General features: G+C 38.7%; 2 protein-coding genes and 1 long non-coding RNA gene across 3 annotated transcripts; all 3 read right to left on the bottom strand.

Annotated features, from left to right (window-relative positions):
- Positions 1-7,975: 7,975 nt before the first annotated feature.
- On the bottom strand, positions 7,976-18,569 carry LOC121727226 (zinc finger protein 74-like). The gene is made up of 3 exons (XM_042114932.1): positions 18,308-18,569; positions 15,813-16,380; positions 7,976-9,723 (listed from the first exon to the last, which is right to left on the bottom strand). The coding sequence occupies exons 1-3, from the start codon at positions 18,371-18,373 to the stop codon at positions 8,528-8,530; spliced, it is 1,830 nt and encodes a 609-aa protein (XP_041970866.1). The 5' UTR covers positions 18,374-18,569; the 3' UTR covers positions 7,976-8,527.
- Positions 18,570-23,187: 4,618 nt separating this feature from the next.
- Positions 23,188-23,714, bottom strand: LOC121727326. The gene is made up of 2 exons (XR_006035650.1): positions 23,535-23,714; positions 23,188-23,328 (listed from the first exon to the last, which is right to left on the bottom strand). It is a non-coding gene; the product is annotated as an uncharacterized LOC121727326 (long non-coding RNA).
- Positions 23,715-37,140: 13,426 nt separating this feature from the next.
- LOC121726941 (glutamate receptor ionotropic, kainate 2-like) lies at positions 37,141-61,934 on the bottom strand. Its single transcript, XM_042114592.1, has 13 exons — positions 61,818-61,934; positions 61,578-61,720; positions 61,336-61,491; positions 53,624-53,778; positions 53,348-53,544; positions 43,082-43,200; positions 42,504-42,884; positions 40,754-40,817; positions 39,852-40,561; positions 39,682-39,767; positions 39,480-39,610; positions 38,048-38,163; positions 37,141-37,952 (listed from the first exon to the last, which is right to left on the bottom strand). Exons 1-13 carry the CDS (start codon positions 61,882-61,884, stop codon positions 37,503-37,505), a joined length of 2,775 nt encoding a protein of 924 aa, XP_041970526.1. The 5' UTR covers positions 61,885-61,934; the 3' UTR covers positions 37,141-37,502.
- Positions 61,935-72,089: the final 10,155 nt, after the last annotated feature.

Below are 72,089 nucleotides of genomic sequence, written 5' to 3'. Positions count from 1 at the left end.
AAATGCCTACGGAACACACTTTGTGTATATTTTTTCAATAAGGGGTAAGAAATAACATTATTGTAATAGTTTCACGTTTCAAGATGAAAGCACGAATTTATACCAATTACTGAATTCTGTAAGGGCGGAAGTCGGGGGTGGAAAGGGTAAGGAGGCAGGAGCTTTTTAAGACATAATATCCTTAGATTTGCGGGGATACTGGCATGTGGGGTGTGGATACCGGACCGGCCGACACCTCGGCCGCGGTCACCGGGTGGTGAGTAGTAGTACCGTGTTCCCGGTCTATCCACCGCGCGCTGCGACACCTCGTCCGACAACTCGTCCGACGGCCGCTCTGCTGATATCACAATTTTATTCACATGTCGCAACTAACAATATTGTGTACGTAACGTGGAGGTATATCGGACACGTATCGGCGGTATCGGGGAAGAGCCGGGCCGGGGAAGTAATTACGTCTACCGGGCGTGGGCGCAGCGCCGGACGCCCCGCCCGGCGCCGGCCGTCCGCCCCGTGCTGCGAGCGTTTAAATTAAGGAAGCGTGTTCCTGACCGCGCCTCGGGCGACGTCAATCACGTCGGGTTCCGCCGTCCGCCCGCCCCGCGCCCCACCCGCCCCGCGCACGTCACTCGCTAATTGTTTCTGTTGCGGATCGCCGACGTTCTACAGTTTGCCGCTGGAAAAACTGCTCATCGATTGGATTCCTAATGTTTTTAACAGAAAATGGAAAATTTTGTACAAAAATGACGTTAAAATTTTAGTTTTCGGTAGGTAGTTGCGATTTCTCGTCGCGCTCTCGATCGGACGATTGGACCTTCCCCGGTTTTAAAATAACGGGACTCTACATAAGGAAACCTTTAGCTCGTCCCGAAAGCGTAGCATGCCTTAGCGGGGCCTTATATAAATTCAGTTGGGAAAGTTAAAATTTCTCACAAAAAAAACGCATGGCGTGACTGAATTGCTATTTTTAACTTTGTCATTTGTGAATTTAGAAAAATAATATTAGGAAAGTTGCCCCTGGCTTGTCCATTACTAAATACTAAACCATGAACACTGAGAAATCCGACTATCACGTTTTGTTAACTAATATCAGTCTAAAGTCTAAACAAAACTTAAAAGTGCGGGATCTCCTGCTTACGAGTAGGTACCTACTTGGGTGATTGGGCCCAAGGTTTTTGGGCCCAGTGGACCTAATGACCATAATATTATGAATTTTTAACACTTTTTCATCTAGCGAACTTACTTTAATTATAACTGTAACTCTAACCTTAACTACAATGTAAAATGTCAAATCTTTGGTTAAAGTCAATAATGGACGCCATATTCAACGATAACCTTGAGCTCAACAAGGCTTTAAATGAACGTGGCGAAAAAAGGAACTAACGCGTAACGCTGTCATCATACAAAAACGCAATTTTTGACAGTTCTCCTTTACCAGCAGCGCCCCCGCCCACATTCATTTAAAGCCTTGTCGGACCAGCTGTCATCTGTCAAAGTTAAGATTAAAGTTAAAGTTAGCCTTAACTATAACCATAACTTTGACCATAACTGTAACTATAGCCACGCCTCGGTGCAACCCACCCTAATGGCTTTGTCCACACTGTGCCTTTTTCTGTTCGTCAAGGGTATGAGTTATAGCGCAGTCAACAGCGAAGGTGAGGCATGCCCGCGACGCATGCCCTCTGACCGTATCCAAAAGACAAAATTGACAATGTTGGCGTTGCGTTTGTTGACGCATTCAATTATTGAATGCGCCAAAACGAAAGTTGAATGACGAAAATTGAAGACTAAAGCGCATAGTGTGGACATAGCTAATGGACACCATATTTAACGATAGCCTTGAGCTCGACAAGGCTTTAAATGACCTTTAACTTTAACCACGCCTCTGGTGCAACCCACCAGTCCAACCAGCCAAGTCACAAGTGCCCTCGAAACCTGACCTCCACCACCGAAAATTATGATTTTGGGCTCATAACTTTATAAGTAAAATATATGATGTTCTTTTAGAACGTTGTTTTATTTTAAATTACGGATTACACATGTAAAAAAAATGTTTGATAGCCCTGAATCCAAACACATGCCGGATTTGCCCCAATTATTTTTTTTACTCAATAAAAACTAAATGAGGCTTTAAGATTATAACAGCATAGTTTCTTCTTCAATACCTCCTACTTACAGATGTCATTATCTGGTTTTTAGTCAGTTTAGTGTACATATGAAATCGCCTTAAGACGGAATTTCCCTAAAGACTGGGAAAGTCCGTCTACAAGATGTTTCTTTGAAATATCAACTATATATTTGTTTTATTTTTTATTTATTAATTCTTCAAGCCCCATAAGAGCACCGGTGATCGCGACAACAATAGAATACAATAGCATTTCCTGGAATCTGCGATCGAAGTACATAATATTAATATTTGCCACACAAGAGCGTCCGCGGCCTAATGGGTATACCTACCTTTGGTTCGCACTCTTAGGGAGTGCAGGTTCGAACCCGGGTGGAGGCGTGTGCCTATGAGACATTTTCTAATCTCAAGTACATAATACGCACGCTCGTACGGTGAAGGAAAACATCGTGAGGAAACCCGCACATTGTTGGTCCCAGACGTATTGACTAGTTCTTTCCTCTGGACTAGGCCGACTATGTTGCGAGATAATGCCGTAGGTATGCGCTGGGGCAACCATACGGACATTTAAAAATCTTCTCCCAGGACCTACAATATTTGAGGAGTGGTTACTTCGCTCTGAAAAATACTGTATAAATCATCCATAACGGATGTAAAGGCACAGAATATATATTAGTAGGTAAAGGCCTAGTTTTTTTATTTGCCACACAATTAATGCGTGGGGACATCTAGCGTCTGTATTAGGCTTATAAAAGATTACTAATTTGTCATCTACTGTGAACACCGTCTTTCTAGACTCTAGAGTCATTACTCATTACAAAAGAAGGGGGCAGCTCAAAGCCAACTTCAAATAACGTATGCCGGTCTTCCCCAAGTTAACCTTAATTACGTATTTGACGTGGGAGAGCCAGGCTTCGGCACGAATGGGCCGGCTCGACCGGAGAGATACCACGTCCTCACAGAAAACCGGCGTGAAACAGCGCTTCCGCTGTGTTTCGCCGAGTAAGTGAGTTTACCGGAGGCCCAATCCCCTACCCTATTCCCTTCCCTACCCTCCCCTATTACCCTCTTAAAAGGCCGGCAACGCACATGCAGCTCTTCTGATGCTGCGAGTGTCCATGGGCGACGGAAGTTGCTTTCCATCAGGTGACCCGTTTGCTCGTTTGCCCCCTTATTTCATAAAAAAAAATTACATTAGAGACATCTAGCGGTGAGTGGAGCGCCGACCGCGACTATTATTAAATTCTGAGCTCGATGAAAATTGAAAGAAATCGGTCAAAAATGTAATTCCTTGTTTAATGTATACAAGGAAGCCGCCAGTGACATCTCGCGACAGATAGATCAGTCCCAGCCAACTTATTTTGCATACTGTATTTAAATAGATGTCTCTGTACTTAAAAGCACGCGTCTGTCAAGAGTTAATTATAATTTATTATTTATAATACCAGCCAAGTGCGAGTTGGACTCGCCCATGAAGGGTTCCGCAGCAGCAATAAGGTTTATTTTTATGAAATTAAAAGGTTTTTGATTTATTTTATACATATTTCAGTTGATTTAATGAAAGTTAAATTAAGGTTTACCATTTATGACACTTCTCGCTAGATCTCGTCCAAACCAATTTTGTTTAGACTTATCATGCTCCTACTTTAGAAGTTAGAGGGGGGGGGGGGGGGGGGCACACATTTTACCACTTTGGAAGAGTCTCTCTCGCAAACTAAGGTTAAAAAAAAAACTACTAGAAACCTCAATATGAAGTGAGAGAAAGTGGCTGTGACTTACGGACGGACGGACGGACGGACGGACAGACGGACGGACGGACGGACGGACGGACGGACGGACGGACGGACGGACAGACGGACAGACGGACAGACGGACGGACGGACGGACTGACGGACAGACGGACGGACGGACAGACGGACAGACGGACAGACATCCCAGGTAACTGCACAATGATAATAATATTATAACGTCGTGTTCTTCATTAACTTCTTATAATGGTATTGGTAGACGTTTTATCTACGCCGATTTTCTGTAAGGTGAGCGGTGACAGGTTTAAATACAGCTAATTAAGCCGGCCCGTTCGTGCTGAATTTTCACAAACAAGAAAATATCGTCGGACGTCGACACTATATATAGCACGAGGGTAAAGAACTGCAAAATAGACAAACAAGCTTGGTTTGAGGCATTTAATAATAAAAAAAACATACAAAAAATAGTAGGTAAGTACATTACAATATTAAATGCGCCGTTCGGCCGGCTAAAGCAAGCTTTGTGTATTTTCTCATATAGTTCTGCGATGGTAATACTAGTATATTTGAACTGGAAATATCACTTAACCCATCAAGCCCCATAACCTCACCGGTGAGCGAGACAATTGTGTCTTCTATAATCTATTGAGAATTGAGAATTGTAATTCTATTGAGAATAACAATATATTCCCAAGAATCCACGATCGCTCGAGGCCGCCGCGCCGTGTCATTCACTATAATAGTCACCATTCACGTTATTATATTATGCTTCCACCGTAATCTTTGGTCATCCATAATAATATATTATATATCATTGATCGATTAAGTACTCGGAGCGTTGCGGGGATAACATTAATTTGTAATTTTGCTAACTTTAGCCTGGACGCATACTTCCTAAAACGTGATAGGGGAATTGTGCTTAAGATAACAGTACCTGGATGAACGAGCTTTGCTCGGTATAGCAAATACTCATTGACTTCGTGTTACTTAATAACGTCATCTGCTGGTCGTTAAAACAATTAGTTGCTAACAAAATAGTATTATTATTCGCCAATAGATGTCAGGAAGTCATATTTTTCAGTTTATCGATTATCGATAAAACACCAATAAAAAGACATTTTCTAAAAATGATTCATAGCTAGCCATTTAACAACGCCATTCAATCACACGTCTAGCTTTTATATTGAATATTTTTGTCGCTCAAAATCTACAGCTGATTCAAAAGCCGCCGTCTAATTGAAGTAGTTCAGCGCGCCCGCTGCGGCGCTAGGTGCGTTTTATTTACAATATGGCGTCAACTAGCAGGTGTTTGTGGTTGTTTTTCGGAAAGAAAGTAGTTAATAAAAGTTACAAGTGTTATTAAAGAGACAAAAATTGTGGAGGCACCAAATATTCGAGGAGAAATTACGGGATTATGAAATGGATGGACGCAGCCTCCCCCGAAAGGGGGGTTCGGGGGGCACAGCCCCCCGTCAAAACAAAAACAACGACAATCCAGAAATTCCAAAAGTTGGTTAGGTTAGGTTAGAACTTAGACCACAAATACAGAGGGAGCCGAGCGAGCGCAGCAAGCGTGCTGCGGCAGCAGCCGGCGACCGCCGTCAAATAAAAGGGGGGCTCGGGGGGCGCAGCCCCCCGCCAAAACAAAAAAAAAACCAGTTGGCTAAGCGTCGTCTAGATGTAGTGTTGAACACAAACTCCAAGAAACACCTGCTAGTTGACGCCATATTGTAAATAAAACGCACCTAGCGCCGCAGCGGTGCGCGCTGAACTACTTCAATTAGACGGCGGCTTTTGAATCAGCTGTAGTGTTGAACGTTTTGAGCGACTAAAATATTCAATATGAAAGCTAGACGTGTGATTGAATGGCGTTGTTCAGTCAAAGGGCTAGCTGTTTGATTGAACGGCTATTTAAACCAGTCGGCTGCGACATCTATATGGTAAGACGACATACTATCGATGGCAATTTTTGACAGCAGATTTTCAAAAAATATTCTTGATCATTGGATAAATTTTGATATTTGCATGTTTAACACACAGAATCAGCCGCTATAAGAAAAAAAAGGATCAAAATGTTTTATTTCAATAGGCTACTTGACCTATTTTTTTTCTTCATGCTAATCGCTTCTTCATTCATTTTCACAAAAAAAACTAATATTTTAATACTTTACACAGTAGAAACCCATAAAAATGTTGATTGAAAAATATGCCTTATAAATGGCGCCGAAAACACTGTTCGCCATTTCATTTCCCGTCTACAATAAATGGAGATAATATATAAAACTGATGATTTATTTGAATTATTCAAGAAAATATATTTTACAAATCTTTCTAGGCTTATTCTTATTATTTATGTACAAATAAACTTACATAATATAACGAGCGCTATAAATAAAAGATATTAAATTACGAGTCTGATGACGTCACATCCAAATCAGAAGTACCGCAAAAGCGTTTTCGTCAGTATAAATACTATTTTCATAAAATCATATTTTCAAATCAAAGTCGATTTATCAATCATAAGCTTTTATTTCACGATAAGGGTGAAATACGGTTTCCTAGGCCAAGTTCTACTTCTGCATAATTCTACTAGAAATATGCATTTGTTCAATGAAATTGAATATAGGTCAAGTAGCCTATTTTACCCCGGTATTGCTAGAGTCAATTTATTTTCTCATCTTTTGCCATCAGATTCTGGTAGACCTATATAGTACATAAGTCATTACTCATTAGTATTATGTCATCAGGGGGTACATTTTGTAAAAAAATACTTTACGATAGAACACGCTTCAATTATTAATATTTGTGGCCTATAAGAATCCATGTCCATGATAACAATTTGTGATAAGAAAAAATTCTGATATAAGGTCAGAAAATACGTTTTTTTTCACCACAAAATAAGTTTAAGAAAATTTTTCTCATCAAAATTATGAAAACCTTTATAATTTCTTACTTACGGTAAAGTACGGTCCCTATCCGGCATACTAAGTTGGGCTACTAAGGACACACTGAGGTGCTCCATAAAACGTCATAGGTTCACAGAAAGCACAATAATTATTTCAACGAACTTTGCCAATGTGTCATCAATCATCATACCTGACTATGTCATCTTAAGCACAATTCCCCTACAGTAATCTCTCGGTAACCTACAAAACATACATCACAGCCTTGTGGCACTTACACGATACAATATCTGGAACATCTAACCTCGACCATACTCGTAATATTACACACCACAACTAGATAACACAGTGTTTGCTCTTCCGTTCGAGTTAGCCGCGGGCTCCACTCTTGCGCCTTTTACTTGATCTTTTGCAATCTTTTTATAGCATAAAAGAGAATTCACGAATGAAAAAATAAACTTATAAATTAGAGCTATTATATGGCTAAATTAACAATTTCACAAAATATTTCAGTCTTAGTACAGGGAACTCGTATCTGGTGATTTATAAAATCGTAGTACAAAAAAAATTCACGATCCTGCACGAAAACTGTTAAACCGCCTAGCTTACCCATGGAGTTCCGCGGAGGCTTTAGCGCTATCCATCACATTTATGGTCACAACACAATATGTATCAGCTCGGAAAGGGTTCGTATCGTACCCGTATCGCCTCGAGCCGTTCTTCCGATAAGTGTGCTTCCCAGAGGGAAGTCATGATAATATATTGTGTGCTGTGACCTTCACACTGCCAATCTAGCCGTCAGCTATCTGTCAGCTGGCACAACCGTACAATTAATTTAACAAAGTTATTTACATCTAAAACACTACAAAATTTGGCGAATTCTTAAGCAGCAAGGAGTGTATTCAATAATATAAAGAGTAACAAAACAGAGTGATAATACTTTAGGGTGTGTATCTGTGCCTCATACAGAGTTCACCTTAAAAGTTAAATGTAGCAGTACTGAAACAGTTTTTTATTAATAGCGCTGGGACCATAAAATATAATATGGGTCATTACATTGCCCATACAAAATAAATAAAAAAAAGAGCATTTTTGGCAGAGAATGCCCATGATTCCATCTTCTGGTAATGTTGTCTACATTATTACACACAGAAGTGACAACACACATACAAGTGAAGCAAATAGATTACCCTCCGGTGTCATTATTATATTATCTGAGGAATGGTCGCACTTTGAGGGTGGACGACTTTATGAAATTTTGAGGTTTGTCAAAATGCATACCATACTCTAGAGTCTAGAAGCTAGAATATTACAGAAAGAAAGTAGAAGACACAGACAAGACGGGTTACAATGATAAATAATAATAACAGGACCAGAATAACATTGTACAAAATCATAAGCACTTTCCTTTTTGTAGATTTCTATTATAAATAAAATTGATTATCATCTGCAAAACTACAATCATAATAACGAGGCACATATTTTCATACAAATTTTGATATTTTATATGAACTTTTATTCCCCTATTCGCCATTCAAACTTTAGCTGTAGCTGTGGCAGATTGTATACACACACAAACTGTGAATACTCGGAGTTCAGGTACAGGAAATGTAATGTTAAATGTAGTGCTACAATGACATAACATAATATGCGGAACCAACTACTCCTTTTGTGATACAAGTCGACATAATATTGTGATGACCGATGAGAGCGAGGAACACATCCGACTATGAACTATTAACAGACGCTCACTACTACGACTGTATTTCAGATCGTTCTAAAGTTTTTTCGTGGAACTCTATAATATTATTATCCTTCTTAACACTGAGATTGTGCACGGTTTCACTGACGTCACCGTTCAATAAAATCAAGTCTCGCTCCAAGTCGGAGCAACCCCCCAGCGCCTCTAGATGCTCGAACTGCAAGTGCTTCGCCAGACTGGCTTTCTGGAAGCACCGGTAGGGGCAGTGCGGACACTTGACGGTCTTCTGCCTCGGCTTGTACGGTCTGGCTTCGCCGTCGGCGGGGTGGGGGTCGTCGCGCTCGCCGGGCCTGTCGAACGCGTGGCGCTGCTTGTGCTTGGTGAGGTTGGTCTTCTGCACGCAGCGGTAGCTGCACACGTCGCACGCGAACGGCTTCTGGTCAGTGTGCAGGTACATGTGCTTGACCAAGTTGGGCTTCTGCACGGTGCGGTAGTCGCAGGAGGGGCAGGCGAAGGGCTTGTAGCCGGTGTGCGTGCGCTCGTGCACCACGAGATTGTTTTTCTGCGCGCAGCGGTAGTCGCAGTACTGGCAGCGGAACGGCTTCTGCTTCATGTGCACGAGGATGTGCTTGGCCACGTTGTTCTTCTGCCCCGACTTGTAGTCGCAGAAGGTGCAGGCGTAGGGCTTCTCCCCCGTGTGCGTGCGCTCGTGAATCCTGAGTATGGCGGGCGACTGGCAGCGGTACGAGCACTGCGCGCACGAGAACCGGCCTGGGCGGTCGGCGTCGCCACCGCCGCCGTCGCACGACTTGGCGTGCTGCCTGAGCGCACGCTTCGACGGGAAGGTCGAGGTGCACCTGAAGCACGCGTACTCGCCCCTGATGGCCACGACCGGACCCGCCCCCGGCGTGTTGGCCGAGCTCGAGTCGTTCTTCTCAGCAGGGCCGTAGGCGCCGGGGTAGCCGTACACGTTGTCGACGGGTCTCAAATTTTCCTTCGGCTCGGCCCTCGAGTATCGCCTGGGGCCGCCGTCGTCTTTTTTCAGCTCCCCGACGAGAGGGCTAGAGTGCTCGAACTGCTCGTGAATGACTAGATTTTGCGGGTCGTCCCGGGGCGGGGCGGGGTAGGGGGGCAGGTATGGGCGTGCGTACAGGTCGAGGGGGCCGAGCGCGCCGCCGCCCCACGCGCCGGCGCCGCCCGCCGCGTCCGCCACGGTCGCTCCCTGCTCCGCCGGCAACGATATGTCACCTGGAAATATTATTTTGCGCTGTTTTAATACCAAGTATCAACACAATGAGTTATTTTTACTAGTAGTTTTTTTAACATAGGAAATTATATTATTATGTACTGTCCGATTTGGGCTGGAAAAGAATCATAATCGGCTCGTTAGTGATAGTGGCACCTCGCAGCCGTCAGTGATAGTGGCACCTCACAGCCGTTAGTGATAGTGGCACCTCGCAGCCGTTAGTGATAGTGGCACCTCACAGCCGTTAGTGATAGTGGCACCTCGCAGCCGTTAGTGATAGTGGCACCTCACAGCCGTTAGTGATAGTGGCACCTCACAGCCGTTAGTGATAGTGGCACCTCACAGCCGTTAGTGATAGTGGCACCTCGCAGCCGTTAGTGATAGTGGCACCTCGCAGCCGGTTTTATCTAACAATTTTAACATTTTCGTTGTTTTGCATAATATTATATGGAGGATTTTATAGGACCTGGAAAATGATTTGAAATCAAAAATATGTAGATTTTATGTATTTGAAGTAATGGAACAGGATATTATTACGACCAAATAATATGCATCCACTACTCGGTTGTGACTCGAGAATCAGAAGTTTCATAAGTAGGTATATAAAAAATAACATAATAATATATTATAATATACATATACGGTCGAATTGAGAAACCTCCTCCTTTTTGGGAATTGATTAAAAAGTTCCACAACCATCTATATTCTATACAATGTGTCTCAACACCAGTGTCCGATCCTTTAATGTCATGATGTATGGCATATTAATTTATCGCCAAACTAGCTGTTGCCCGCGACTTCGTCCGCGTGGACTTTAGTTTATAGCGCGCGGTGTCAACAAAATTTTGTCAAATTTAAAAACTTTTTAAAACCCTGGTAAGTGGTACCCCTCTTAGGGCCGCGCTACACCGGATTGGCAGCGCTGAAAGTGCTCGCCTCGCCGCTGCCATTCCGGTGTAGCGCGGCCCTTAATTAATCAAAATACCCAAAATAAGCTGTGCAGTGTGCACATAATCTATACTAATATTATAAATACGAAAGTATCTCTGTCTGTCTGTCAGTCTCGCTTTCACGCCAAACGCCAAAACTACCGAACCGATTGTAATGAAATTTTGTATACAGATAGTCTAAAGCCTGAGAAAGGACATAGGCTACTTTTTACTGGAAAAAAGGGTTGTCAGGGGGTGAAAATGCGTAAATTTGTTCAAATTAAGTTAGTTCCAAAAATTCATTATAGATGGCGCCGTGCGTCTTCTACATCGCGCTGACGCTTGCTCAAAAGTCTTTCTATAAGAGGTGGTATCATCTTACATTTAAGTTTCGATTTTTTTCGATTGTTATATCTATTCTACGGTATTAAATAACTGTACTTTATCTGTGCAGTGACGTAACCTTAAACCTATCAATGATAAATAGTTTATAGGTAAAGTTGTGTAATTGGAGGGCTAAATAAGCTTTAAAATTTGGCATAAAATATAAAGTTTAATATAAAAAAATGAAATACTTATTGTGTGCACACTGCACAGCTGTATTGATTTAAGGGGTACCAGGGTTTTTTATAAAAGCTTTTGACACCAATTTTGTTGACATCGCGCTTAATAACTGAAGTCCACGCGGACGAAGTCGCGGGCAACAGCTAGTAACTAATAAGTATGATTAGTTCTATGTAACAATGAAGTAAAAAATAAAACGCCATCTGTTGAATCGTATTAGAACTAAAATGTTCATTGTATCGATATCTTTCTGGATTTTTTATAATATTATACATAAAATATATTTAAGTAAAAAATAAAACACCATCTGTTTTCATATATTAGAATTGAAATGTTGATTGCATTGATATATTTTCTGGATGGAATATAGACCAACACGCCGGTGCACTTGAACTCCTTTATTTTAGAACGCCTTCTGTTGTCAACTTGTCACATATATTAGAAATGCAGAAGGAGTTCTATAAGATAAGATAGATTGATTATTATTATACCAAGTGATTATATTATTAAACATAATATTCTAACGTATTACAAACTATAAACAAAAACTATAAATAATAAGTATGATTAGTTCTATGTTACAATGAAGTAAAAAATAAAACGCCATCTGTTGAATCGTATTAGAACTAAAATGTTCATTGCATCGATATATTTCTGGATTTTTTATAATATTATACATAAAATATGTTTAAGATTTTTGAAATTTTATTTTAATACACATCCAAGACCCAGGAACATTGAAAACTTTTTGTTCCGCCTGCGGGACTCGAACCCAGGACCCCCGGGATGAGCGCTGGCCACGCGCAATGCGAATTAATTTTCATCGATATTTTCATGGAAATAAGATATTTTCCCACATCATAACGTAGCCTATGTCCTTTCTCAGACTCTATAATAACTGTGTACAAAATTTCATTGCAATCGGTTCAGTAGTTTTGGCGTGAAAGCGAGACAGACAGACAGACAGAGATACTTTTACATTTATAATATTAGTATGGAAGTATGGATTGGCTGACAATTTTTTTGTCTAACATTTGTAGATTGAATAAGATGACTGCGACATAAAGGTAAATATATTTTATTATATTTTGTACTTGTTTCGTTATAATTTTCGGTCTGCGTGTACTTCAATATAAAAATTAATACATTCCGTCGCGGCGCGAACGGCCACAAACGGGTGGCAGTGCCCAACACCAAACGAGTTAGTCGATGATTTCAATGTCAAATAAATTATAAACGCAAAGGTCAACATTTGAACTGGTTTAAAATATCACTTGACGGTGGGGGCCGGGACCGGGAGGTTAAATGTCGCGCTCGCGGGGCTGACCCGCGTCGCCGCCGCCGGCCTGGAGCCCTGCGCTACGCCCGCCACGCTACTCGAACGAGTGCAAATATTTAAAAGCATTTTAGTCATACAGTCCTTGCATCCGTTGTGGATGATTTATACAGTATTTAGTATTTACTGAACGATGTGACCGCTTTTCCTAGCCCTGTGTCCCTGTTGAAATTATTTAAAGTCGATTCAAATTAATTATTTTCTAATAAAACCGATAGCTATAACACAGTTAACACAGCAAATTCCGCTTCATACGAAATACGCATACGTTTGTAAATCTATATTCTATACATATTATAAAACAAAGTCTTTTTTTTCATGTCCCTTTGTTCCCTTTAAGTGCGTTAAAACTACGCAACGGATTTTGATGCGGTTGTCTTTAATATATACATAGAGTGATTCAAGAGGAAGGTTATAGGTATAAAAACAATCAATAAATAGTGGAGACATACTGTTATTGTTGGGGTTTCTAATGTGATGTCGTAAATAATTAGGTATTTCGAGATTCGACCTTAGTTTCAATGACATTAGGACTACTTTCTATATTTTGTAAAAAATATTGAATTTATCATTTTTTTTCAACTCTTGTCTCTGGGACTTAGCTGATCTCAGACTGGCCGTGTAAGCATTGTCTAAGGGTCCCCGCAGATATACAATTTCAAGTTGGCCGACTATCGTACACACCACAGAAATAGATCAAGATAGAAGTGGCGCTTGTCGCTCCAATTTGTATGAACACGAGCGTGTCACTTTTTTCATACCTACTGTGACGTGACAGACTTCAACCATAAATAAAAAAGTATAATTCGTATGTACGTAGGCTTGTCACTCAAAAATCTGTCATTTCTCATGTGTGTGTGTGTTATAGTGTGTGTAATTTTTTTTATTTTTTTTTTATGAAATAAAGGGGGCAAACGAGCAAACGGGTCATCTGATGGAAAGCAACTTCCGTCGCCCATGGACACTCGCAGCATCAGAAGAGCTGCAAGTGCGTTGCCGGCCTTTTAAGAGGGAACAGGGTAATAGGGGAGGGTAAGGAAGGAAAGGGAAGGGAATAGGGGAGGGTAGAGAAGGGAATAGGGGAGGGTAGGTCACAGAAAACCGGCGTGAAACAGCGCTTGCGCTGTGTTTCGCCGAGTGAGTGAGTTTATCGGAGGCCCAATCCCCTACCCTATTCCCTTCCCTACCCTCCCCTATTCCCTCTTAAAAGACCGGCAACGCACTTGCAGCTCTTCTGGTGCTGCGAGTGTCCATTGGCGACGGATGTTGCTTTCCATCAGGTGACCCGTTTGCTCGTTTGCCCCCTTATTTCATTAAAAAAAAAAAGTGCGGGAAGTAGCTTTTGCGGCGGTACCGACCAATGTGGGCCACGGGTAGTAATAAATCTACACTACCATTATAAAGAGGAAAGATTTGATTGTTTGTTTGTCTTGAATAGGCTCCGAAACTACTGGACCGATTTGAAAGATTCTTTTACCATTGGAATCCTACATTAATTCTGCTGAACATAGGCTAAATTTTATTTTGGAAAAAAATAGGGTTCCGTAAGATATTTGGGATTTTCGGACGCAAGGTGTAAAAAATCAACCAGAAATGTTACTTTTTTCACGTACGCTGCCTAAACTATAAAAGATAGAACCATAAAATGTTCTAAGTAATTGTAGATCTTTTAAATATCTACAAAAAAGTCCGCGACACACTATACCTATCTATGTTGAGTGAGGCACAATAACCATTTTTTTATTAAAAAATCTTGATATGTTTTTGGACTACATTTAAATGCCTTTATTTTACTCATGGCATTAATTCTTATCAAAATAAATTATTTCATTACTAAGTACAGTTAATGTAGATAATATTTTGTCTTTGAATGATTAAAATTGGACGTTTGGTTTTAATGTTATGGCGAAATTAAAATATTACGATTTCTGCTGCACGTTGCGAATTGGGCGTCGTCAAGGCGCGCCGCGCGGGTATGCTCGCCCGGTGAGTCCACGTAAATATTAATTATTATTTCCTCGATCATGGGAATCGCAGTCACAATAGATTTATAATATAATAGTTTAAATGCGACAGTCGGGTGCCACTTCATTGATGGGATAATATTATAGTGCTTCATTAATTCATTACGTTTTGAATGACTATTATTTTTGAATTAATAATCAAACATAACACTTAAAATATAAAAAAAAAATACAATAAAAATGTGTATAATAATTATAATATAGTAGTTACAGGCTAAATAGTGTAAACCATTTTTATGTTCTGCTTAACATAAAGATTGACTAAGAAATAAAGATTGAAAAGAAAATATTTAAAAATCAATGTCCACCCTTGCGAAGCCGGGGCGGGCCGCTAGTATGAAATATGAATATAAGTCAAAACTGCTGAATCGATTTTAACAATTTTTTCAGTGGAGCTATATTATATTTTATACCCGAATCTCGATGCGAAGCCGGGGCGGGTTGCTAGTTGGTAATAGGAACAAAACTAACAAAAGTTGGTAGCGACATGCGAATCTTACATTCAATAGTAATAATAATAATTAATTATTCCGAATTATACTATTCCAATGAGTATTATGTACTATCAGAGAAGACGATTCCTATGCAAATCGGGGACCTAAGTAGTTTGGTTGCGTTACGTCAAACCCAGCTTACATATTATATCACAATTAAGAGCCCATATGACCCTAACTTGACTACATACTTTAACCTAGATCTCAAAATGTGTAAGGTCTAGAAAACTGATTTTTTGACACAAGTAACTTCAGTTCATAAAGAATAAATGCTCAAGACGAAAACACGATTACTCAAAAAATGCTCGATAGTTTCTTTTTTACAAAAAACCTTGTTTTAGACACATTTTTGCTTGGATCTTCGAAGTTTGCTGTCTTTTCTTTAATATTTTTTAATATCTAAAAAGGTATTGATAAAACCTAAATTTGCTCAAAACACTTTTTTCATAATCATTATAGTTCGTCTTTTATTCAAGTAAAACTAACTCGGCGATGATTCCGCGCCGTCCTTTTGCACCTGGCATAATATGAAAGACGGGCGTGAGTGTGAAGAGAGAAGGACGATGTTTGATTTTTAGAGTCAGGTGAGCTCTTAACATTGAATTGACATATTCGACCAAATAACGTTGGTCTGTCAATTGCATAGGAATCAACTTCCTCGATGGTACTCTTCACTCAAATGGACTAGCACTAGAACAGATTAGCTGCTAAACTCTAAAGATTAAAGACAATATAGTGTCTCACCGTCGAGGGCGGGATGGAGGGCGGGATGGATGCCCGGGGGGAGCCCGTCGTAGAAGTACCCGTCGTCCTTCTGCTCCGACTTGATGTGGAAGGGCAGCGGGAACAGGTCGTGGTCGGCGGCGCGCGGATCCGGCGCCTCCAGCCGCAGCGCCAGCTCCAGAGCGTCGGCGGCGGGTGCTGCACCCAATTCATCGCCCAGCTCGCCGCGCAGCTCGCGCAGGTTCTGCGATAGCTCGCTGATGCGGCTCAGGTCGGCGGTCAGGCTGCGCGCCAGCTCCTGCTCATGCAGCGCCAGGCTCGTCGCGGCGTCCGGCGCGAGCACGCCCCCCCGCTCGCCCCCCGCCCCCGCGCCGCCGACCGGCTCCGTGTCCATCGTCGAATTCTTGTGTAGAAGAGAGGGCGGCTCGTTAAAATTTAAAGTTCTGCTCAGGTGGCAAGTCTTCATCATCAGAGTGGACATCCGCCGCGGGGAGATGGGCAGCTGGAAGTTGTGCACGACGGAGCCGCCGGTGAGGGAGGACTGCACCGCCTGGTGAAGCTGCTCCATGGAGATGGGCGTGTGCTGCAGCTGGAACGAGAACACCACGACTGTGACATTATTTGAACATGTCTAGCAAAACATTACCTAAAATACATCCATGACTGTTGATATTTATAAAGAGGCATATTGATAACTCTACCAAACTTTATATTAAAAATCGAGATAGATATTGTACACCATCACTTCATGATTATAAACACGTCGTTGACGCGTTATGCTTTACAAAGTTGAAGCAGACACAGAAATTAAATAATCTTAGCTTCATGCAAAAACATTAGCTCCAACGAAAAAGGCCGATTACAAATAGCAGTCAAGTGACGTTCAGGGAAGTGCTGCTAATAGAAAAAAAAATTTACTAAAGTTACGGGAAAAACAAAAATGGCCACGTTTGTGACCCACAAAGTCAATCACAAAATTTGCAAGTCCATCATAAAAAAATTATTTGTTTTGAAATTGATATGATACTTTTTTTACACCCAATTCATCGCCCATATATATATATATATATATATATATATATATATATATATATAGGTCATTATGTGACTGAAGATTTAAAAGATGATGTTGACATGGAGAGGGACCGCAGGGCACTTTCGGTAAGAGCGAATATGTTGGCACGCAGGTTTGCTCGATGCTCCATTGCAGTTAAAGTAACGCTTTTTAAAGCATATTGCACATCATTCTACTCAAGCAGTCTGTGGGTCAGGTACACGCAAAAATCGTACAGCGCCTTGCGGGTCCAGTATAATAATTCCTTCAGAGCACTGTTAAAGTTGCCTCGTTTTTGCAGCGCCTCATCTATGTTTGCACACGCGGACGTAGATAGCTTTAGCGCCATCTTACGCAAAAAAGCGGCGTCATTGTTACATCGCATAAGAGGCAGCAGTGACGGTCTTCTGAAGGAGATAGCAGATGGCGGGAGCTGTCCGTTTATTTGCAACTTAATTAATACTACGAAGTCCTTAGTTAAATATGAGTACTAACACAACTAGAATATAAGCCTATACTAACATTTTATTTTTAATATTTAATGGATCTTGTTGTCCGAAAATAAACATTTTTATTTTTATTTTTTTATTTATTTTATTTTAGACAAAATAAGTATCTAAGAAGATGGGAAAAGTAACAAAAGTACCCGTAAACCGTATGTTACAAAGATACAGGGCCGAAAATGCATATATATCTGGGTTTTGCACATGCCACGTTGCTTGACATTCGGTTACATAAACCTTAAAAAAAATTGTGCTGATTAAAATAATAATGTAAAACATGCTTGATAGGGTGAAATTAGTCGAATACCATCGTATAATAATATTTTGACATTTCTGAGTAATTCCGAGGCATTACTAGACTGTTGTGAGTGTAGGACTAAAATTGCAATTTTGTTTAACAATGTGAACCAAGGTTTGATCATTTTTCTTAATTTTTATTAAGAAACCTTGTATTATATAGTTTTGGAATGATAAAATAATCGTCCCCCACTAACCAAAGCCTTACGATACCTTGAACATACTAAGTTAGTTAGTAAATAACATAAACACCAGAAAACAGATGACCTTATCTCAAGATTACGAAAATTTCAAATGTAAATTTCTCCTAAATCCTATTTAGGAGAAAACATTTGAAATTTGGGGGGGGGGGGGGGGGGGTGAGTGGCATGAGGAGGTTTTTCTCACCCAAAACATCCCTCTTCAACCCATGTAACCACCAAAAAATTGGGGGGTAGGTTTCTGAACCTTAGCCCATGCAACTACAAATAAATGTTGTCACATCTACGTACAAGCTGCTACATCCAGTCCATGACAAGATTATAGTTGCAGGAAATTGCAACAAATTGACAACACATCCCCCCAATAAAGCAATAATTTGAGTATTTTATAGAATAATTCATACATAATAATTGATAAACCAGTTATTGCCCTTTAGTACAATACAACATTGAAATACTCACACTATCCAGATAAGATTTGTAGCCCTCTGGGTCAATGGCATTATCTTCTCTCTTGACAAAATCCATACTGTATGCTTATTATTTAATGACCTAAAGTGTAATAATATGTACAATAAATATTGAACAGACCTAAGTATTAGGAATTATTGTAATTTTCTCTTTGTAACGTCTAGTTGCAGATTCTAACCTACAGGTCTATTATCACTATCGAGCAATTACATATTATAAAAACTGGTAAAAAAGTAAAAAAATAACATATACGTTCATGTTTATAATATTTTACATGATACTTGATTTTAAAGGTCATTAGAATTTTATTTTATTTTGTAAAAAATAAAGCGAGACCAATCTTTATTCTTTTAGTTTGCTTGACGTTTAGTTTTTTTTATTAGTTTTTGCAGGACGGTCGACGGACACGGAGGACCCCAAAGTCAAATAAGATGGGCCAGCGTGGGGAGGACGTAGTGGCGCAGGATGGCCGATGACGACAGCGCTGGCCGTGGAATGGCGGCGGTGTCGGTTTTTCGGCCGCACATCAAAGGATGATGGCCCAGCGATGGCGGTAGGTACGCCTCTACACGTGGCCGGACTACAGTTGCTGCCCGACCGCGGTCGAGTGAGGACGTCGTATTACAATAAGAATAATTTACGAATTTCATTAAAAATGACGAGTACGTGGTCTCATAATTAATGAATCTATATTAATATTATGACAAAGACGAAAGTTTGTATCCAGGTTGTATGGATGTTTGTTACTCTTTTACTCAAAAACTACAATAATAATAGCTTATAAAATACGTAACTCCTGAGTTTTTAAAGATACAAGTTTGGGAGTTTCGTTTCACACATACATTTACATTCATCATTATCATTATCATTATCATCACTACCATAAAGCATTATTTTAATTTTAGGCTCGAAATAATTATTCGTAGACTTCAAAAGATGGTTCATATTAGGATCATACAAAGTTCACCGGGTCATCTGGTGAAGTCATAAATTATTAAAAATGCACGTTTTGCATTGCCGCACTGGTTAATGCTTACACGTTCATCTTGAACGACGTTTAGATCACAACTGAACACGGCCATCATATTGTAGAGGCGTTGCGACCATAGACTTAATATATACTAGCATTATAGGTTTATGGTTGCGACCATTGCATAGACATCGCATGCGCCTTTCGATCGCCACTCATGTAGAGGAGCAAAAAGAAAATATAATCACCAGGACCAGAATACGAGTAAAAATATGGTAACGTTACTTCTTAACGGTACAGGTAACGTTAAAACGTTAAAAAGTATACAAATACAAATATTTATTGGTCAAAAAATTTTAACATTATTATGTTAAAATTTTTATGCGATAACGGATCCCCACACTAGGCAATAACTTGAGCCTATCGGTAATGACTTGAGGCATTTTCTTATTTTTTTAATTTGATTGTCAAACAGTTTCCATTTTAGTAACAAGATGACGGTAGACAACTATCGGTAATACCAGGGAATACCATCAATAATGAGGGATTTTCATTAATATTTTTTAATTTTATTTTTAACAATCTTAACTAGATGGCGTAAGGATAAACACTTCTAGATTTTCTATTGGTTCCTCACCGATCTGAAATTATCTGCAGGTTGGCATCACTGACTACATATGGGTTGTGTTTCCAAAAAATACTACACTTTGGTTTAAGATATTTTGATTTATGTCAAGTGTGACATAAATCAAAATATCTTAAACCTAATTAGTGATCATTGGCCTAAGCGATTAGGCCAGTATACTGGTAATAGTTTAGGAACACGCTGACATAATAAAAACTTGTCAAACTGAAAACTGACAACTCAACTAAGCCTTGGTTTTCCCGAATTAATCTTTCAAAAAATGTAACAACATCCATTATTCGAATGAGACTGGGTCATTTGTGCATTCCAACGCATCTCATGAGAATTGGCGTACGAAGTGATAATTTATGCGAATGTGGTGAAATTGGTGATTTAAACCATATAATTTTATCCTGTCCCCTCCATGATCATTCTCATTTATATCACAGTTTATCATCTATACCTATCCCATTTCCTACTTCTGTAAATATATTGCTAAGTTATAATAATAAACATGTATATATTTGTTTAAGTAAATACTTATCTTTAAATAATATTAATATTTAATTTTTAAAGTTGTATTATATTATTACTTTTTTGTTTTTTAAATTTATGTTGTATTTTAAAAACTATAATAATTAACTTTTCCAAATTCCGTTCCTATTATTCCTTCCGCTAGTTCCTTACCTTTTAATCGTCTGTGTCAAGTTGCCAAGAAAAAAAAAAAACTGACAACTGAAAGAGTTTTGGCGGCCATGTTACTTTGAATCTTCTTCTACTTTTTTTTTATGGCGACTAGCATAAAACTATTGCCAGTGTCGAGTGTTAAAGGTTGGGAAACTTATGACGCGGTAAAGGTAGGGATAGCAGGGACGGAATTTTGGATAGGATCAGGAAAATTTTGGTATACAAATAAAATATACTTTTAATTATAATAAAATACGAAACATCAGTATTACATATTTTATAAACTTAAATTATTACTTAATATAAATTCAGATAAAATACTTAAATATTTAATAGGGTCACATAATATACAAATCATACTAGTAGGAAGAGGAACATGAAGGGAGTGTAAAGAGGATAAAAACGATGTATGATCAAGCAAAGGATACGAGAAAATATGTGATCTAAAGTTCCCGTGTCCTCCACACAATCACACATATCATTATTAAATTCTTCTACTTTTTATTGTTGGTGTGGTTTTTATTATTTTTTCCCAAATTGTGTTATTTGGGTTTTTGATGTTCATTGTTGGTAAAATATTGGCCATTAAATATCCGTTATCGTGCAAAAGTGCAGGTAAAATGTTGTCAAAACCAAAATTTATAATTCCTGTGACATTTGGTGTGAATATCGGTAAATAGGGCTATTTCTTCCGTGAGTTTTAGCTAAAACATCGTTATAATAACCTTATTATTCTATTTATTGGAATATTATTGCGTCTTTTTCAAATTGAAATGTATCAAGTTTTACATTATTTTGCCCAGTTTTGTAGCAATTATTGATGGTATTCCCTGGTATTACCGATAGTTGTCTACCCATACGCCATCTAGTTACTAAAATAGAAACTGTTGACAATCAAATTAAAAAAATAGGAAAATGCCTCATTGCTACAAAACTGGGCAAAAGAATGTAAAACTTGATACCTACATATTTTCACTTTGAAAAAGATGCTATAATATTCCAATGAATAGGATAATAAAGTTATTATAACGATGTTTTAGTTAAAACTCACGGAACAAATTTACTGATATTCGCACCAAATGTCAAAGGAATTATACATTTTGGTTTTGACAACATCTTACCTGCACTTGTGCAAGATAACGGCTTATATTTAATGGCTAATATTTTACGAATAATGAACATCAAAAACCTAAATAACACAATTTGGGAAAAAATAATAAACCCTTACCAACAATAAAAAGAAGAAGTTGAAAAGCGCGGGAAACTTCGGAGTAGGCGGGAGTGTTTTCTCGGAAAAATTTTTGCAAAATTATTAAAAATAGGATAAGGAGGGTTAAAGTTGTAAATTATTAAGTATTTTTATTATTTATTACTTGTATAAATAAATTTAGTGTAGTTAGCTGTATATAATTGGTAAGTTTTTTTTCTTGTATATATTAGTAGGTCCTGTTGTATAAATTGTAAAAAATAAACTATTTTGGGTGGTTCAATGAATGAGCCGCCCGACCCTACGTCGGGGCCGGGCCCGGGGCCCGGTCCTGATGTAGGCCTGAATGTAACTATTACGACGGATATGGACTATGAACATGATATGAGTGGGAGCCGCAAACGGCCGAAAACAACTTTCAAACAAGACTTTTTAACAGATAATATAGTATCGAATACGCCAACAAAACCATCAGAATCTATTGATTCACAAATTATTAAACCTCGTATGTACACTACTACTGATAGTTACCCATATGTTGTACACGTTCAAAGGATAACATCATCTTTACAGGATGGTACCACTCTGCACCCCCTTATTTTAGGCAAATTTTTTAAAACGAATAATGTAAGTAATATAGTACCAGGTAGTATTAAGAAAATAGGTAGGAACCGATGTACAGTAGCTTTTAAGTCATACATAGATGCCAATAATTTTGTTACTAATAAAAATTTAGAGTCTTTTAAGTTAAAGGCATTTATTCCTAATTTTAATGTAACCAGAATGGGTGTAGTTAAAAATATCCCAATAGAATGGACTGATACTGAAATATTAGAAAATTTAGAAACACCAGTAGGTTTTGGCAAAGTATTAAAAATTAGGAGGATTAATTATAAGGTCAAAGTAGAAAACATTGTCGAATGGAAACCTTCTCGTTCTGTGGTTGTTACTTTTGATGGACAAATCTTGCCTCCTAAAGTTTATATTTGCTACAATTCATTACCTGTAGATTTGTATATATATCCGACTATTCAGTGCTACAATTGTTGTAGATTTGGCCATACAAAGACAATTTGTCGTTCAACGCCACGATGTTTCAAATGTGGTCAAGAGCATTCAGCAGATTCATGCATGAGTGAATCAGAAAATTGTATAAATTGTTTAGGTAATCATTATGCTACGAATAAAAACTGTCCCGAGTTTTCTAGACAGAAAGCAATAAAAACTTGTATGGCTGAAAAAAATATATCTTATGGTGAGGCTAATAAATTGCAGCCTCCTATTCTAACCGGCAGAAGGTCTTATGGTGATGTTTTGACCACGGACTTTGACATCCAATGGACAATTTTCTGATTCTTTTATGACATCTCAGGATAATAATGTTCGATCTTATAAAAAAACTTTTTATTCAAAGCGTACTCCACAAATTCCAACTGGTAAGGGGTATGACAAAAATTTTCATAACAGTATTATCAGAGAATATCAAATTCCATCATCTAAAAACGGCTGTGCATATGTTGACTCTGAAACAAAAAAGGAATTATCAGACAAAAAGATTGACACAAACACAATTTTAAACGTATTATCTGCTCTTGTTAGTGCTTTGCAACAAAATAATACACTTAAACCGTCCAACGTTGCTTCTTTAAACAATTTGATTAACTCTTTTGATAACAACATCAACAATGGATTCCAACATAATGCAATGGAATTGTAGAAGTATACTTACTAAAAAAACTGATTTGATTTACTTAATAAATAAATATAACCCAATAGTTATTGCCCTTTCTGAAACTTGGTTACGACCATATTTTGCGTTTCGTATTCCAGGTTATTATTGTGTACGAGATGACAGACCTGACGGATATGGTGGGGCTGCCATGTTGATAAAAAATACCATACCTTTTAAAGTATTGACATTGCCACATGTAAATAGTACTAATTTCAATAGAGTCGGTGTACAGTTACTAAATCCTAATATGTATATTTTCTCATTGTATATAGCACAAAATTCTTCTTCCACATTTTTAGATGTAAATAATTTGCTTAATTCTTTTTCTGGCCCAAAGTTAGTAATGGGCGACTTTAATGCTCATCATCAGTGTTGGGGAAGCGATGTGTCCAATAGGGATGGTGAGGATTTATTAGATATCATAGATAAATTTAATTTATGTGTACTTAATACGGGGGATCCCACACGGGTCGTGAACATTAATGAAAACAAAAGTGCAGTTGATGTTTCCATATGTTCTCCTTCATTAGCACCGAATATATCTTGGCAAACTTTGTCTTCTTCATATGGTAGTGATCACTACCCTATTTGTTTATCTTTGGCTTATAAAAGTAATAGTATAAATAATAAAAGAATAAGAAATAGATTTAAATTGGATAAGGTTGATTGGAGTAATTTTAAAAATGAAATAGATTGTGAAGTTAAGAATCTTCCTGAAATTCGAGTAGGAAACGAAGTAACTGCTTCTGAATTGCTAGCTAAGACAATTATTGAAGTTGCTGATAAGCATTTCCCTACAAAAAAAGCAATGGGAACCAAAGTTCCATTCCCTCCGTGGTGGGACTCGGAATGTTCGGAAGCAGTTAAAGAAAGAAAAATCATTGAGAAGGAATATGCTAATAATATGTCTAATGAAAATTTTGATAAATTAACACAAATTAATAAAGCCACTCGAATTTTTTTAAAACAAAAGAAGCAACAGGGTTGGAAAAATTTCTGTTCATCTCTATCCCCATCCACATGTCCATCAGAAGTGTGGAAAAGTATAAAACGATTTCGATCTGTATTCAAAGAACAGACCATGGTACTTCCTAAAGACTTTTTAAGTAATTACATTAATCTATTAGCTCCATCTTCAGTAGCAGAATATTTTCCGATCCCTTCTCCATCCTGTTTCATAAGAGAACATTCGTATTCTGCATTAGATTCTCCATTTACAATGGTTGAGCTCAAAGGTGTTTTATCAAGTGTAAATGATTCTACTCCAGGCATGGATGGTATTCCGTATTCTTTTTTGGCTAACTTAGGGGATAAAGCATTAGGGTACTACTTAAATCTTATTAATACGGTCATGATTTCTGGAAACATTCCTGGCTCTTGGAAATCTCAGGAAGTAATTCCAATATTAAAACCTAATAAACCCGCAGACAAAATTACTTCATATAGACCAATAGCACTATCATCAGTTTTAATTAAAGTTGCTGAAAACCTAATTAAAAATAGATTAGAATGGTTCCTTGAGCATCATAAATTATTGTCAAACAGTCAGTTCGGTTTTAGAAAAGGTAAATCCACCATGGACAATTTAAGTATATTTACTACAGATATTCGATTAGCTTTTATAAATAAACAATACGTTGTAGCTGCCTTTTTAGATATTAAGTCTGCCTATGATAATGTCATTATTTCAATTCTAGAGAAAAAAATGTACAAATTAAATATTCCTCCCATCCTTATTACGTTCATAATTAATTTAATTAAAGAAAGATTAATTTCTGTATTTTTTAACGATATTGAATGTCTTATTCGTACCATATTTAAAGGACTGCCACAGGGTTCGGTTTTAAGTCCTGTTCTTTATAATATTTACACGTATGATTTGGCTTCGGTAATTGCGAAATTTGTGAAAAAATTACAATACGCAGATGATTTAACTATTTACGCTATCAGTGCAGACATTCATGCCGCTTGCAATTCATTAAACCAAAGTCTTGTTGCCCTTAAACAGTGGCTTTTTGATAATGGACTAGATTTAACTGTGGAGAAAAGTAGTGTAGTAGTATTTACCAAAAAGCTTTCTATTCCAAAAGTAAACATCTCCTATGATAATAAATCAATTCCGGTTAAAACAAGTGCAAAATTCCTAGGTGTTCATCTTGATAATAAATTAAATGGTAACTCACATATTGATTATGTGATTTCTAAATGTGAACGTAATTTGAATATGTTAAGATGTCTTGCGGGAGTTTGGTGGGGAGCTCATCCGTTCTGTTTAAAACTCATTTATAATGCTGTTATTAGAAGTGTCTTAGACTACGGTATATTTTTATTAGTAGGTGATAATTTGTGTGTAATGAAGAAATTAGATAAAATTCAATCTAAAGCTCTCCGAATAATAGGTGGAGCTATGAAGTCAAGTCCCATTAATGCCTTACAGGTAGAATGCACTGAGCCACCTTTGAGTCTAAGGAGACAATATTTAAGTGACAGATTCGTTTTTCGTTTAAAACAGTACAAATTCCATCCTTTATTAGAAAAACTAGCTCATCTGAATACTGTTTTAGAGTCACATCCCTTTTATAAAAGGTCTCTGCCATGTCTTATTGTAAGTTATCGTAAACTTCTTTCAATATCTGCTCCTATTTATCAATCTGATGTACTACCTTTGTTCTCTAATAATTTTGAAAGTCTGTTGATTGAACCGGATGTAAAATATAATTTAGGTGTAATTAAAGATAATAATAGAGTTAATTTTATAAACACTCAATATAGTAATTGGCATCATATTTATACCGATGCTTCTAAGTTACAAGAAACAGGAAATGTAGGAGTTGGTGTTTATCACAGTCAATATAAAATACATCAAAAAGTTAAAATGCCTGTAGAAAGTTCAGTATATTCCGGGGAATGTTTAGCCATATTCAAAGCTTTAGAATACGTATTAATGTTTAAATTAACACAAACCATTATCTTTTCAGACTCAAAAAGTGCATTACAGGGTATTGAAAAATTTCCATTTCGCAGTAAACCCTATCATCATATTATTTTTGATATCAGATATAAACTTTATAAATGCATTGAGAAAGGATATACAGTGTCATTTTCTTGGGTTCCTAGCCACTCAGGAATTTTAGGCAATGAAAAAGCAGATGAAATAGCTAAGGATGCAGTACAGAGTGGCGACATGTATCCATTTCAAATTTATCCCAGTGACCTTTTGAGTTTACCGGCAATTGATTTATATAGAGAATGGAATAAATATTGGGAATTTACTGGACAACATAAGGGTAACCGGATGTACAATCTGCAGCCTCTAGTACCAAAAAAGTCTTGGTTTAATAGAATCAATAGTTCAAAACGAGTGATTTCATCTATAATCAGAATGCGATTAGGACACGCGTGTATTCCTAGCCATCTAAATAGAATTGGCGTATTCAATAATGATATGTGTGATTGTGGGGAGGACACGGGAACTTTAGATCACATATTTTTCTCGTGTCCTTTGCTTGATCATACATCGTTTTTATCCTCTTTACACTCCCTTCATGTTCCTCTTCCTACTAGTATGATGTGTATATTAAGTGACCCTATTAAATATTTAAGTATTTTATCTGAATTTATATTAAGTAATAATTTAAGTTTATAAAATATGTAATCACTGATGTTTCGTATTTTATTATTTTTATTATAATTAAAAGTATATTTTATTTGTATACCAAAATTTTCCTGATCCTATCCAAAATTTCGTCCCTGCTATCCCTACCTTTACCGCGTCATAAGTTTCCCAACCTTTAACACTCGACACTGGCAATAGTTATATGCTAGTCGCCATATAAAAAAAAAAAAAAAAAAAAAAAAGAAGAAGTTTGAAAGTGACATGCCCGCCAAAACTCTTTCAGTTGTCACTTGTCAGCTTTCAGTTTGACAAGTATTTTAATTATGTTAGCGTGTTCCTAAAGGCTGATTCTCCAAACCGCAAAATTTAGTTTTCCGGACGTCTAAACTACCCGCAGAGTTACATATGTAGATCTTTGTATTTTTTTAATAGTAATATAAGGTGTGCTCTAACTGGGCCACTTAGGTTCTGTAGAAAAACTTAATTGTAAATATAATTAAAATTAATTTAAAGGTCGAAAAATTGATTCCCTGGACGTGTCCTGTCCCCAGAATTCACTATAAATTCCTAAAAAAATCCCACAAATACGATGAAATTCTAATTTCAAAGTAAATAAATCGTAAGAGTATAAACAAAATATTTATAAAACAATTGTATATAAACGTATATACGTTATATAAATAGAAAAAGTAATTTTAAGATTTGTCCTGGCTCACATAGTGATTCCCTATACGATTCACTTGGAGGCTCGTACCTCCCTAGTTATAAGAAGCACGTGGTTGCGGGTGCGCAGGGCGAGAGGTTCGGTAGCCCCCTAAACATTATGGAAGGAGGTCACACAATTCGTTGCTCCGTTTCCGAGTTACAAAGGAAAATATCTGATTCCCTCAACCTTGGTTCCTTACATTCCCTATTCGCTAATTACAATGTCATTTCCAAAGTTAAGTTTGCTTAGACACGATGTAAACGACGATAATGAGTATGGTTTTTAGTAAGACTATTTATTGTTTAACCTAAATGCACAGTTTTTGTACACCTCAGGAAAAACTAACTTTTTATTGATTCCCTCTACATACATTTTGATGATTCCCTGGGTATTTTAAGTAGGTAATCAAAATATTTTACATTTATTTATCTAATTAGTACATATCTGTTTATTTTTATAAAAATAAATTACATTATCTTCATATACAGATACAAATAAATGACACCAATAAGTAAAATATAAAAAAAATATTCTTAAAGTCAAAATATTTCAAAGAAATTCATTTTCCATTCATTGTATTTGGTTTTCACGAACAAGTTTAGTTTGTAGACAATTTTATACATGTTTGTATTTAAATTGAACATGTTTATATAGCTGAAAAAGCTTTTTTTCTATTAGCTTTGTTGATTCCCTAGGTTAGAAAAATTTAAATCAAAATATCTTCTAAAATTGTGAAGTGAAAAAGGGGCCAAACACGAAATAGATAATTATTTTTATAATTCACTTAAGAATAATATGCGATTATTGACTTTAAAAAATATGCAGAAATAAAAATGTACCAGGGAATCAACTAAATAATCCAAATCCGGAGAAATGCCCTAAACTGTTACCAGTATACTGGCCTAAACGTTTAGGCCAATGATTTTTGATACCTTTTTTGAGTATTGTACTATAAATATCTGCTCCCAATAAAAGATTTATTTTATTAGGAACATTGAACTTTGGGTCTGCTAAGGGCAAAGCCTGTAAATCAACCCACTCGATTGACTTTACGTGTCTCTCTGGAAGATAAGACGTAATGTTACTCAAAACATAAGCTTTGAGTTCCACTTTGAACTGAGGATCTACTCTCGATTGAATCGACAGAGAGACCATGGACTTTGTACTCAAAGGTTCCTTTTGACCTAAGCCTGACACTAATCCTTTGATTGGTATCTTTTTCAGCTTCAACAATTGAACTGTAGCTTCAGTAATGAAGCAAGCCTGTGAGCCCTGGTCAAGCAATGCGCGAATTACTTGGGGCTGCCCATTAGGTGATACAGCGTTTATTAGCGCAGTGGCTAATAAAACCTGTCTGGACTTTGTTACCTTGCCAGTAGATAAGCAGGACATTATCTGATTTTCATCAGAAGGTACACTACGGATAGCAGAGGGCTTGTCTTGTGGCTTGTTCTCACGTGCACCAGGTGGGTGCAACAACGAATGATGTCTACGTTTGCAAACTCGACATGAGGTAAGCTTTTTGCAATCCTGCACTATGCGATTGCTACCTAAACAGTTGAAACACATCCTACTATTAATCACAAACTCGCGCCGTTTGTCGTATTGTTGAGCAGAGAACTTTTTACAAAAACAGAGTTTATGTGGTTCAGAGCAATACTCACATTTGACATTAGATGTTGTACCTAATAACGCCTTTGGATTGTGATGATGTCCAGCATTATACCCACTGTTTAGGTGATTTGAGGCCCTTTTCGGTTCCAAGCACTCCAAAGCTCGGAATCGACTTTCAATAAAAGCCTTGAACATAGACAGAGTTGGTAAATCATTACCTTCCGAGTCGGTGACATGTAATTCCCACTGTTTACGAGTTTCGGCGTCAAGTTTGAATGCTATTATATGAATGATAATTACATTCCATGTAGTCACGTTTATCTCCAAGTTAGATAAAGCATTTAAACAGTCCACAGTCGTATCCAACAATTCCTTGAGCCCCGAGGCAGACTCAACATTTAAACGTTTTTGGCCAAATAACCTTTTTAAAATGCAATTAGATAAGTATATCAGCTTATTATCGTAACGATTCTCTAACTGCTTCCAACACGGGAGATAGTTCGCGTTAGTTATTGGTGTCTGTCTGATAAGTTGTTCTGCCTCGCCACTCAAATGACTTTTCAAATAGTGCAACCTTTGTACTCCATCCAAAGAAGTGTTTTTGTGGACGAGAGATAAAAATAAATCGCGAAACGTAGTCCACTCTGAATACTTTCCCGAGAATATGGGGATTGAGATTTTTGGCAATTTAACCATAGATTTATTGGATGCCTCACCGGACGAGTCCGTCGAGACTTTAACTTGCTTATCTGTCATCAACAGTTTATTTAAATATACTTTCATATATGACTTATAATCTATGTAGGCATCTTCACCTTTATCATACAATTCTCCGATTACATATTTCGATTGTGATACTTCGGTTTCATCATAAGTTTTATAAATCTCTGAATTATATTATCTAAAGCTTGACCAATCTTTTTCTAAATTATCTAATCTTGTTTCAATATACTCAACAGTTATTCTTTCCTTAGGGGATTTTTTGAAATTACTTAAACCTTTAATCATAGAACTAAGCAATTTCTCTTGAAGAACAATTAAAGTATCTAATTCCATGTTAGCAATATTCAACAATGTTAAAGACAACAACTGTATAAAGCAAAGTTAGGAAAAAACTAAAGTTAAAATTTATCAATAATAAATCCAACACAAAGATAGTCTATCACAAATTAAAGTTGTTGAAAATTTTAAAAGTGTTTTTATCACTGATTGAACTCTGGGGAAAATCGGGCATAGGTTCCCTCGTTTTTAAGCAAACTATTCTAAGTCCCTAGCTAAAACATGCAAATATTTTCTAAGTCCCTGAGCTAATATGTACATGCAAATTATTCTAAGTATGGATCTAACGAACGAATATGAAAATTTTTACAAGTCTCAAATTAATCTACAATGTTCAAAGTTTTTTTACTAGGTGTTCTTAAAGTTCAAAATTCGATATTACGAATACGACGGAATATTTTAAAATCATCAGCATATGCCAGACATTCACTCATTATCTCCCACAACAAATCATTAATAAACATAAGAAACAGAAGAAGACCCAGATTCGAACCTTGGGGTCCTCCAGATGTAACCACAAAAGGGACCGAGTGATATCCTCTTAATGCAACCAATTGTGTTCGATTTTTAAGGTAAGAGGTCAACCAGCGAAGTAAATTGCCATGTATGCCTAGGTGTTGGGCTTTTGTGAGTAAAATGTCATGGTTTACGCGGTCGAATGCCTTTGAAAAATCTGTGTAAACTGCGTCTATCTGCACTCTGTCATTAAATGCATTGCAAATGTATGTAGTGTAGGTCAATAAATTAGTCTTGGTAGACCTATTGGACACAAATCCATGTTGTTTCGGGCTTAAAATGTGTTTGAAATGGTTGTAAATTTCAGTGTGAACAAAACTTTCTAAAATTCTTGCAAACCAGTTAAGTATGCTTATAGGACGATAATTAGAAACTGACTCTCTGCTACCATCCTTGTAAATAGGCGTGATTCTAGCTATTTTCCATAGAGATGGAAAACAACTTTCATTTAATGATTTATTGAAGATCAAAGTCAAAGGCAATGCTAACGTTGAAGCACAGAAACGTATAAATATAGGCGGTATTCCATCAGGACCAGCACCCTTTGATAAATCAATAGCTTTCAATTTCTGCAAAACGTCATCTAGTTTTATACTAAAATTAGATATTGTTAAATGGGAAGAGTCAAATTTTGGTATATAGTTTGCTACTGTAGTATTTTCATATACCGACGAGAAATAGTCAGCGAATAAATTAGCAATGTCTTCACCGTTGTTGGCTGTTCTATCTTGATAGTGCATTCTATTAGGAATATCCTGAGTTTTATTTTTGTTTTAGTATAACGCCAAAACGATTTAATATTTATTGATAAATCACATTCAACTCGTTCAATGTATGATTTAAAACAATCATATATCACATCTTTAACTCTAGACCTTAACATTGAATATGTATCATAGTCTCGGGGATTTCCAAATTGTTTAAATCTGCGATGATACTTATCCTTAGTTTTAATGAGTTTTTTAAGACCTTGTGTAAACCAAATCGGGTATTTATTACTTCGTGCCTTAGTTTTTGGGGTATGTTTTTCTATTAGTGAATAGAGAGTATCATAAAAAAGATGTACAAATTCATCACAACCAAGAGATAATGCTTGACTCTTCCAATCAATTTTACGAAGGTCATCATTACATTGACTGAAGTCCGTTCTGTGGAAACAATATTTTTCAAATGGAGAATTAAATGTCAGGGGTTTGAATGAAGCTAAATTTAAAGTAAGTTCAAAGGGAGGGTGATGTGAATCTGGCCAACTAATCGGTGTAGCAGATATAATTTTAAATGAGTCACTGTCTGTGATGACCAAATCTAAAAGCCGATTATTAGAGTTAAGTATCGAATTGATTTGACGTGTCGCCGTACTTTGTATTAGATCATAAATGACTTTGGACTTGTCAGTAGTACAATTCAAGGGACACCCAGTATCCCAACACCAAGTAATATCAGGCAAATTAAAATCACCTAAAATACATGTCACACTGTTTGTTTTCGATGAGTTCAAAACCTCACTACAAATATCTACAAATTGTGTTAATACGCTACATGGAATATAGTCGGGTACATAGACAAGGTGTCACCTGGCCCAGAGCAGGGACAGTAAAAAGAGGAAAGAGAAGAGAGAAATAAAAAAGAGGATTAAACAATTTGACAAATTTATTTGAAGGAAAAAGAGAAGAGAAACCTAGTCAGTCGGAGAGCGGGTAATGTGGGTACGAAGCCTAGCCTCAGTCTATTTCGGGGTTATGTAATGAGCAGCACGTGGTCGGCTCCAGGCGACCAAACTCTGCTGCAAGATAGTAGTGGTCCGTTGTCCGGGACAGAGCAGGGCAAAGTTGTCCGGGAAGGAGCAGGGCAGAGTAGAGTTGTAAAGGACCGAGCAGGGCAGAGTTGAGTTGTCCGGGACCGAGCAGGGCAAAGTTGAGTTGTCCGGGACCGAGCACCCCTGGAATATTCCGAGCAAGAGGCTTAGGACAGGTGTTCACGCTGTTGATGACCCCCCGCAAGCACGTGTTCTCCACCCGAAGACTTCGAGCACGTGGTTGCGGAGTCCATCACAAACATTAATTTCACAAAAAAAAACTATCAAAAGAAACAGTAAAATTTAGAAAAAGCTACAACAACAAAAGGTTATGGAACTTTTGACAACGACAGCCATAACTAGGTCATGGCCAATTTTGTTATGACAATTAAAACATAAAATAGTATGACCACGGTAAAGAGCTTAATACAGTTAACATTTCAAATAAAATCTACTTTTACAAGGTTTAAGAATTGAACTGATTACAAAAAAGTTGAAACAAAGAAAGTTGACGAACACGTGGTCGGTCACAAGAAAAGATTTTACAATTTAGACAAAATACAATATGCTTTTCGCCAACAATTAAAACGAAATACAGAATAAAGCTGGATTACAAGAATAAAGGAATTAAAAGACAAATACCTTGGAAAATTCCACGGACACACACAAAACACTCACTCACCTATAACGGGGACCGTTTAAAAACAGGAATAAAAAGGATTATGTAGCGAGCCGGAGGGTTTTTATACCCCCGAGCTGGTATATTTTTTTAAAGTTGACAGAGTAACTGTCAAGGAACAAAGGTGGAAGGTCATTATTTTATTTAGGATATGAAAAATATATCTTAAGATAATGAAAAAAAAAACAATACCCTTTATTTACTTTATAAACAGTCTAATAAAAAGGAAAAATATCTGATAAAAATAACAGATATCTCAGCAGAGAATTAATCAGTCTACAACATTTGCTAAGAGATGGCGCTGCCAACCTCATTTTTAGGGTTCCGTACCTCAAAAGGAAAAAACGGAACCCTTATAGGATCACTTTGTTGTCCGTCTGTCCGTCCGTCCGTCTGTCAAGACCCTTTTTCTCAGGAACGCGTGGAGGTATGAAGCTGAAATTTATATCAATTACTCAGGTCTACTGTCCCTTGAAGCTGTGAAAAAATCAAACTTCTAAGCCAACGCAATCAAAAGATACAACCGTTTATGCCGCAAATTTTCGACACTTGCAAGGGAATCAAAACCTACAGGGTGCTTCCCGTGAACTCAGAATCTTGAAATTTGGTACGAAGCAACGTCTTATAGCATAGATAAAGGAAAAATTACGAAAACCATAAATTTTTAGTTACATCACATAATATATTTTTTTTTAATAATTTTAAACTTACTACCCATTTCCTCATAAACGCGTAGAGGTATTAAATTGAAATTCATACCAAATACTCAGGTCTATAATACCTTTAAGCTGTCGGAACCCTCGGTGCGCGAGTCCGACTCGCACTTGGCCGGTTTTTTAATCAAACGATCGCAATCGATTAGACGTAAAGGTAACAAAGACGCCTAATAGATGTCGCTATGTGACATATCCATGTCGCTATGCGACAAAGGCATAAGTTAAGTATTGTAGATCTGTTGATTTTAATCTGTAACCATAGATCCTCCATCAGACTACACTGCCAATCATCTCGAACAACATAATTAAGATCCTTAGACACAGCAATCAGCACACTACCACCATGGTGTTTATTATAGTGATTAAGAAAAAATTTACTCCAATCCCTTCGTATCACATTGTACCTATCATCAAACAGTTCTGAGGAATAGACAAAATCATCTAACCATGTTTCACTAAGACATATAATAACATAGTTGTTAATTAGAACTTCATTATAAACTTTATCCACTTTTGTCTGTAAGCCTCTCACATTCTGATAATAAATCGTTAATGCCATAATAATTAAATAAAACTAAAATCTAATTACAAATTAAAATATGATAATACGGAATAAATTAGTGTATGAGTTGAAGGCTGTCCAAGTTTTTGATTAATATCATCGGCGAGTCATGGGTCTTTCTCACATAAATTCTTCCATTTCGAACCCATATAAATTGGTAGGCACACTCTTTGACCTTGCGACGCGCCATTGCATGTAACGATTTATTAGCGGGGGAAAGATGTTCCGATATGTAAACAGGTTTTTGGTCACCGGCAAGTCCTAGCAGAGCAGTATTAAGTTTATTCTTTGAGTTTGCTTTGTTATATCTGTGAACTGCTGAATAGAAATCATCACGACATCTAACATTTCTGAATTTAACAACTATACTCCTAGGCTGCTTGCTCTCTTTATTTTGTTTGGCAACTCTAGTGCAATAGACCAAATCACCCTCATTCATTTTGTGACCAATAACATTAGAGCATTGCTGAACCAAATTAGATAAGATTTCATTGCGGTGTTCTGGTACGCCATGTATTTCCAAATCGCGTAGATGTTGCTCAATATTATTAACACGGTTCGAAAGTTCATTAACCGAATTCTTAACTGTAATATTTTTATTCTTAAGGGCTTTGTTTTCATCCAATAACTTTTCGGTATTCTTCTTTAAATCGTCATGCATAGAACTTAGAAAGTCTACGGAACTGCGCCGCTCTTGTAGCTCTTGTTTAAAAGCAGTTATTTCCGTTTTAATTATCTGTTTTAACATCGCTGGTAATTCAAGTTTTAACGCTTTGAGCACTTCATCTCGGATAGTTTTAGCAAGGTTATCATAGGAAGGTGATGTTTCAATAGTTTCAATACTATCAATTTTAGTGAGTTTGCTATCCTTAGTACGAAGAGTAACGTTGCTATCATCAGACACCTGAGCAACGTTTCCTTCGGGTTTAGATGGCGATGAATCCTTAATATTCCGTACAGGTGTATTTGTATTCCCAGCTTTAGGTTGCTTACTCACACATTCATAACACATCCAGTTAATGTAATCTTTAGACTTTGCACGAAAATTCTTCAATGATATATTGGCACATTCCAAATCATACATTTTATTACATTTCCGGCATTGCATAAAATCTGGCTGCGTTATTTTAGTTTTAAACCCAGCGCACATCTTAGATTTATTATCCATATTTATGAGTTGAATATTATCGTGTACTTTTTGCCTTAATAATTTTTCATAAAAAAGTAAAATGGTAGTCTATGCCCTCACTCAATGACAGCTGTCACAATCAATGTCACAATTCAATGTCAATTGTCAGAATGAGCTGTTCAGCCAATGGCTTGCAGGTTAAAGTTTAAACAATTAAACAAACCGTTGTTGTAATTTTATTTTTATTGGTTTGTTTTCATGGTTTAAATGTAGTTACATATATTTATAACTATATTGTTCGTACCTTAATGTGGAAACAAATTTAGTGAATGTGTAACTGTGCAGCAAAACTTCTCCACTCAAAATGCAGCTTTAGGTTATAAGTATCCACAATTTAACACCATGTAAGATAGCAATTTATCACTCGTAATCACTTATTTTTATATTTTAGATAGGAGCTCTTTTCAAACAATGTTTACGTTTAGATGACAGATGACGTCATCTCGTATGTTAAGAATATGGAGAAAACCAACTAACTCAGCCCTAATTTCAACCCTACTCCTCACACAGCCGAAAGATCTGATCATGGAGATATCACAGTTAGAAACGATGAGACCGAAAAGGTATTGAGAAGGAACGTGGTACACTTGAAAAAGATACATGGCGAGTGGACAGCAGTAGAACCAGGAACTGGAGAAACTTCTAATGAAGCCTAATTTAAGTATTCACCTGTTTGTTTAATTATATGTATCTATTTAATGATGTTAAGAAGCTTAAATAATATATTCATCTTTAGTTTGAAACCTGTTGTTTAATTTATAAACAAGGGATGGATGTAGTGTATGTCCATTAAAGACATACATGCATTGTCTCGTGTGTATGTATACAATGGTACAGACGTCAGAATCACGAGAGCCGCAGGTGAGCGTGGACGTTGTGTATGTTGTGTGCGTGCATTGCCGAGCCAGTGTCAAACGTGGAAATAGCAGTTCCTACAGTCGGCCATATTGGATTTAGAGTGATGTCACATATTGTGCATGGTCATCCAAACTAAACGCGTATGCAAAATTTCAGCTCAATCGGTTAAATATATCTGCTTCAAAATTGAGTTCCAAGATTCCTTCGTAACATACATACTTACATACATACAGAGCAAGTTAAATAAAAGCTTTTAATAACATATTATGTCACATTAATAATAAAACATGCGCTTATTGCAGATAATTTGGTTATTTGAGTTCACCAGAATAAACATTATATTATCGAGCTGCAAAAATGAAAGTTGTTGTATGAATCTCTGGTCAAAAATTATTCGCGCGCTGACACAAGAATTGTCTCACCATTTTCCCCATTTCACCATTTTCCGGCCGGTGAAGGCAAGCCGGAGATGAAGAACAGGGGCTTCCCTGGGAGCACTCGGGTACGTGGGGTCGCTACTCCCCAACAGCTCGCCACAAGCTGCCCTGCGGGCTAATAATATTATTATTAGTTCACTGCCAGCTCAAAATTAATTATAATGTGTCCGAGGTCACTGCTCAGTCACGTAGTTTATATATCCTCTTTGGCTCAGTCCTCAGTAGCCATCACGAAGACTTTCGCGTGGATGCGAGGCGTGACGTGCGAGGCGCGCGCTCGCTGCGTGCATAGACGAGCGGCGCGCGCTGCGCGATCGTAGCGACGCCGACGGCGAGCGGGCGGACGGGCGCGGTGACGGCGAGCGCCGCGACCCCGACTCGGGCGCGGTGGCCGAGCGCGCGGTGCTGCGGGCGGACGCGGTCGGCGTGGGTGTCAGCAGCGGCCCCCGCACCGGCTTCACTGAGCGGTCGAAGCGAAACACGAAGCGCAGCTCCGCCCAGAATCTCGCTCCGAAGGGCCGCTCGGGGTCGCGAGGGTGCCGCCACGCCGCCCACGCCAAGTCGCAGGTGGAGATCACCACTCCGATGCCGCAGCCCACGATCAGCACGTAGAACAGTCCTCGGAAATTACGCATCGACATCTCCTCGCTTTCGCGCTCCTCGCTTTTCTGTGTCGTGAGTACAAAATACGCGTTACATCTGAACCCTCTATGATTATAATATAATTTATATTATTTTAATTATATGTTTTCGGGCCACCTACCTGGCAGGCCCCGCCGCCGTGCTTCTCCTTCCACCAGCTCTGCTTCATGTTTCGCAACACGCCAGCTTCCTGCAGGTTCAGCAATGCCAAATTTAGCGCTTGCCGATACACAGAATCTGGAAACACAAGTTACATTTTTAAAGATAAATTTACATTTTAGTTACATTTTTAAAAATAAACGTTTTCTTTCTTTCTTTCTAAATAATAATTAGCGAGCAAGCCCTAGTAATTAGTTTGGATCCCCTAACCTTTACATTTTGTGGTACACTTCACGGAAAAACTATTACGCCTATTTATTTGTGCTTTAACTCCTCAGATGCGAAAAATCGCGGAAAAAATACCTACCTACTTTTTTGCAAAAAAAAATTGCGCCCGGCCTTCCCTCTTTTTATAAATAATGTAATATCTTTACAACCAAACCATATTTTATGTTTGTGTGAAAAACATTAACAGCTATATTAAATTTTCTATCTATCAAGCCATCATAATTATTAGTCTGGTTTAATATTAGTTTCACAAATGTGAACTTTGGAAACTAAAATAGCTAACTTTTTCACAACATATAAGTGAATACTTTATTCTTATCTCAATAATCATGTAAAATACAAACTTTTTATGTACACAAATCCAAACAAAGCATTCCAGATGTTATAATTAAAACATAGTAATTTTATACACTAATAAAACACACTTTTCTTGCACTTTTTCCACTATATTTAGATATTATTATAACTTTTAACAAATAACACGACCGGTTTCGAAATTATTCATCATCAGGTGAATAATTTCGAAACCGGTCGTGTTATTTGTTAAAAGTTATAATAATATCTAAATATAGTGGAAAAAGTGCAAGAAAAGTGTGTTTTATTAGTGTACAACATGAATTTCCACCAAGAACCGACAGTACAATCAATTACATAGTAATTTTAATTTATATGTAGATGAATATTCATTAGTCAGCCAAGGAGTGACGACTCACAAAGCAATATTATTATTTATTGCTATCCCTATTCCCTCTGCTAACACTATAGAATCGACGCAAGAAGAAAATTCCCTTTATTCAAACCACTTTTCCGATATTTTAAGAAGGTAAGCACTTCAGTCCTGTCAGTTTACTGCGGAGTATATATGTACTATGTATTTGCATGGATACTGAATAATTATTATTATATTATGTTATAATCATTCGACTAGTGCCTGTTTACTAAACTTTTTGACGGTATACCAAAAACGGACAGACGGACAAAATAATAAAAAGGCTCCCAGACAACGGAACCCTAAACATTAATGCTAAACAAAGTAGCAATTCAGTTAGTGTCGCGAATCTCCTGGTGACGCTTTAGTGCTGATTTATCTTCGAAAATCATGTCTCGATTTATAGTTTTTTTTTTAAAGTGTGTACTATTCGCATGTCTAATGTAAAGCGACTCACTCTTTTTCATAGCGATGCCGTAGCCCTTACTGTCCAGCTGGTCCCCCACCATCACCACTTCGCAATTCCGCTCGACGGTGTACTCGATGGTGGTCGACTCGGCCAGAAATGCGTAGTTCCCTTCTACGACCCTGCAACACGCAATGCGTATCTACTAACGCCGCGCCAGGGATTTCGTCACTCGAAGGAAGTGCTCTCTTACCTATCTATGCCCTCCTGGTTGCTCACTGGCATCTTTTGATCCTTCATCTTCTCAAACATCCCTTTGTACAACGGATTGTTGGACATCTGTAATGTCGTAGAAAGAAAAGTAACATTAATTTAAGTTCACGTCACATAGTTACTGTTTTTCGATTTTTGTTTTTAACGCACCTCAAAAAAAGTATAGGTAGAGCCGTCCTTTTTAGCGCCATACTCGATGCCAAGGTCGTTCTCGGCTAGCTCGCGCACGTTGTGTATGATTTCGGTGGAGGTCTTGGTGGCAAGCAGAGTCGCCAAGTTAGCGGTGTAGGAGCTGGTGATGACGAGCGCGAACAGCCACCACACGCTGGCCACGGCCCGCGTGCCGTACGCCACGGGCGCGATCTCCGAGCCCTGCAGGAGCACCGCACCCAGGTTGAACCATAGCGCGTTGCCGAGTGTGAACTGATTCTCTAGCGCCGGGGGCTCCTCCACGCACGGATAGGGATTCTGCCACTCCTCGGGGCACAGGCGACCCACCGCGAACAGCACCAACGACGTGCCCACATACGCCAGCGCCAGTCCTACCCACACGCCGCGAGAGAAGGGCAACAGGAAAGCGAACAGCGCCGGCTCCGGCGGCTGCGGCTTGCTGAACATTATGCTAATACCCAAGTTCATGAAAGGAGTAGTGAAGTCGACCACTTCCTCGCGCTCCGCCGTGATGCTCAGGTCGGTGATGGCGAAGTCGATGCCGGGGTCGTCCATGAGCCGACGCATCATGCCATTCCACTCGCCGGTGGTTTTGTTTCGCGTGCCGTATGCGCCGTCCGGCTGCTCTATGAAAGTGTAGTTGAAGTGCAGTAGCTGCGACAGTCGCTCGATCAGCTCAATGCAGAACCCTTTCAAAGGACAAAATTACGTTGCATGATGGATGGGATTTCAAATCATCTATAGAATACAGAATAAAACTATTAAAAGAGTTGATCGACATTTTTTGATCTTGTAATAATTAAAAAAACATTTTTAGTAAGTACGTTGTTGCCATGTCGATAAATTAGCAATGATCTATCGTAGCAAGAGGCAAAGATCACCTTCGTAACGGTCGTTTCCGGCCAGACGGTTCGGCGACAGCTGCCGCATCACGTATGGTTGGTTCTGTGGGAATGACACAGGCACGCACATAAAATATTACTAGAGATCGCCCAATGGTCAACATTCGACCTTAGTTTCAACGACATTAGGACTACTACCTATATTTTGTAAAAAAATATTGACTTTATCCACTGAGGTAGTAAGTACTACGTACTAGAGCAGCTATTGCGAACAAAAAACATGTCGCACTTGAGGCATGAGCGGGGTGGGGGGCCCCCGCCTCCCACCCCGGTGATTGCAATAGATCAGTACCGCAGAAGCGACATAGTTTAGTGCCTACACTCGAATGAATGCAGAATCCATTTCAGTAAGTGGATAAAATAAAAATAAAAATTCACTTTTTTATAAAATTTATAATTAATATGGATCCATAGTCCACTATAGCTAATTACCTTATTTAAATTACTTATATATTTTCAAATATGTACCATAATAAAATTATTATAATGTACGCATGTATAATGTACGTAATATTTTAAATACATATTACCAAAATACAAACTCGTCTACGTGAGTAAGTACTTCATTCATGGTCGTCTTATCATAGTTCTGTATTCTGCCTACATTAGACTCTGAATCTACTACTCTATGACAATGCAAAATGGCGCGCGTCTTCGCCTAGTAATAGAATGTTCGTATTTTAATTGAAAATAATTAAATAAGAATGCTAATACCGATGAAATGTTATTCCGTTGCATTTGGAAGTGTTACTGGAATCATTTTTGCACTATCTTAACCCACAACTAGGCATTTTTGAGACTTTTTTTGGTTTCGTTTTTGATTGTGGTACGTCTGGCGCGCAGAAGAGCTCGCGGGCGACTAAGTGCACTGCTGCTATATAGATTACGTTGAATGTGACCAAGCATTGCGTTGCGTTGTCGAGTCTAGTACGTAGTACATACTATGTCAGTGACTTTATCATATTTTTTCAAATCTTGTCTCTGGGACTCAGCTGATTTCAGACTGGCCGTGTAAGCATTGTCTAATAGTATCTAAGATTCAATAAAATACTATAATCCATTTTGTCACCTTGTTGTCAACAGACTTCAACCATAAATAAAAGAGTATAATTCATACGTATAGGCTTGTCACTCAAAAATCTGTCATTTTCCTAGTATGTGTGTTGTAGTGTGTGTAATGTTTTATTTGTTAAAAAAATGTATGATAAAAGCATAATTTAAAAATAATATTAGCTTGATGCACTCCTTCACCATACAAACTATAACTGTGCAAAATATCATTCACCTACGTTTACCCATTTTTCGTCAAAAGGGATACAAAGCTTTTGGCTCACGTATTAATATAATATTATATTATATACATAATATATTATAATAAAAGAACCCAGATCTGTAAGACGTATACAATTAGATACCAGATTTACCCATAACCAACTAATCCAAAAACCACCGTGGATATACAACGCCTAAGTCCGCAGCAGCCACACACGCTACACTGTACAGCCCCGAGACAAACCGCACTCCACACCAGTGACGTGGTTCTTGGGTGGTGTTAGGTGTAACTATTATAAGTCTAGAAGCACATACAACCAGTCGATTAAGCTCAATTTGTTGCAAATGAAAATTGTGATTACATAATATTAAATGTGTCATTAAAGGTCGTAAAAATGCGCCCTGCAGGCTAGCGAAAACAGATTCTCGAATGAGGATCGCTTACGGCGATACTTACCATGGCTATAAGTATCACGAATGTTCTGTTGGTCATGACGTCACCGGAGAGCGGCGGAGGCGGCGGACGCGCGTTCCACGCCAGCCCCGCGTCGAGCCCCCAGCGCGCCACCGTCTCTAGACGGCCTCCACGCGCCAGTTCCGCCGCGTGCAACCGCACCGTACGCCGCGCGCCGCCCGCCGCCCACGCCAGCCCGCCACCCGCGCCGCCGTCCTCCTCCGAGCGCACGTAGTTCAGCAGCGTGTCGGCGTGAAATGCGGCGCGGCCCCGCGCGCAGTCCCCGGCTGGCAGAGAAGGCAGGCGGAGCAGCTTCGCCGCATTGAACATCAGTTTCGCTACGTCTTGCACGAGTACCAGCTCCGACGGAGGGTTGGTCACCACCTGCATACGACGACATGTTACGCTGTAGCTACTAAAAATGATAACTTTTGAACGTACTTTCGTACGGAACACATTCATCATTCATCAGTATTAAGGTACTCCGTAAGATCACAGTATTTATAAGTAATCCATGAAAACCGGGATATTTTTACACACGATGAAATCCACGTAAAAACTCTTCAGTATATTTGGATCACCTGATCTATCTGCTCCACCTGCGCTTCGGCGGCGTCCCCGAGCCGCTCGACGTAAGCCGCCCGCCACGTCGTCATCGCCTGGCGCACCTCCTTCGACTCAGGGTCGAACAACCGCAGAGCTATGATAGTTATTATTTAATTATACAACAATTAATAATAGTATTCGATCCAGGGGCGTCTTTTCCTTAAGTAGTGCAGAGCATTCAATTTTGACGTCCGGTGTTAAATTGGGCCCGTAAATTGTAAAACCGCTTTAATATTAGTGTCGGTCCACACCGAAATGGCAGCGGCGCGGCGAGCACTTTCAGTGTCATATGATTTTAAACTTTATTTTCATTACAGTAATACATAGTATCGCTTGAGAAATCGCGACACTGAAAGTGCTCGCCGCGCCGCTGCCATTCCGGTGTGGAGCGGCCCCTATATTCTGGTTCACAAGTGTCATTTTCCTCAAAACCTGATCTACAGCACCGAAAATTATGATTTTGGGCTCATTCGATTCGGAATATCATCTAGAACATTCTATCAAAATTCCAAGAGAGGCTGAAAAAAAAATGCAAAAGTTATAAACAATAAAAAAAGAAAAAAAAGAAGGATTTGTTTTTTTTTTTATATTTCAAAAACTATTTGAGATAATCAAACTTTGAAAATAGATCCTTAAAGAGCAGGAAATTTCCTAAAAAATGTCCTCCCTTACGGAACTGATTAGTAACAATCCTCATAATTTTAATTAAGTGACGAAAATAACGATAAGGTTTCACGTGATTTGCCGCACTCTACCATGTAAACTAAAAAAACATTATTTTAACTGATTAAATATTAATATAAGGAATAAAAAATTTGGGTACTAAGTAGACTTACCAATCTATACTATCTACACTAATATTATATAGCGGAAGAGTTTGTTAGTTAGTTAGTTTGTTTGTTTGTTTATTTGAACGTGCTTATCTCAGGAACTACTGGTCCGATTTGAAAAATTCTTTCTATCTAACACCAGTGAAAGAATTGTGTAGTATATACTACACAATTCTTTCAGTGTTAGATAGCCCATTTATCGAGGAAGGCTATATTTTATCATGCTGAGACTGTTATAGGAGCGAAGAAATAGAGGAAAATGTGAAAAAAAACGGGGGGAATTATCTGAACGGGCTTATCTCACAAACACTTTTCAAACGTGGGAGAGCCATGCTTCGGCACGAATGGGCCGGCTCGACCGGAGAAATACCACTTTCTCACAGAAAACCGGCGTGAAACAGCGCTTGCGCTGTGTTTCGCCGAGTGAGTGAGTTTACCGGAGGCCCAATCCCCTACCCTATTCCTTTCCCTACCCTCCCTTATTCCCTTCCCTTCTCATCCTCCCCCCCCCCCCTATTACCCTATTCCCTCTTAAAAGGACGGCAACGCACCTGCAGCTCTTCTGATGCTGCGAGTGTCCATGGGCGACGGAAGTTGCTTTCCATCAGGTGACCCGTTGCCCCCTTGTTTCATTAAAAAAAAACTACTGGAGTATTTTTTTGTTATTTGGCACAGATAAGAAGCAGACCACGTGAATGATCATAGGCATTTATTACGCGGGCGAAGCCGCGCGGAAAGTCTAGTAAACAATAATCCGTCAACAAAACAAAATTATCGCAATTCGTTTATTTGTTATGCTTTTGTAAAATTGTTAATTGTCACCACTTTAATGATAACATATAAACGCTGATTATTTCAAAACAAGAAATCTAGATTTTTTAAAATTCTTTTAAGTATAATCTTAAAAGGGCTTAGAAGAGATACCCGTTGTAAATATTGTTACGGTACATGGTATACGGACACGTGGTGCGCGAGTACATACTCGAACCTTCTAAAAAGGTCCAATGTTTGTTTACGTGTTTACCCTTTATTTGTTAGCGTGTTTGAATTTAGACCTTATGACTGAGTCCATAAGGTCTAAATTAAATTCAACTTACTGCACTTATCGCAAGGACGGCAGTTTTATTGTGGTACATGCCCGAGCCGCCTAGAAATTTCCCACGGTTGTTTACTTGTTTACGTGAATCGGGAAATTTCTGGAATTCGTCTCGCCATATAAAAAGAGCCGCAGGCAGGCCCGGCAAGTTAGTTCGGTTCGAGCGATCATCAAGGCGATTTCGGAGTGAACACAAGTGATCAATGGTGAGTGAACCAGTGAAACCTGCGACTTGGCTACGACCTAGGACAGTGATAGTGCTTAGTGATTGGACCTAGTGATTAGTGTTTGGACTTAGTGCTAAGTGTTGTGACCTAGTGTTTAGTGCAGTGTTAATAAAGTCTTCAAGAGAGTCACCAGGTCTTTCTCTCCAAATCCTCGAACCCTAGCACGTAACAACTGGTGTCAGAAGTGGGATTTGGAGATGCCATTGACTCCGAGAGAGGACTTCAAGGGGAGTGTCAGGACAAGGGCGCAGCGAGCTGCTGCCATTGACTCCGAGAGGGGAGTTGCGGAGGCCACACCCACTGGGGACCAAGCTCCGCCCACTGAGGGACAGGTCCCACTCACTGGCCCCGCCCACCTGGCTCCGCCCACTGACCACGCCCACCAGGCTCCGCCCACTTTGGGCGAAGCCACGCCCACTGGCTCCGCCCACCGGGACACGCCCACTGGCCACGCCCCTCAGGCTCCGCCCACTTTGGGCGTGACCACGCCCACTGGCTCCGCCCACCAGACCCCGCCCACTCAGGCCACGCCCACTGGCGCCGCCCACTGGGCCCCGCCTGCTCAGGCCCCGTCGACTAGTTCCATCTATCCTGCTACGCCCGTAGTTTCTACGGCCCCTCAAATGGCTCTTCAATTGGAAAGCATAATTGAATTAATTCAGGCTTTGCAGGAGTCTCAAAAAGCTGAAAGTCAGGCGTTGAAAGATTCTCAAAAGGCAATGATGGAGGCACAAGACCGCAAGCTTGGCGCTTTGATGGAGTCACAAGAATGCAAGCTCGGCGCTTTGCAAGAATTTCAGAAGGCTGAAATCAGAGCGATTCGAGAATCACAAGAGCAGCAAAAAGACCTCCAAGAAAAAGCACTTGGAGCTATAAAGGATGTTAGTGACACGGTGACTAAGCTTCGTAAAGATGTCGACGTAATGGACGAACGCGTTACCGGGTTAGGAGTGGATGTGGAAAATGTAAAAACCGGCCTCACTGAACTTCAGAAGAAAGTAGTGCGCCTGGAAACCACAGGAGTCGCGGCGTCTAGTGGAGCTTCCGTAGTGGTACAAGGACCAAGAGTTAAAGTGCCACCATACGACGGTACTACTTCTTGGAACGCTTATCGTCAGCAATTCCAGACGGTTGCTTCTGCCAACGGATGGACTGACGAACAATGCCTGACCGCTCTCACTGTCGCGCTCAGAGGGCAAGCCTTGTCAGTCCTGGAAGCACATACAGGAAATGGGTTCAAAGACCTGATGGAGGCCCTTGAATCCAGATACGGGGAGCGACACCTGGAGCACGTGTTCCGTGCTCAACTTCGTGACAGAGTCCAACGCTCAGGAGAGGGACTGCAACAATGGGCGTTGGAAATTGAAAAACTGGTCAAGAAGGCACACCCAGGAGCCGATTCCAAGATGGTTGACTCGAACATTGTTCAAGCCTTTGTCGACGGAATCAGGGACCTGGAAGTCAGAGCTGCGGTGAGGCTACGTCACCACACCTCGCTTAAGGAAGCATTGGCGCATGCTTTGGAGGTCGAGGCTGTTCGGTGTGACATACGGCAGACCTATAAGATCCGTGAGGTCCCTGAGGAAGTCAAGGAGGTTAAGGCTCCTATAAAGAAAAGTTTTGGAGCCATGTGCTACAAGTGCGGCGAGAGGGGCCATCTTCAGCTCAACTGCCCGCAGAAGGAGACCCAGATGGCAAGAATGAAAAGATCGAGGAACAAATGGAGGAGTTGAAGAAGCAAGCGGTTTCATCCCCTACCCGGAGTCATGGGGAACGAATAGAATCCAGAACTAAGGGGCGAGTACTGGATGACGCGGAGAAAGCCCCGGTAACTGTTACCTCCCAGGCACGGAGCGGAACAAAGAGAACAAGTAATTTGGGGCACATGGAGAATGAAGCTATGAGAAAGGCTCAAGAAAAAGATGACGACCTTCGGCACATCATCACATGGAAGAAACGGGGTGACATAAAACCAATCTGGAGTGAGGTTGCACCCACTGGCGCTGTCACTAAGGCGTACTGGGAGCAATGGGACAGTCTGATACTTCAGGACGGACTACTCTACCGGAAATGGCAGAAGGCTAACGGCAGAGAGTTCTATTTTCAGATAATTGTCCCAAGGGCAAGAGTACCAGATGTTCTCCGCGAGATACATGAGGGCGTATCAGGGAGTCATCTAGGCGTCAAGAGGATGCTAAGGAAAGTGCGAGAACGATTCTTCTGGTTGCATTGGAGAGATGATGTGCAGGATTGGTGCCACAGATGTATTACTTGCGCTGCTGTAAAGGGACTACAGACCAGGAGTAGTCGTAGGAACCGTCTGGCGCGTTACCATGGCAGTAACAATGATGCTCGGGACGAGCATCTCTAAGAGGGGAGTAGTGTTACGGTACATGGTATACGGACACGTGGTGCGCGAGTACATACTCGAACCTTCTAAAAAGGTCCAATGTTTGTTTACGTGTTTACCCTTTATTTGTTAGCGTGTTTGAATTTAGACCTTATGACTGAGTCCATAAGGTCTAAATTAAATTCAACTTACTGCACTTATCGCAAGGACGACAGTTTTATTGTGGTACATGCCCGAGCCGCCTAGAAATTTCCCACGGTTGTTTACTTGTTTACGTGAATCGGGAAATTTCTGGAATTCGTCTCGCCATATAAAAAGAGCCGCAGGCAGGCCCGGCAAGTTAGTTCGGTTCGAGCGATCATCAAGGCGATTTCGGAGTGAACACAAGTGATCAATGGTGAGTGAACCAGTGAAACCTGCGACTTGGCTACGACCTAGGACAGTGATAGTGCTTAGTGATTGGACCTAGTGATTAGTGTTTGGACTTAGTGCTAAGTGTTGTGACCTAGTGTTTAGTGCAGTGTTAATAAAGTCTTCAAGAGAGTCACCAGGTCTTTCTCTCCAAATCCTCGAACCCTAGCACGTAACAATATCAAAAAAATTTGATTTTCCACTTTTTCATTAACGTGTCCGGGTGGTTAGGTCTGAATATCAAAATGTACTGATCTACATAACGTACGTACTTCAAAAAACACTTTTCCCAAAATGACTGATTTTCTATAGGTCTTTATTATTAAAGTGTCGGACATCCGTAAAGCCCTCAGAACAGGAAAATAAGGTAAAGCCTAACACAAGGGTACCTTCGTCATTCAGCTCCATTAATACTTAATCCTCCATAAATAACCTCGGAATAATTCGCATAGAGCTGAAAATTTGTAGAGACGTTAATTACAGCATTATAATTAACAAATCCTCAAAAGTCCCCGGCGATCCTCCTTGTGCCAAAAATTTTATTAAATGTCAAAGGTATGAAAATGAAGTTTTTCCCGTTTTTTTTTCAAATGGTGCATTCTATCATGGAAATAAGTAGGACAAGATTGTAGATCATGGAATTCTCTACAAAAAATATGTATCTTAACACTTTTTTTCTACGACTTACCATTCCTTATGAAAAACGCGTTAAAGTTTAGGAAGATCGTATCTAGGAACTTATATTATGAAGCTGAAGAATTTGTAGAACTACTGGTTCGAATTGAAAAATTCTTTTTGTGTTGGATAGTCTTATATATCGAGGAAAGTTTTAGGCTATAATATAACATCACGCTGCGACCAATGCAGCAATGGGAGGGAAAAATAAATGAAGAAGTGAAAAAAACGGAGGAAACAATTTTAAAGGGCTTCTCTCACGAACCGCTGAAGCAATTTTTATGTTTTTTGGCACAGATATAGAACAGATCACGTAGAGGGACACAGGCTATTTTGTTTTTCAGGAAATGTACGGTTTCCGTGAAATTTATAATTAACACGGGCGGAGCCACGCTTAACGTCCAGTACTCTGTACTACTGACTACATACTAGGGCTGTTTGAAATGTTCTCCTCCTGGCATACTTCTGAGTGACACGCAAGCGTACGCACTCGAAAAGTTTAGATCGCATGATGAAGAACAACAACTTCCGCTCCGTCCTGTTAATTATGTATTTCACGGAAACCGTACATTTTCCCGAGAAACAAAATAGCCTATGTCCTTCAACGTGGTCTACAGTCTATTCTATATCTGTGCCAAATAACATAAAAATTAAAAAAATGCTTTAGGAGTTTGTGAAATAAGCTCTTTCAAATAATTTTCGTTTATCCAAATTTTCCTCTGTTTCTATGCTCCAATTGGTGGCAACGTGATGTTATATAGCTCAAGTCTTCCTCGATATATAAGACTATCCAACACAAAAATAAATTATTTAACGCGTTTTTCATAAGGAATGGTAAGTCGCACAAAAAAGTGTTCCGATATTTTTTGTAGAGAATTCCATGATCTACAATCTTGTCCTACATATTTCTATAATAGAATGCACCATTTGAAATAAAAATGGGAAAAACTTCATTTTCATAAGTACCTTTGACATTTAATAAAAATTTTGGCACAAGGAGGATCGCCGGGGACTTTTGAGGATTTATTTATAGTACTGTTAACGTCTCTACAAATTTTCAGATCTATGCGAATTATTCTGATGTCGAATGTTTAATTTTCCTGTGTTAATAGATAATGGAGCTGAATGTACCCTTGTATTAGGCTTTACGGATTTCCGACATTTTAATAATAAAAACCCATAGAAAATCAGTCATTTCGGGAAAAGTTATTTTTGAAGTATGTAGATGAGAGAACAATGATATATGTAAGTATGTTACGTACGTTATGTAGATCAGTACATTTTGACATTCAGACCTAACTACCCGGACACTTATTAACAATCAAAGGCAAGCATCACCATTTTAATGTTTTTATAATATGAATAATATTATAAAAACATTAAAATGGTGATAATTAACAAATTAACAAAAGCATAACAAAAAACAAATTGTAATATTTTTTGTTGTAGCCGGATGATTGTTTATTGATCTACTTAGTACCCTAATATTAATGTTTCGTCGTATCCTACGAATAAGGGCGCCCTGGTCACTATGGCTTTTTATTTTTATTGCATAATCGAAATCGGCAGCTCATTATCTATAACCTTCAGTTTAAAAAAATATTAAAAGTTAACTTTAAGAACCAGTAAAAAATGCCACACTTGCTAGCTCTTAAATTCCCCGCCGAAAAAAGCAACAAAGGCTTCCGTGACCGTTTTCTTTGAATGCGTGAAAGGACGCGCGGGCCGGGGACGAGGCGCTCGCGCCACCCTGCCTTTACTCCGCGAACTCGCGTTAAGCGTCATTGCACTGTTCCTTGTTTAAATTAGTTGTGTTTACCGTAAAAGGGAACACACAGTAAGTACAAAAACTACGTTATATATATGTTTTACATTCTTTAAAGTAATTAAGGTAAGAGCACTAATGGTAGACTCGGAACTAATAGATGAGACTTACGACAAAAATACCATAAAATTAAGAATTAGTCTAATTTTTTTCTCAACACTATAAATTTTATAAGCTTCTCAAGCTATCTGTTGACGTGAAAAAATATATTAGGGACGCCTTCGGGAACAAAATTTTAAAATGGGATCAGTTTTCGTAAAAAATGTGACCGCGTCAACTCGCGCTCGGCAGTTTCTTAGCAAATAGGTTACGGAAGGCGAAATTTTACACGTAAGTTTTGAATACATTTATTTGATTTTTTGTAATTTCTATTGATTTCATTGGATTAATGGTCATTATACTAATTAATGTTTATTTATGATTTTTTATCCATTTTCCCTAACAATATAAAGGGTGTCTACTATTAGTTCTTGAAAATGTTTAAAAATCTAATAGATGACATGGAACTCATATCATCATTTTGCAATACATACTAAAGTTATTTTGTAGTTTATTCTACTGCAAATATCATAAATATTCTCTGAGAATATAATTATATTAACAAGCTAACAAATTAGAACTACTGTACCTGAAAATTGACATATTAGACCTTGTCTGATCTAAAAATCGATTGCTTTAGTTTTTTAGCAGTAAAAAGATCATACGTGGGAGAGCCATGCATCGGCACGAATGGGCCGGCTCGACCGGAGAAATACCACGTTCTCACAGAAAACCGGCGTGAAACAGCGCTTACGCTGTGTTTCACCGAGTGAGTGAGTTTACCGGAGGCCCAATCCCCTACCCTATTCCCTGTTCGGTCGAACATAAGAGAATAAATTAAAAACTGTACTCTTCATACAAATATTATATTCTAGATACTTTTACAATAATTTTGACTTCATATAATAGAAATTTTAACTATGAGCGTCCACGGCGGTTGTAGGTATAGAAGTGGAGCTCGCGGTGTACCTCGTACCGCGCCGCGAATGTTCTCGTTCGTGTGAGTGGGATGGAAGAGCGCCGACGGCCGCGCTCGACGATTGTGTAGGTGTTCGCAGCTAAGGCGCGAACATTCCCTTCCCTACCCTCCCCTATTCCCTTCCCTCCCTTCCCATCCCTACCCTCACCTATTACCCTATTCCCTCTTAAAAGGCCGGCAACGCACCTGCAGCTCTTCTGATGCTGCGAGTGTATATGGGCGACGGAAGTTGCTTTCCATCAGGTGACCCGTTTGCTCGTTTGCCCCTTTCCATCCCTACCCTCACCTATTACCCTATTCCCTCTTAAAAGGCCGGCAACGCACCTGCAGCTCTTTTGATGCTGCGAGTGTATATGGGCGACGGAAGTTGCTTTCCATCAGGTGACCCGTTTGCTCGTTTGCCCCTTTATTCCATTAAAAAAAAAAGAAGAAAAAGGAGAGCTGAGAAAATAAAGAAGAAAAAAAAAGGCAAGAGAAGCATGGAGACTAAAGACTGAAAAAAATTTGCTAGGAAAAAATATATGAAAAATAAAAATATAAAAGGAAATATAGTTTCAGCATGGAAGAAGAATGGATAGAATCTGGAGACAACGTGGATAATATTTCATATACATGTTGTTACTATGATGAAGTAAATGAAATCTTTTGAAAAAACGGCAGATAAAGACCTAATAATAGGAAAAATGTTAAATGTAATGTAATGTTCTATGTCAACTATTAGTTCATATTGGTGTCTACTATTAGTGATGTTCGTTTTCTGTGATGTCATCTATTAGTTGTTATGACTAAGTTTACAAAAAGACCAATAATTTTTTTTTTAATTGATTTGTCAGTGAATAATCATAATAGTTTTATTTTGTAAGAGTTACTGAAGACATAGAAGAATTTATCAATCCTTTATTTTAATAAATATATATTTTACAACATTCAAATGTTCCATGTTTCCTTAAAGCATCTGCCATTAGTGCTTTTACATTACTAGGAAAAAAGACACTATTGCGTCTGTGTCATTTTTCCACGGAATCGTAGAGCACTAGTACAGAAAACTAAGGAATCGTTTGCCCTAATGGCTTTTGTGGCCTTTTTCTATGTACGAAATTTATTTCTTTAATTTTTCTTTAGTTAAACATTTATTATCGGCAAAATTATTACATGAATTTACCTTTTATTTACTAACCATTTCGAAAAGTATATAATTGAAAGTTTATAAGTTTTGTTTTAATTTTCTTAAAAAGCCGCAGTGACCTTGTGGCTTTTTCCGTAGTATAGAAAAATAGTTAAAGGTAGTATGCTACAAGAATATTTATATAGAAAATAATATTCCACTATACAGTTTGAGTTTTTTTTTTGTATTTTTAGGTTCTAGGAAACGAAAACAGTCCCCGGTGCCTGAAGGAATAGAAAAAAAGTTTCGTTTTTATTAAAACATTTAGGAAAAGCGCTTTTGGTGTATCAAGAGTGTAACGAAACTTTTTTTTGTTACTATTATTTTTTTGGTTTATTGGACGTACTGTTAGTAACTGAACGTACCCAAAATTTTGAGTACATCTCTTGAGCTATGCTGATGATGTATCATCGGTAATCAGTCATCACACTCTTGCAAAGGGACACGAGGGATGTCATTTATCGTCTCGTTTTAAAAGAATTTGATTTAAAATACAAAATATTGGCGTTATCATGCTAAGCTGATGTTGAAGTAGAATAGGCACCGCTCCGTCATAAAATAGCTCAGCAAGCTGACTTTAAGGATAATCTTAGCGGTAGGAGCGGTCAAGCTACACGTGCCTCAGGAAAGTGGTAACGGCTCACCGGTGATGTTGGCCCCGCCGTAGCTGAAGTCAGCGAGCGTCTCCGTGTGCAAGTCGAGCACGGGCAGCAGGTAGGAGTGACGCTCCGCCAGTAGCCCCACGCGCTGCGCCGCGTCCAGCACGCGCACCGCCGTCACCGCGCCGCTCCACACGATGAAGTTCCGCGCGCCGCTCTTTTTCAGTACCAACAGCAGGTTCCTGCGCAACCCCCAGCATTACATATATACACCGGCCCCGCGCCTCGCACCGCGCCGTAGACGGCATCAAGAGTCGGTACCTCAGCGCATCGTCGTCGCCGGGTGGAGGCAGCTGGCGCGCGCGCAGCACCAGCTCGTCCGCCAGGGGCGCGAGCAGTGGTGCGGGGCTGGCGCTGCCCTCGTGGAGCAGGACTGCCTGCCGCCACTCCTTCGCCTTGCACAGCGCCGCACACGCCTATCGTTTGAGATCATAAAGTAGTTAATAATTGACCAAGTACGAGTCGGACTCGCGCACGTAGGGTTCCGTACCTTTATCCGTTTATTCCGTATCTTAAGAACTACTGGAGCAATTTTTATGTTATTTGGCACACATGAAGAATAGACCACGTGAAGGGACATAGGATTTGTAGTGTGGCGGTACCCACAATTCGCCTAACATTCCTGCATCGCGCTATCGAAGTTTTCTGAGCGCGTCGGTATATACGACAGCTGAGATGTAACACGTGGGCTCCGGCCTGACCGAGCATAACACCTCGCTCGGTCGGAAGATCTTCCTTTGGCCTCCACGCACATTATCCCCACAGTAGTGTTTCTAGTTTCTACAGATAGATAGGGATAGAATGAAACAACCAAATCCAACGAGTGCTGTTCTTACACTGATTTATTAAGTAAAATGTTACAACGTTCATGAATGTAAACTGCTGACACAAAGCTTTCACTCAGCAGTTAACATAATTATTGTACTTTGTACATCCTGGGACTCAGGGAAGAGGATGCTGAATGTTGTAAAGAACTAAAATTTAATAAATAAATAATAAATAAAATATGTTTATTTCAGGCTTCATCCTACTAATAATATTATAAAGGCGAAAGTTTGTTTGGATGTATGGATGTATGGATGTGTGGATGTGTGGATGTGTGGATGTGTGGATGTGTGGTTTGTTACTCTTTCACACAAAAACTACTGAACGGATTTTAATGAAACTTTACAATAACATAGCTTATACATCAGAATAACACATAGTCTACAATTTTAACCGACTTTCAAAATGGGAGAGGTGTTATGTTCGTTTTCTTATGTTCAACGATTACTCCGCCGTTTGTTAACTAATTTTCAAAATTTTTCTTTTGGTATATAGGATATCATCCCAATTTGGTATTATATTCACAAAAGTGGTGATCTGATGAAGGATCCATAAGTAATCGAGGGAACTCCTCAAAATTTATAGGGAAACATGTGGTGACTTCGGTTTCGTGAGAAGTATTCTAAGCAAATGCTACTAACAAGTAAGATTTTGCACCGAGGTATACCTGGTATACCGTGGTTCGGAAGGTGCTGAGAGAACTCCTGATTCTTTATAGATATGAGTTTGGGAGTTTCGGCGTTGTTTTAACAACGGAAAGCATAATATGCTACTATGCAAATTACATTTATCATCATCATCATCAACAACATCATCACTACCATATTATACCATGCATCGTCCCATGATTATGAGCCTATTATGATCCTGTTATTGGTACTTTTCATTGTCTTTTAGATCGAGACTCGAGTTTGTCAAGCGATAATAAAAAAAATCTATACTTAATATTATAAACCTGAAAGTATGTTTGCTTGATCGCGCTAACCTCAGGAACAACAGGTCCAATTTATTTCAGTACTATATATAAAACTTATTTCAGTGTTAGATAGCTCATTTATCGACGCGATTAATGCTATAGGTTATATATTATCACGCTAAGACTAAAACGACCGAAGAGACTCAGGAAAATCTGGGAAAATCGGGGGAAAAATTAGAAAGGGTTTATCTCAGGAAATACTGGAAAAAGTTTTAAAGCAATATTTGGCACAGATATAGAGTAGACCACGTGAAGTGAGTATACATAGCTATTTTTTATGGGAAAATGTACGGTTTCTGTAAAATTCCTAATTTACGCGGGTGAAGCCGCGCGGGACATCTAGTCAACCCATAAAAATATTAGTAGATGTGTTAGTTACAATGCATGACTTAGCCTATGTTAGTACACTTGCCACTGGTTTTCACACATGACTGCGTACTGTTGCTCGGAGGAACCACCCCCGATGATGACTGCTAGGCCGCTCCGGAAGTTCCACGTTAGTGGCCTCCACCGCCCGCAGAATCACCGGGGCAGTGACGGCAGGGGATACTCGAAACTGTTGTTGGCTCGTCTTACAAATACGACGAACGACGTAAATGAACCCAACTAAGATCAGCAGTGTCAGCGTGGCGTAGATCGCAGTATAGTGGTGTACATCGTGTACACTGACGGGAGAGTAAACCACATCACCTTCCTTTTTAGGGTTCCGTACCCAAAGGGTAAAAACGGGACCCTATTACTGAGATTTCGATGTCTGTCCGTCTGTCTGTCCATCTGTCTGTCCATCTGTCTGTCCATCTGTCTGTCCGTCTGTCTGTCCGTCTGTCTGTCTGTCCGTCTGTCCGTCTGTCCGTCTGTCCGTCTGTCCGTCTGTCCGTCTGTCCGTCTGTCCGTCTGTCTGTCCGTCTGTCCGTCTGTCCGTCTGTCCGTCCGTCCGTCCGTCCGTCCGTCCGTCCGTCCGTCCGTCCGTCCGTCCGTCCGTCCGTCCGTCCGTCCGTCCGTCCGTCCGTCCGTCCGTCCGTCCGTCCGTCCGTCCGTCCGTCCGTCCGTCCGTCCGTCCGTCCGTCCGTCCGTCCGTCCGTCCGTCCGTCCGTCCGTCCGTCCGTCCGTCCGTCCGTCCGTCCGTCCGTCCGTCCGTCCGTCCGTCCGTCCGTCTGTCCGTCCGTGCTGGAAAATCGCTGTTCATCTGGTTCGTGAAGGGCCGATTAGCAACTTGCAGTCGTTTGATGGGCTTTATATTTTGCATTCTAGTTCGTGACATTTATGAATATTTACACATTAATGGAAAGTTGACCTGGTTCTGCAGCATCACCTGGTAGGTACTCAATAGGATACCCAACTCCTCACCAACTTAGAGAAATGGTTTCGTGTTTGGGCTCATTTTAATTGCGACAACTAGTAAGACGTAGACGGTAGATAAACAGTACATTTTTGCATCTGCTGCTGCAGCATCACCTGGATTCTATAGGAGCCGGATTCCATTTGAACCGAAAGTGGAGGTTTCATGTTTAGACTCATATTGATGACCTCATCCAAAAGGACATTCCTAGATGGTATTCATTGGGATATAATATGATCCTGTGGATGGAAATTATTCTGCACCATATCCAATACAAGTTTAAAAAGCATGTAAGTAATAAAATTAAATTAAGAAAAAAAAACCGGCCAAGTGCGAGTTAGACTCGCCCATGAATGGTTCCGCAGCAGCAATAAGGTTTATTTCTATTAAATTAAAGGGTTTTGGATTTATTTTTATATTTCAGTTGATTTAATGAAAGTTAAATTAAGGTTTACTATTTATGACGTATAAAAAAAAACTACTTTGCTAGATTTCGTTCAAACTAATTTTCGTTGGTAGTTTTTATAGTAATGTACATCATATATTTTTTTAAGAATTATCATGCCCCTACTTTAGAAGTTAGAGGGGGGGACACACATATTACCACTTTGGAAGAGTCTCTCTCGCAAACTATTCAGGTTAGAAAAAAATTATTTTAGAAACCTCAATATGATTTTTGAAGACCTATCCATAGATACCACACACGCATAGGTAAGATGAAAAAAATATATTTTAGTTGTATGCGAACCCCTAAAATTTTTAATATTTTTTCCATTTTTGTATCAAAATCTTAATGCGGTTCACAGACTACATCTACTTACCAAGTTTCAATAGTATAGCTCTTATAGTTTCGGAGAAAAGTGGCTGTGACATACGGACGGACAGACGGACAGACAGACAGACATATATATAGATTCGAGAATGGTTTAGATTTACAGTTTGGTCTACTGGAAAATGTTTTTTCAATTAATTTCTTATTTATAAGGAGTTGTTGATTTTGGAATGTTTTACATTAGATCCGGCGGACGGCGCTATCATCGCATTCAATATTATTCTATTTCAATTTCAGTTTGTCCTGACAGATGGTGCTACGATTAATTTGAACACATAGGCTACAATTTTAACCGACTTTCAAAATGGGGGAGGTGTTATGTTCGTTTTCTTATATTCAACGATTACTCCGCCGTTTGTTAACCGATTTTCAAAATTTTTCTTTTGGTATATAGGGTATCATCCCAATTTGGTATTATATTCAGAAAAGTGGTGATCTGATGAAGGATCCATAAGTAATCGAGGGAACTCCTCAAAAGTTATAGGGAAACATATGGTGACTTCGGTTTCGTGAGAAGTATTCTAAGCATATGCTACCAACAAGTAAGATTTTGCACCGAGATATACCTGGTATACCGTGGTTCGGAAGGTGCTGAGAGAATTCCTGATTCTTTATATCAAATCAAATCAAAATTGTTTTATTTCTGAATAAATTTAAAATAAATGTTTTCAGAAAGTCCTACATGATGCCTACCACCGGTTCGGGAACTAACCCGGCGAGAAGAACCGGCGTAAGAAACTCGCACGGGGCCCACTTTTTTACCAAAAAAAGTGAGAAAAAATTAATCTTTTAAAATAAAGTTTACAATTTTGTAACTAAATATTATATACAATATCCACATACATAATTGTAAGTCCTATAATAATGAAGAAGTAGCCTTGCAAGAAGCCATCCTACTCCCAAGGTGTGCCATCGTTTATGAAATCATTGACCTTATAATAGGCTTTGGCACACAAACGTTCTTTAACTACTTTTTTAAATTTATTAATGGAAAGATTTTGAACGTTTTCTGGGATTTTGTTGTAAAGGCGTATACATTGACCTTTAAAAGATTTACTGACTTTACTAAGTCTGATCACCGGCATATCTAGCTTGTGCTTATTTCTAGTATTCCTAGAGTGAATGTCACTTTTAACTTTAAATTTACTTATATTTTTTCTAACATATATTACATTATCCAAAATGTATTGAGAAGCAACAGTTAGAATACCAATTTCTTTAAATTTATCTCTCAGAGATTCTAAAGCAGACATTTTATAAATAGAACGTATGGCTCGCTTCTGCAGCACAAATATTGTATTAATGTCGGCAGCGTTTCCCCATAAAAGGATTCCATATGACATCCTACTATGAAAATAACTAAAATATACTAATCGTGCCGTATCTTCGTCAGAAATTTCCCTAATTTTTCTGACTGCATATGCTGCAGAACTGAGCCTACCTGCAAGATTAACAATGTGAGGACCCCACTGTAATTTACTATCAAGTGTAATACCTAAGAATACAGTGTTGTCTACCAAATTCATCTTCTCATCATTTAATACTACATTGGTTTGGACTTGCCTAACATTGGGCAAAGTAAACTTTATACATTTTGTTTTACTAGAATTTAAAAGTAAGTTATTAACATTAAACCAATGTACTATTTTTGAGAGAGCACTGTTTACCTCGTCGTAGTTCGACTGTTGTCGCTTCACTTTAAAAATAAGTGAAGTGTCATCAGCAAAAAGCACTATCTCATTATTATTATCCTTAACTAGATAAGGTAAGTCATTTATATAGATGAGAAAAAGAAATGGGCCTAATATAGATCCCTGTGGGACACCTAATTCTATTTTGGTTCCTTTGGACCTTTTACTATTAACCTCAACCCTTTGAGTCCTATTTTTAAGGTAAGAAGTCAAAAGGCTGAGAGCAGAGTCTTTAATTCCGTAGTGGCGCAATTTCCTGATCAATGTAGCATGCTCAACACAATCGAAGGCTTTGGAGAGATCGCAAAAAACACCTAAGGCATCCTGCGACTCCTCCCAAGCCTCAAAAATACTGCAAAGGAGTCCTATACCAGCATCCGTTGTGGATCGACCCTTAGTAAATCCGTATTGATTATCATGTAATAAATTATTAGAATTAAAATGTACTAGTAATTGTTTTAAAATAATTTTTTCAAATATTTTACTAAAGGTCGGTAGAATTGATATAGGCCTGAAATTCGTGGGATCCGATTTAGTTCCGGCTTTGAATAAAGGAACAATCTTGCTATGCTTCATTAAGTCAGGAAAAACACCATTTTTTATACAGTCATTGAAAATCATTGCTAAATGAGGAGCTACGATGTCAATTATTGATTTAATAATTTTTGTGGACATGCCCCAGAGATCAGCAGTATTTTTGATACTCAACAATTTAAAGGTATCAATAATATCTCTGGGGTTAATTTCTCTAAACTTAAAATTGACATCACATTCCTTTACATTGTCTCTTTTGCTTTTCGGCAGCTTCAGACGAAGAATTTAAATTTTTTGTCGTTGAGACCGGAATGTCAGCAAAAAACTTTTCAAAGACCGTCGCAACTTCTTGATCATTAGTAATCTTTTTATTTTCAAAGTATAGTTCAAAATCAGAGCTACGACAGGTGACATTTCCAGTCTCACCCGCTATTACCTGCCATGTTGTTTTGATTTTATTTTTAGAGTTTTTAATTTTATTTTTTATATATAGGGCTTTAGCAGCTTTACAAACTTTTCTGAAGGTTTTTGAGTAGTTTCTAACATATTATGCTTTAAATACTTCACTATTGTTAATACACCTTTCATCATATTATAAGTCATATAATCTTTTCCTACTTATTTTTATTCCTTTTGTTGCCCAATTAATAAATTTAGTTTTTTTATTACTGTTTCTAACCGTTTTAGAAGTAAATATTGAATTAAATTGAGTTCTTATCACCTTAAATAATTTATTAAAAGCTTCATCAGAGCTATGTGAGCTGTCCAATAAATGGATATTTGAATTTAATTTACTTCTAAATTGCTCAATACGTTTTGTGGTCACAGGAATAAACACAAGATTTTTCTTCGCATCATCGCTATAGATACAAGTTTGGGAGTTTCGGCGTTGTTTTAAGAACAGAAAGCATATGCTACTATGCAAATTACATTCTTCATCATCATCATCATCATCATCACTACCATATTATACCATTTCATAGTCTTTTAGATCGAGACTCGAGTTTGTCAAGCGATAATTAAAAAAAATCTATATCTACCTAATATTATAAACCTGAAGAGTATGTTTGCTTGAACGCGTCAATCTCAGAAACTACAGGTCCGATTTAAAAACTTATCTCAGTGTTAGATAGATCATTTATCGAGTAAGACTCATCATTTATCGAGAAGGTTATATTATATTATTACTCTAAGACTACGTGGTCTAGTGGTATAGAGCGCGGCTCTTGACTCGGAGGTCGTGGGTTCGATTCCCGCGTCGGAAACATGTTATTTCCAAGTTTGGTTAGGACAATGCAGGCTGATCACCTGATTGTCTGACAAGTAAGATGATCCATGCGTCGGATGGGCATGTAAAAAGTCGGTCCTGCGCCTGATCTCTCGCCGGTCGTGTCGGTCTTCCGTCCCACTGGGTTATGAGAGTAAAGGAATAGAGAGTGCTCTTGTGTACTGCGCACATACTTGGGCACTATAAAATTACTCCTGCGTACCTGGCCTGGTTTCAATGAAACCGGCCACCGTCACCGAAACCGGTGTGGGAGCTATTATTATTATTACTCTAAGACTAATACGACAGAAGAAACTCAGGAAAATGTGGGAAAAACGGGGGAAATATTTTTTATGGGAAAATGTACCTACGGATTCTGTAAAATTTCTAATTTACGCGGGCGAAGCCGCGCGGGACATCTAGTAGTTATATATAGTTATATGAGTTAAGAATAATATTTTTCTTCAGTCCCAGATAGATAAGACAGAAAATAAATGTTTACGTATTACCTCCGCCAGCACGTCCGCGTGCGGGAACAAGTCAAGTGCGGCAAGGCGCTGCTCGTCGGAGGTGGCGGCGTCGGCCAGCAGCAGCGCCAGACCTACGCGCGCCGCCGCCGCCGCGCCCGCGCCCCCGCCCACACCCACCGCTACGCCCGACTCCGCCTGACAATCACTACCAGTTAGCGTTTGTTAAAAGAAAATTATTGCAAGCTGATATTTAACCGGCCGGGCGACGTTCGTTACGGTACCTGGTCGCAGACGTGCACCGGCACCGCAAGCGGCTCCCGGGGCTCCACGGGCGCGGTCGGCGCCGGCGGACCCGACATGTTCTGCGCCGCGTCCACCGCCGCCGCCAGCATCGCCGCGCGCTCTGGCTCCGCGCCCACCACGCCTGCGCACACACAATATTATATACGTTTCACTCTACAGTCTACGCCGACTACGCGAATAGAGGGACCTCACGAGCGCTACGGGCTCCCCGTACTCGCCTATTGTGATGTCCTGCGCGGTCGCCGCGCTCAGCAGCACAGCCAGTGTCAACAGACGAGCCCTCATGACACTATGGTGCACGAGACGAACTCGCGAATGTGGCACTCGCTACTCGGCAGTCGGCGGGCGGCGCGGCGGTGCGGGGTCGGGGGGCGGTAGTTGTCTATTTTGAGAACGGTCGCGCCAGATCTCGTGGCACGGCGTTCGACGAAAAGTTAGGTACCGAGAGTGTTATTAAAAAATGCTACTTCTATGTAAAATAGGAAAATGATAACTGATTAATTAGTACAATATTAATTTGACTATTAATTTTACTTAATGTGGTAACTAATAAGTGATAAGTTGCTAACTTATCTGGAGGCATGTTGCATAAGTTGATAAATAATCGGCCAAGTGCGAATCGGACCCGCGCACGAAGAGTTCCGTACCGTTATAGAGCAAAAATAGGCTAAAGTTGTGTTTTTGTATGGGAATTATTTTAAATTTTTATTTTATTTGAATATTATTATAAATTATTAAAGTACACATATATTCAAGGCCTTTGTGACAATTTCAAGTGCCTATCTGTTGCCATTATTGATATCGAGCAAAAAAGGCAAATAATGTTTGTTGTATGGGAACTCCGCTTAAATATCTATATATTAATACGTGAGCCTAGATGAATGATTGGTCTCGCGCGTGCGCTACGACTAGATACCGTCAGAGTACTTGAAAAATGCGGCAACAAATCATACGCCACATACGGCGTAACCGCTCCAGTCGCGCCGCAAGCTTCGGGTGAGGTAGATGTGTCGATAATTTTCGAAATTTTAAGTTACGTCCGTAGAAATGTGCATCACATACCATCAGTAAATAATATATAAATCGTCATAAGCACAGAAAAATAATTTAAACCTGAAAATTCGGATAAAAACATATTAAATTATTATTCTACAGAATAATATAGGCCTCTTGGATATCGTTGCTAAGCTACGGCAACGCCGCGGGTCAGTTGACGGCGGAAACTCACGGGCGCTTTTCTCATATGAATTCTCATACAAGTCACTGCACTTTTTTGGTAATTGTTTATATTTTTAGCACAATAAAAAGTAATGAGCCAAATTACTATTAAGTTTGGATTTCGGAATATTTCCACAGACTTTTTCCGCGGAAAATCTGTATCGAAAGCTATATTTACTTAAATATACATAATTCATAATTCATAATTCATTTATTTGCTCAGAATATGGTACAAAAAGGTGTTACAATTTTTCTGTTTGGACTTAAGCATATTCTACTATTTACATAGTGTGCAAATATAATTAACATTGATTTATTAAAACATTACTGTACTTACTTATATATTTAAGAATAATTTACTTGTAAATAATAATAATATATTTTAGCATATTATTTTAACATAGGCTGGACAAAGTATAATACAATTCTTTATTTATTATTATTTCAGTAAGTTCCATTACAACATTTAAAATAAATTTCAAAGTAACAGCTTACATGATTAATTAATTAATAATAATAGGTTTATAATATTTCATTTATTATATAATATTTCATTTATTTATTTTATTCATTTATTTATAATATAATATTAACAATAGATTTATCATAATATAATATAGCCTGTACGAATATCAATTAATTAATATAATAATAATATTATGTTTTCTTATTTTGTCAGTGCAGCTACATTCAGTAACTGCTTCCACATTTTTTTTTCTTTACATCTCATGATATTTTTACTAAAGGTACAAATTTACTTAGTTACTAATAAACAAATTTCGTTATAATATATTTAAAAGGCCTGTAACCCAAATTCTTTTAATGAGTAAAAGCATTTCTCTACTACCCAACAAACATTTGACTGGTCGCCGCAACGTGCCAACTCTAACTTTTGATCGTATAAGCTGGTTGCCGCAACGTCGCTAAAACGTCGACATCACCAAGAAAAGGCCCATTTTACACGACTCAATGACGTATACAAGTCCTGTAGCCGTCGCATAACTTACTTTTTGGCCGTAAAGAAGTCATGTAGGGCATTTTTTGTCGGGAAGTGGTCGTGAAGAAGTCGTGAAGAAGTCGTGTAGCGCACTTTTTGTCGCGTTGTAGCGGTTTTCACCGCTGCTTCACGACATTCAATTGAGTAACTGTACGAAACTTGGTTGTAAAAGTGACTGGATAGTACCTATATTAAATTAATGAAATGCTGTCGGGAAGAAACTGACTGTCAAATTTATTGTTGGATGTAGTCTCAGCCATTTTATTTATTCTGTTGTGTATTTACTTCGAAACTCAAGTTCAAGGGCTGTTGATCTGATGGGAAATAAATTTTATCGAGTTTTACGTGCTAGTTTTAAGTAGATAATAAATGCGCCAGTGAGATTTTTAAAATAAATGATATATCATTTAGTATTTTTAAAGAAAGTGCAAACAGTTACCTCTATACGATTCAAAGTGCAAAACGAGACTCCTAGATAACTTCTACACAACACGCGCTGTGTCAATTCGCATAAACATTCCGCCATAGAATCGAGTTTAGGGTTCAGTTAAGTTATTAACAAGAGCCTAAAACCTTATCAATCTTTCTATACAGTTATTAGTTGATCAATGAGTAAAGAAATCAATCGTGATACAATGGATATTGATAAGTTTTTAAATAAATTAGATTTCATTACATTGATACGTATGAATTTAAAATGGCCATGGAAATCTACACATTTTGTACGCGCTGATCGGTGTTTTGGTTGCGGATTTTATACCAATAGTGCCGAATACCCTGCACATTTTATGCTAACTAAGGAAACTGTTCAATACATGATAAATTTTGATTTTTTCTGGTGTCCGAGTTGCGCTTTGTTTGCCATATACGATCATTACCCAGACGATGAATGTGATTTCTGTAATAATAAGCACTATCTGAGCTTGGATTACAATTAAGTTGCACGGAACTACTCTGCACGGAACTACTCTGCACAGAACTACTCTGCACAGAACTTATAAAATTTTGTACGGAACCATCTCCAGTTGTATTATAATTAGCTTGCCATGTACCTATATTCGATATGATGCAATTAGAGGAAAGGAATGATGCATAGTTCTTTTTTACTTTTCTCTTAAAGTTTCCGCTCTTTTTTACACTAGCCCAGCTTTTTCTATCCATCACAACTACGTTAAATTATTTTTACAAAGAAACAAATGAATGGCGGTGATTGTAGACTTTGGTGAATTTTTTAACTCTTATACTAAATTCCGTCACGTAAAGGTTGTAAAGAGGGGTTCAAATTCACTGAATGACGTGTAAGAGTATTTTATAAAACTCTAATACTATTGTCGTGTAAAGGTAGTATTCGCAACACTAATACGATGAAGGTCAGCGTAAAAGTCGCATAGACGTTTCTTATACCACCACACTGGTTACACGACTGAATGTAGTGTAATAGTCGTATAAATCAGTCGTAAAGACGTTTCTACGACGTTCTTACACGACAACTAGTCGTATAACTATTGGAGGCGCTATGTCGGGTAACAGCATAAAACGACTTCTTTGCGACGTTTAGACAACTATGAATCGCGTAATTTCTTCTTACTCGACTGAAATGTTTGTTGGGTAACCATCTTTTTAGACAGGGCTTAAAGTTTTTAATCAGTGTCTCTCTAATAGTTTTTGGTAACTTATTGTAAATTAATATAGCACTCATAAGGCAGTTCTTTTGATGTAGAGTACTTCGGCATCTTGGTACGTTTAATTTGGTAGGGTCTCGCTTGCAGTACCTACTATCTTGCTTCGTGAATTTATTAAATACTAGCGGCCCGGCCCGGCTTCGCACGGGTGGACATTGGTTTTTAAATTATTTTTTTTAAATAAAGGTAGTCAATCTTTAAGTTAAGAAGAACATAAAAATAGTTTACATTATTTAGCCTGCAACTACTATATTATAATTATTATGTACATATAACACATTTTTATTGTATTTTTTTTTATATTTTTATATTTTAAGTGTTATGTTTGATTATTTTATCCTTACCTGCAGAACTATAAGACTATAGTACATCACTTTGCGATAAGTAAGTATAGTCTATAATTTATAAAGCATAAGCAAGAAGGAATATTTTGGTAGATTTTTCACACAATTAATAATAACACTTAATACGGTTCCCTTTTTTCTCTCATTAAATATAGCCTATATTCAGCAGAAATAGTGTGGATTAAAAAATATGCATTAATACTTCCATCGTACATCGGCATCGTGGGTATCGCAGACACAATAGATCTTCAATTGTTATGCTGGCAGCCGGCTGCCGCTATTGGAGATTTATAGTTAAAGAAATTAATTAATTATAATAGCAATCAAAAATAATAGTCATTCAAAACTTATTTTAAAAAGTTCTAAAAATATTACTTTCGTAGTCATAACTTTTAAAGCTTTTTTGAAATTAGGATTATAATAATGAAGCACGATAGTCTTTATCAAATCAATAAAGCAGCACCCGGCTGTCGCATAACTATTGAAAATCTATTGTGTCTGCGATTCCCACGATCGAGGTAATATTTACGTGGACTCTCCGGGCGAGTCTGTGGCACTGATAATTAAATCTCTCCCCTACCGCACGCACACCCGCGCATCGCGCCTTGACGCCCAATTCGCAACGTGCAGCAGAAATCGTAATATTTTAATTTCACCATAACATTAAAACCAAACGTCCAATTTTAATCATTCAAAGACCAAATATTATCTACATTACATGTACTTAGTGATGAAATAATTTATTTTGATAAGGGTCAATAGCATGATTTAAATAAACGCATTTAAATATAGTCCAAAAAAAATTCTAGATTTTTTAATAAAAAAATGGTTATTGTGCCTCACTCAACATAGATAGGTATAGTGTGTCGCGTACTTTTTTGTAGATATTTAAAAGATCTATAATTACTTTAAACATTTTATGCCTCTATCTTTTATAGTTTAGGCAGCGTACGCAAAATAAGTAACTTTTCTGGTTGATTTTTTAAACCTTGCGTCCGAAAATCCCAAATATCTTACGGAACCTTATATTTTTCCAAAATAAAAATTAGCCTATGTTCAGCAGAAATAATGCAGGATTCTAATGGTAAAAGAATTTTTCAAATCGGTCCAGTAGTTTCGGAGCCTATTCGACTCAAACAAACAAACAAACAAACAAACAAACAAACAAACAAACAAAAAATCAAATCTTTCCTCTTTATAATAGTAGTGTAGACGTGAGGATGATTTTTCACAAACACCCCTATTTCGAGGATATACATTGAAATGACTGTAAGTATTTGTAGTTTTTTTAAATAATGGCCTACATGACGTCATGGCCTACACGATCATGAAATATTCTTTCAAATTCATTGAATGTGATTTTTTACTGTGTACTTATTTATCCTATAGCGGACACTATTGTAAAATTCGCGTGCCTCCTCGTACTGATTTTCGACGAAATATGGAGCATCAGGTTGACCGCGCAGACTGAGCTTGTCGTTGTTCGCATTAAACTCAGCCCAGAGCCTGTCCAAATTAGCGAGTCTCTCATCGAGATATTCACGCGTCTTACGGGATGGTGAATCCTTCCTAAAATTAGTCTCTGCTGCTGCTGAATTAGCTTGTCCATCGTGTAAAGAAAATATGGAAAGATCTTACTTGGTTCTGTGGTTTACTCTCCTGCGGGACTGCTGTCGATGCTGTCGATGATGTGGGCGCTGCGACTGTCGCTGCTACAGAAACCTCACGGAGTAGAGTCCACTGAACACTTCACTAACTGTAGTTCTGACTGTACGTCACTGCAACTGTTCGTCACAGATATAACACTGTATGTGTTAAAGTCACTGGTGTCCTCACAACGCGGCGCGGACGCAAAGCAACTGTATGTTACACGCGACGCGAGAGCAAGGTCCTAAAGCAACGAAGGACCAAAAAATCTGTAGTGTTTCTACAGATAGATAGGGATGGAATGAAACAACCAAACCCGATGAGTGCTGTTCTTACACTGATTTATTAAGTAAAATGTAACAATGTGAATGAATGTAAACTGCTGACACAAATCTCTCACTCAGCAGTTAACCTAATACATTATTGTACTTTGTACATATTTGTAAGATCATCTGAATAGTTACCTGTTACTTATTAGTAATTACTAATAACAGGTTGTTTACCTAATTAAAAATTATAGAGCACAAACTAATTCCAAAGTAATCATGTTCATGAGGTCTTCGAAATCCATGATGATGGAGTACGAATCATCCGTGTAAAAGTAATACCACAGACGAGTAGGTAATCGACTGTACGACGTGAAAGTGGAGCTATGTATTAATTGGAAAATTAATTAATAGTTGATTAATGTAAACAAATATATTTCAGCAACTATTCAACCGTACACGCAAAATAAAAATGGAAAATGAATATAAAGGAACTTCGTTATTATCAGGATAGGTCTTCATCGTAAAGTGCTGTTTCAAGACAGTGGCGTGGGAAGACGGGCGAGGAGAGAATAGTACGAAATTGTGTATTGGGCAGAAGTACAATGAAATGCTGAATCTGGACTTAGGCAACTAATTTCTTGGCTTCACAAAAATTTATTGACCATAAACATAAAAAAAACCAAATATTCAACTTTCTCCAAAACAAAAAAAAACACAACCTAAGCGCACATTCAACATTAGGGCACACACCAGAACAAAGAGCCAGTGTTGGTCAGTTGCAAGGCAATAGACCTTGCAACTGCCTAACATTGTGTAAGGTGATAGTTCGGAGAAATGAAACCACTCGATGCTTAATTAAGACTGACTTTATTTAATATTAACTTACGATTAAATAGTCCAGCATAGTGCTGTGACATATTAGCTACTACCTTCTTTTGTCTTGGGTTTGTTTGGGAGTATGGGGAGGGAAGGGGGAGTATTACCTTTTTGGGTTTGACTTTTGGTGCGGCTTCCGGTTTGGGTTTATGTATTTTAATTGGGGACGTTACGTTTGTTATTGCCAATGCGTCAAATTTATCAATACTAGTCCGCACCGCGGATGTTGTTGGTTGCGATTGGGCCCTACCCTCGTCAATCTCATTCCTTTTTGGTGGGGATATGATAAATGTGTCACTGGATAGCCTTTTGGGAGTGTGAAACATGTTGGGGGATGAGTCAATTAATAAGAATAAAATAAATAATTTAAATAAATTAAAATTGAATAATTAAAATACAGATGTCAAATTTATAAAATGTCAAAATTGCTAACCTAACAGTTTCCCCAATAGGGGGTTAACTGACCTACTCTAGTTAAATAAGATAACGTGTTGTGTAAGGGGTTCCCTAAGCACAAAATACAATTAAAAATCTTAGTCTAGCAACTACACCAAAAATGGTGTAATTGGTCCTTATTCTAATTTTACAATTTATACAGTAGCTCCAATAGGGGCTACTGGTCTTAAATACAATGTTTAGTACCTTAGATTAAGCTCTTTTCAGATGTTCCCGTGGCTCGAGTTGGTGTAGCGGCTTCGCAGGTAAGTTCTGATGTTTTCTTGATTTTTCAGGTGCTGCAGGTGTTCCAGGTGTTCCGGTCTTCAGAATGTGGCGTCGTCACTCTCCTCCGGTGCAGGTTCCCGAAAACCGCAGCTTTCTACGACGTCTGGATGCCTTCAGGTGTTCGGTGTCAACTTGCCTGGATAGAGATTCGGCTGCTGATATCTGCAGTGAAAACCGCGTCTCTCTACAAGGTATAGCAGCGGAGATATTAAAGTTTTAAAATTTCCAAGATGGCGGCCAAAATTAAGTCTGGAAATTAGATCTTCCGCTGCTTCCTCGTCCTTTTAGGTAATTGGGCCGAGTTTGGGCTCGTTCTTCTGGGTTTTTTGAGCTCTTTTTCAATATCCAGGTCTCCCCCTCCAATTCGTCCTTGAAATTTCAATGTCACCAATTTGGCTCAAATTCAGGGAGGGGCTAGCTGAAGTAATGCCTTCAATGATAAAGAAAACTCCGATCCTTTGGGCCAATTAGGGGCGGAGTTATGACCACTTTTGTTTGTCGTTTGACAGTTGCCGAGCTGTCAGTGTCAAACTTCTACCGCTTGTAACTCGGCAACTGTTTATGGTAGATAGGGGGTTCTTGGGCTGGTTCGTCGTGGATTTTTCCCCTCTATTCGATTCTAGTGTCAGATTTGCGAAAAAATTTTTGGAATTTTTTTATGGATTTTCCGCGTTTTCCGGGTGCCGACCCCACGGAATGTGTAGGTGGTGTCTCGTACTGCTCAGGCTTGAAAACCGCGTCCTTCTATGGCTTCTAGTTTCGGAGAAATCGGCGTCTGAACTTTTCCAAAATGGCTGACGAAATGTCAAAGTCAGTGGTTTTCGCTCGATTTCTCCGTCAATTTCCACTTGCCCGGATCGCGGTTTCCAATTGGTGGGGGCATCCTTACCTTGGGCAGGTGCTGGTGGCTAAATTTGGGGGGTTACAAATCCCCCCTTTTCCCCCTTTTTTATGATCTGCCCAGGTGCTCCTCCTTAGGGCCTTTCAAATGAGGTATCGCACGCCGTTGTCCGATGGTTGGTTCCGGAGTTGTCGGCCTTTAAATTTTTTCAATATGGCCGACAAAATGGCCGCCGAAATGTTTTTCTTGATTATCTCCGGAACCCTTCGTCGTAGAGAGGCGTGCGATGTATCGTTAGTTTCGTCTCCGCACTGGGGATGTCCTCGCCGAGTTGATTTCCCAGCTGTTCCAGGCGTTCCCTAAATATCCAGGATTTTCACCTTTTTGGAGTTTTCTCCGGTTCTGGTGCAGCTGGAAAAGTGCGGTCTGCGGCGTTTGGTGGGGGGTGAGGGTGGGCAGCCCTTGGTGGGTTTTGACGCTTTCCGCTCGTTCCTGGTCAGCGTGGTCACTGTTTTAGTGGAAAATGGTTTTCCCAGTTTTTCTTTGGGTTCTTGTTCGGGACCTTTATGGTGTGGGCCGTAAAGATCTTGATTTGTCCTGGCCAATTCAGCTGTCAAAACCCACGCGTCTCTATATGCTGCTCCGCTTTTGATGTTTTAAAATCTTATTTTCTAATTACAATAACTCACCCCCTATTTTTCCAAAAATTTTTCTTTTTGTGGAATTTGTCTCCTCTTGTCACTGTCTTTCTAATGGCACTCGTTTTTTGTCGCTAGACCCCCGATTTCCCTGACCTCGTGGGGACGCCAAAACCTTTTCCACAAGGTCAAAGGTACTTCCGGTTGGTCTATAATTGCGAAAATCACAACACTTTTTAAGGTCGCTATCCTACACAGTGTCTAAAAACTTTCACTCCGGATTTTTAACTTTTGCGTCTTTTATCGCTATTTTAAATTTTTGTTTTTTGTCACTTCCGGTTTTTTGCACTTTTCACAATTTTCGCGAACTTTTTAAGGAACGCTCGAATTACCAGCGTGTAGGCGGTACCGAGACGCGTCGTTTGGTACCAAAATTTTTATTTTACGATCACTTTTTACCACTTTTATTGATTTTTGAAGCGGAGCGACAGCGAAAAACATGTGCTCTCGGCAAGATTCGGCACGAAACTGGTTAGGTTTTTTTTTTTTTTTTTTTTTTTCATTTCCACAGGCCTAGGTGGCCCGTGCCCTTGTTAAGTTTAATATATTTTGTTTAGTTTCTTTTCATTGTAACTTTCAAGTAACATACGCTATACGCGTCAAACATTCAGTAATTTGCCCTGAAGGGGCTCTAATTAGGTTAGGTTAGGTTAGGTTAGGTTAGGTTAGGTTAGGTTAGGTTAGGTTTTTTTTTTTTTTTTTTTTTTTTTATAGCCATCCCCCTAACAATATCAGGGCTCGTTTTTTGCTTTCTTTTTTCATTGTTTGCTTTTTTTAATCTTTTTTCTTTTTTCTTTATAAAGGTCTTATAACTATTTTTCACAATTTTTATTTCTTCGTCATTCATTTCGTACAATTATATTTTTTCTCGTTCTTACGTCTAATCAATTGTTTGGTTTACTTATTACAATAGTAATTTGTCGACAATATATTAAGTACTCTTAAGGTACGTGTCAATTCTTATAGTTATAAGATAGAACAATTTTGTATGGAAACTTTCAAAAGTATACACTTACGAACATCACTGATGTTCGATAGATTTACAGGTGTTTATAACATAAAAAGACGAGCACTGTAAAATTATAATTCCAATCTAATACAATAATTCCAAATAAAATGTCAATATAATTAATACAATACAATAAAATTCAATAATAATAAAATTCAAAATGTCAGAGCTAAAATATAAAATAAT

Source organism: Aricia agestis, chromosome 5 (genome assembly GCF_905147365.1).
Source record: "Aricia agestis chromosome 5, ilAriAges1.1, whole genome shotgun sequence".
NCBI lineage: Eukaryota > Metazoa > Arthropoda > Insecta > Lepidoptera > Lycaenidae > Aricia > Aricia agestis.
This window is presented reverse-complemented; position numbering and strand designations above follow the sequence as displayed.

Excerpts from the sequence above, each read along its gene's own strand:
- LOC121726941 (XM_042114592.1), bottom strand. The coding sequence starts at position 61,884 with ATGAGGGCTCGTCTGTTGACACTGGCTGTGCTGCTGAGCGCGGCGACC. Across the intron at positions 42,885-43,081 it reads AGGTGGAGCAGATAGATCAG|GTGGTGACCAACCCTCCGTC; the intron begins GTGATCCAAATA and ends CGTCGTATGCAG. Across the intron at positions 40,562-40,753 it reads CGGAAACGACCGTTACGAAG|GGTTCTGCATTGAGCTGATC; the intron begins GTGATCTTTGCC and ends GTCCTTTGAAAG.
- LOC121727226 (XM_042114932.1), bottom strand. The coding sequence starts at position 18,373 with ATGGATTTTGTCAAGAGAGAAGATAATGCCATTGACCCAGAGGGCTAC. Across the intron at positions 16,381-18,307 it reads ACAAATCTTATCTGGATAGT|CTGCAGCACACGCCCATCTC; the intron begins GTGAGTATTTCA and ends TTCTCGTTCCAG. Across the intron at positions 9,724-15,812 it reads CCTCCATCCCGCCCTCGACG|GTGACATATCGTTGCCGGCG; the intron begins GTGAGACACTAT and ends TAATATTTCCAG.